The sequence below is a fragment of the Triticum urartu genome, chromosome 6A, assembly GCF_056163025.1.
Source record: "Triticum urartu cultivar PI428250 chromosome 6A, HENAU_Tu73, whole genome shotgun sequence".
Classification (NCBI taxonomy): domain Eukaryota; kingdom Viridiplantae; phylum Streptophyta; class Magnoliopsida; order Poales; family Poaceae; genus Triticum; species Triticum urartu.
Window position 1 is genome coordinate 540781448 of NC_141878.1, and position 71698 is coordinate 540853145.

The 71698-nt window shown below is 47.3% G+C and overlaps 5 protein-coding genes across 5 annotated transcripts; 4 read left to right on the top strand and 1 right to left on the bottom strand.

Annotated features, from left to right (window-relative positions):
- The first annotated feature begins 26508 nt into the window (after positions 1-26508).
- Positions 26509-27633, top strand: LOC147966166 (protein FAR1-RELATED SEQUENCE 11-like). Its single transcript, XM_087527126.1, has 3 exons — positions 26509-26685; positions 26769-26834; positions 26920-27633. The coding sequence occupies exons 1-3, from the start codon at positions 26509-26511 to the stop codon at positions 27631-27633; spliced, it is 957 nt and encodes a 318-aa protein (XP_087383252.1).
- Positions 27634-27732: 99 nt separating this feature from the next.
- On the top strand, positions 27733-28470 carry LOC147966167 (protein FAR1-RELATED SEQUENCE 5-like). Its single transcript, XM_087530740.1, has one exon. The coding sequence runs from the start codon at positions 27733-27735 to the stop codon at positions 28468-28470; it is 738 nt and encodes a 245-aa protein (XP_087386866.1).
- Positions 28471-28533: 63 nt separating this feature from the next.
- LOC147966168 (uncharacterized) lies at positions 28534-29142 on the top strand. Its single transcript, XM_087530741.1, has one exon. It carries the CDS (start codon positions 28582-28584, stop codon positions 29140-29142), a length of 561 nt encoding a protein of 186 aa, XP_087386867.1. The 5' UTR covers positions 28534-28581.
- A 1413-nt stretch (positions 29143-30555) lies between these two features.
- On the bottom strand, positions 30556-32677 carry LOC147966169 (uncharacterized). The gene is made up of 7 exons (XM_087527127.1): positions 32618-32677; positions 31923-32532; positions 31633-31838; positions 31346-31546; positions 31144-31275; positions 30953-31065; positions 30556-30882 (listed from the first exon to the last, which is right to left on the bottom strand). The coding sequence occupies exons 1-7, from the start codon at positions 32675-32677 to the stop codon at positions 30696-30698; spliced, it is 1509 nt and encodes a 502-aa protein (XP_087383253.1). The 3' UTR covers positions 30556-30695.
- A 14949-nt stretch (positions 32678-47626) lies between these two features.
- Positions 47627-49496, top strand: LOC125512602 (anthocyanidin 5,3-O-glucosyltransferase). The gene has a single exon (XM_048677699.2). It carries the CDS (start codon positions 47797-47799, stop codon positions 49246-49248), a length of 1452 nt encoding a protein of 483 aa, XP_048533656.1. The 5' UTR covers positions 47627-47796; the 3' UTR covers positions 49249-49496.
- Positions 49497-71698: the final 22202 nt, after the last annotated feature.

Consider the following 71698-nt stretch of genomic DNA (forward strand, 5'->3'; position numbering starts at 1 on the left):
CGGGGGATAAGTATAAGCGTACCACGAGCTCATAAGCCCCAACGTTTCTCTTCGGTGAGTGTTTTGCAAGTACTATAGCTCGCATAGTAGCTAGCCTACTAACACCAAGAATCATCAAACAAGCCCTGCTGATATGATAAACAGTTCAAACTTACATCTAAGCATGCCATATATTACATCAAAAGCTGGTGAGGATACATCTGGTTCCATAACTCGGAGAGGGTTCGCATGATTCATCGCATGATTCACTATCAAACAAAAGTAGCAAGATCCGCCCACACAAGACAGTGCACTAGCCCTAAGATGGTTTGATAACACGCATCGTTCTGGTAATTAAACACAGGGCAATGCAAACTACCCTGAAGGATTAGCGCGACCAACTATTTCTTGTCATCGATCTCTCAGGCAATGACCACAGCATGGACAGTGGCATGGGAATCGATTTCTGGGCGATGTCCACAGGACTGACCGTGACATCGGAATCGATCTCTGGGGCGATGTCCACAGGATGGACAGCGGCATCGGAATCGATCTCCGGGGCGATGCCAACAGGACGGGCCACGACATCGGAATCATCAAGGACGTCCACCGGCACCTGCACAACCCTAACATATTAGCAAGAACATTGCAAATAATCAAAAACCACAACTATGGTAATAAGCCATTATTTTTTACCTTGTGCAGCTCACCGGGGGCCACCTCCTCGTCCTCGATGGGGGCCATCACCTTGCCAGGGGAATACTGCTTCTCAATGACGACTATCTCCTCAAACTCGGTCTTGAGCCTCACATAGGTGGCAATCATAATTCCTGGGGTAGGCACGGTGGGGCCCTTGCTGTTCTTCCAACTTTCTTTGAGGAGTTCGTCCGCCAACGTCCTCAACTCTTTGGCCAGTGCTTGTTTCTTAGAGTTGTTCGTCTCCATGGGTTGGCCCGCCAACATGGTCAACTCGTTGGCCGGTGCTCGCTTCCTGGAGATCGCTATCTCCAGTGGGTTGTCCGCCGGCAACTCTTTGCCTAGTGCTCCAGGATCCATCAATGAACTGACAAACAAAAAGCAATCGAAAGGAAACCACAATCGCAATGAAAACGGGAAAAGAATAGGATGTGAGAATCGGTCGGTGCTTCGCAAAAAGAAGATTCTTGGAATGAAAATATAGCAGCATAACTGATTCGCCCACCTTTCCTTCATCGGTACAGAAGAAAAATGGCAGAAGTGAGTAGCCTGGAGTGAGGTTTTCTTCAAGAAAGGGAAGAAAGGGCTTGAATGAGCGTTCCAGTGAAATGATGGGTGCTTTGTCCAGTCCAACTTGGAGGCCACCTTACCACTGTTGGTAAAGGTGTGGGTTTTGTGATATGACGGGTCATGACGGCCACACCGGGGTGACAGGTGAGTCTCGACTGTAGCACCTCGCTGTGATTTGGTGGATGGCACGCGGGCCCGGATGCTTTGAAATGTCCCGCATGTGCACCATGACCAAGGCGAAGTGGAAAATGAGAGAACTACGTAATTAATGCATGAGTTTAATTAGGGTAGTTTTGTAAAGTACGAGATACATTCCTCCAATCGCAAAATGCCTTGGTTCATGAGATTTGAGATTTGAGCCCTATAAACCGAAAGGGAGGGGAGTACTGCACACGGTGTAGTCTAGTCACTTGTTGAAATCTCTAGAAAGGCAAATACTCCTTTCCGGTTTACAGGGCTATACTACTCCCTCCGTCTAGGTGTGTAAGTCATCTTACGAAGACCAAATAGTCCCAAAACACTTAGGCGCGGTGCATTAACTTCTACCTTGTTTCTTGTTTCTTGACATATCAACCAACAAGAGATGAGAGGTGTGCATGCTTTTAATGACTTGCAATGGCTAGTTCATTGCATGCAATGCTATTAATTAGCAAATAAACATTGGTGACCCCAGGAGGAAACGGTGCTAAGCGCGTGGACCTATGCAGAATGAGTATCAACCAATGGATAATGGAGTTTAATTGTTAGACAATAGCAATTTTGTCTCATGCAAGAGCCTGGCTAGTACTCCAAGGAACCGCACCACGCGAGCGTTCGCAATTGCCATGTTCGGGTTGCACTTGGCTCTTCGCCTCTTCGAGAAGATGAACAATGATGTTACTCCTACTTCTACAGTATCGAATCCATTGCTGCATGTCCGTCCACCTCGTGCGGGAGGGATAGCGTGTAGCGAAAGCTTCTACTTACTGCTCCCGCCTTTGCGTCTATGACAGGTGGGCCCAACAGGTGGTTGGCCCTCCTGTCATGCAGCCAAAGGCAGGTGCAGTTAAGGCACCGGAGCTCAGTCCGCGAGGGAGAGGGTGTTGTAGTAATCAAATTTCTCGGTCTTGTACAAGTTGACGCGACACATCAAAGCACTGCACTCGATATAAGTCTTTTTACACATTTCAAATGGGCTACTTCGTATGTAGGAGTAGACATATTCTGCTTCGTATGTAGTCACTTGTTGCAATCTCTAAAAAGACTTATATTTGGAAACGAGGGAGTACAACGCATGCATGCATGCCATGACTTTCCTTTTGATACTTGCATGTGTTGATTTGATGCACCTTGCCAAATTTTGACTATAAATATAACTAACCAAATTTTCATGCATGTCACAAAAAATTATGGGGCTGTTTGGATTGTGACTATGTTTGTCTTATGTTGCCACATTATTTTTCCCACACTTGCCACACTTGCCTAACCTGAGTTGCTCAAATTGTTAGACACACTTTGTCTTGCCTAAGGGAATCTTGCCACAATTTTTGTGTCTATGACATGTGGGGTTCACTGCTAATAAAAAAATCTTGTCTTAGGTGTGGCTAATAAAAAAGACTTATATTTAGGAACGGAGGGAGTAGAAAATATAAATAATAATGCATGTTGGGGCAACCCACGTTTCCGCTAATTTTAGCCATGGGCTTGTTCACAATTTTTACGAGGGGGTGGTTGTTCATTTAATGGAGGGACTTGTAGTACCAGACTTGAACGATACAAAGTGCTACCTGGCACACCGTAACACCACTTGGAACAAGCGGGTAGCTATCTCAAAAAACAATCAACAATTAAAAAAACCGCAACCTAGCATGTAGTAGTACACAATTTTAAACGATTGTTTTGATGGAGTGAAAAAGTAAAACTACCCCACTACGTATATATAGGCCGGAGCCTCCGTGCTTGCTTGCTAGGGTTGCTCTATTCACACACTCTCATCCTCTCCAGATCTAAACAAGATAGGGGTAGTAACACTGTCTTTCTCCCTTCAAAAATCACTGGCTTTCTATCCTCACCGCTAGTTACAGATTCAGACGTATCCCCCTCCGCCGGTGAAGGGGAGGAGGGGCAGCGTTTAGGCCGTCGTCGACAGCGAGGGAGGAGACCCATTGCCGGCCGCACCGTTATCTCTGGCCGAGTGCCGGCACGGGAGGTCCTCCGATCCCTTCGTCGTTGCCTGTGGGCGGATCCGGCCTCCCGCCGCCCACCTATCCACATCCCGACGACCTTCGGGTATATCTTCGTTCGAAACCGCCTTAGCTCTACTTCCCCAGCTCGCCACGTCGCTGCATGTGCATCATTTTCTACCTCTCAGCCCCTCTCAATCGGATGGTCCAACGTCACATTTTTTTCTTCTATTGTTAGAGGTAAAGCTACTTCATGGAGTCGAATCTTGTACTCCCTCCGTCCGAAAATACTTGTCATTGAAATGGATGTATCTAGATGTATTTTAGTTCTAGACTCATCCATTTTGATGACAAGTAATTCCGGCCGGAGGGAGTACTTGGTTCAAACAAGAAATAAAGTGTGGGTGGGGGAATTTAGTATGTACATCGGACTTGGTACAAACAGGAAGGAAAGGGGGTGAAAGTAGTACAGACTGGTCATCCAACCGGTCTCTTGGTCGAAAAGGGAAATATAGGGGTAACGCTGTACACAGTGGTATGACCAGGACTAGATTTGCTATCCACACATAGGAGTAGGTGGCTAGAGTGAACAAAAATGGGACCAACCCAGATATGTTTCTTGGATGTTTGTTTCTCGGGGCAACAAACTATGAATCACCACTTTATGCCCCTGTTTACGTACATGGTGCTGGACTGCTTGTGCACCCACTGTCCCATGCCCTTATACCAAATATTTAGGTTCCGTTTGGAATAAAGGGGCAAAAAACATAGGTCTTGATGAAAATAGAGGAATAGGAAAGGAATGTAGGTATAAAACTATGGAACAGCGAACCGGAGGAAACTCTCAAGAGAATGTGTTCGGATGGACTACGAAATGTACATATTTGTTTTTTTAGAGTAGCATGCTTGGCAGTATGAGATGCTATTTGTTTATTCAGCTGCACAGTGACTGCTCTTGTCCTCACCTCATGTACCACACATCGGTTGATTTTTTTATTCCGGCAACACAACACAGCAACCTGTCTAACGCATGGCGGCGAGCGCCTGCCTCGGGCTTCCGCCCAAAAAATGAGCAGCGCGTGGATGTTTCTAATCCTATGGAATCAGTACTACCAGACCAGCTTTCCTATGAAACACTATTCACCTTTCCCGTGTTCCGAACGGTTGGAAGGGAAAGAATACCGTAGGAATTGTGTTCCTACGAAAATCCTACACCAAACCTGTGAACCGAACGCAGCCTTAGCTGTTCTTAATCTAATGTCCCTGGTAAAAATGAAGCCATGCCACTGTTATAAGCCATGACAAGTTTAGCCAAATGTTTTTGCCTGTAATTGTTTGAGACTCTGACTGTTTCCTCTGTGCCTTTTTGTGCAAACAGGGATATCCAATTCACCTGGTTTCTGTTGTGACCTTTTGGTGCACTGCACAAAACTCTTCTTAAAAGAAGTGACTTTTGTGTTGTTTAACTAGAATGTTAGAATGGAACAGTTGGTTTATTTTGGTGGAACTGCACAAAGGGAGATCTGTGTTCCAATCCTCATCATCCATATTTGCGCCATAACCTTCCTTTAGGTAAGAATGATATTTAATGCATGTGTTCATCTCTATTTTCCGACTGCCATGAGAAAATAATGTTGTTTTTTACTAGTAAACTTGTACTCCCACACGGACAAAACAAATTCTAAATTAGAAGGCCAATCATGTACTTGGTTTCACCAACTGGTGAGGAGAAAGAGAAACAGAGCATGAAGAGGAAGAAGAAGAATAATAAACAGTGCCAAGGTGAACTTGCTGAAGCCAGAGGCCTCAGTCGAGGCTATTCAAGGGCTCCGACAACGACTACCTTACATGTGAGACGATCCTCCAGGGAGCCCTTCCACTTCTGCTGTCTCACTTAATTAATTAGGAGTACTTAAGTACCACTAATTTATTACTGCCTAATTTTCCTGTTGGAGTTAAACAAATCTTTAGTAGGACCCTATGCTGAATCATGTACGTGTGTATGTTTGTCTATGGAGGTGAATCATGTGGTGGAGCAGGGAGGGAATATTATTAGTGTCGTGACATAATAGTGTTATTTTTTTGCATGTCAATTTATTGCCATTGGTTCAATGAGGCAATGTTTTGCGAATTGTCCATCATGAATTTGATGCTACTGTTTGAGTAATATGCTAATGTCTTCCTATCCTTTCTCACTAAGCTAATGAAGGTTTCACCTTGTTCCTACTTGTGCAAACAGGGATCATGTTGTGCCAATCATACATTTTGGTGGAACTACACAAGACAATATAATGAACTGTATCCCAGCCAGTGCTTTAACTCTGCTCGAAGTTCTTGATAATCTTTTGATATAATCTCATCACTGGTAAACAAGAGTGATTTCAACCATACATTTGAAGTGCACAAAAATATATACTATTGTGTGATTCCAGTGAGTGCTTTACCATCTCTTATGGGACTACATGAATAAGCTTTTTTTCTCAGGTTGGTACGGGCCTAAGGCCTTCATCCATATTAGTTTGCTATCATCTCTATTTGTATCGTGCTACTGTCATGAGAAACTCCTTTATCTTTGCACGTTAAAGTTTTGCAACCTATGATAAATGGCAATGCTTTGAGTGTTGTGTTGAGCTAATTAGCACTGATTAAATAAACTAATACCTCTCTTTAAGCAAGACTACTATGTTGCTAACTTTACCCATTAAGATAATGAGGGTGCTTCTATTTGTTAGTGTATGTTTCATCAACTAGTCCCACTATTACAGTAATCTCACTCTCTCAATATATGTGCCAACAGGGATGCTCGATTTTGGTGGAACTGCACAAAAACTTTGGGTGCTTCATTGCCTCGACAGCTTCCGTCCTTTCCTGTCAGTCGCTAATCTGCGCTTGCTTTCTTCCTTTGCTGTCAGTCGCTGGGCTTATCTCGGCTTCCAGTCAAAGGAAATAGTAATTGATATGCTACCTCACACAGGTTGGTACTGGTCTTTATCCTGATTATTGTGCCTGTCATATGTATTGGTAATTTGGTATTGTGCTACTGTTTGCCGATTTCATAAAGGAGTAATTTGGAGCCTGAACTCGCAGGCAAATCATTACATCGGGTGATTTCAGTAGAACTGCAAAAATGATCAGATGGACAGGTACTTATGCTGCTGCTATGTACTCCAAAGTTCACTCAGACAAGCATCGATGTTGACAAGAAGTGCCTATATTCATTCAAGTATCAACCGGCGTCAACCAATTGTGAAATTCCAAGTATTAGGAGAGTGAATGCCAAAAATATTGCTTGGTGCATAGCCTATAAAAATGCAGTCCAGTCTTTGGTCCCAACTTGTGCCTTTTTGTTATCGGCACATATGGTAGCGAACTATATGGCATGGAGTCTAAAGATTCCAGACAAGTTGGTTGACGCGTATATTCATCTGGCACTTAATCAGTTTGCACGTCAAGTATGCTCCATTTCAGTTGAACTGCACAAAAAATTTGGGTGGTTCATTTTCTCAACCGCCTCCTTTCTCATCTGCAATGTAGAATTTTGGCGAGATACAGGACCAAGATGAGCCGGTAAACTAGTTGGATGAAAGTAGTGGCCAAGTTTCTCAAACCTCCCTCGGCACGAGGCCACTATTTGAGGATAAACCTACAAGCAAAGTTCAGATTGTCTATGCTGCCTCTTATGTACTCGAAAGCTTACTCGTACAAGAACTAATTTTAGCAAGAAGTACCTCCGATTGAACACCATTTACCAGTCTGTACCCTAGGTAATTAAAGTTCGTCCATGGATCATATTGGCTGTGATCTCAATCATTTGGATGCATAAACATACTGAACATGTGTATATCCGAATCTTTTTGTGAATTATGTATGAAAATTGTCGTGTGATCTATCAATCATTTGGATGCATAGATATGCTGAGCTTGTGTATATATGAATCTTTTGAGTTGTTGATAGTGAATGTTGGCTATGAATATGAACGTGTCCTGTGAACCTGAGTGTGATATGAATGTTTACCTTTTCTGTTGTATTTGTGTGTGAACTTGTTAGTATGCCTACTGTGGGGTATAAAACGCAGGACTCTTATAAAAGTAATGTTGTGTCCAATTTATGTTTTCCCTTATAACCACATTATATATACTAGCAAAAGGGCCCGTGCGTTGCAATGGGAAAAAATATGGCACACACTTACGTTCTATTCTTCTTTACCGGGTCTGTCATTAAATGTGCTCCAGTGTAATAACATCATAAATTACCAAACTGCCATAGGAGTTTTTGTCTTAGGCACCACTGTGAGAATGATTAACAATATGAGCATCGCCAGCCTGAAGAAAGTTGTTGCTGTTATGACCGGCATGGCCAAGAGGATATATGATGCGCACTGGCATCCAACAACAACATTTCTCATGGTTTCGGTTTCTTTTCTGAGCCAGTGCTATATTTGATTATTTGGCACAAAAAAGTTGTAATTCTTTCACTCCAACTACAGCCAACATGGCTCGTCATTCTTCCAAAAGAAGTCCCTTATGATATTTTTTTAGAAAAAAGGAGTGCATTATCTCCTTGCTGTCGTCTAACTGAAGGAAACTGAATGTGAAAATTTATGTGTATATAGACTGACCCACTCGGAGTGCATACAAAAATATTTTTATCCAAGTCGTCAGTGCCAACACTGTACCTCCAATGTCCATCTGCATCTACACGGCTAGGTCTAATCTTAAGCAAGAATGAAACTACCAAGCAGACTGAGATAACCGCATGTAGCCGACCCCGAGTAGCAGGTGGTCAGGGATCATCAGCAGAGAAACACGAAGTCGGCTAACGACCGCCGAGCATGGCCAGGCCCATCTCGCTCTCGTGGCTGCCGTGGTGGCTCCCGGACCTCTCCGTGGCTCCTCCACTCCGAGTCCACAGCCCGACCTCAGCATTCCGCCTCCATCCTCCTCCGCCCTCTGTCCCACGTGCTGCGTGTGGAAAAGGTTGCATCGCAGGCGTCCGCGCGCTGCGCCTCCACTTCCTCACCCCGGCGAGCGCCGGACTACTGTTTTGTTGTACAATTTCCCTTCGTTCTCATTCTGTGTTTGTTGATTCAAGAGGCTCGTTGTTGATATGCAATTTTCCTAGGTATATAAACTGGTAGACTTTCATGTAAGCAATCGAGGTGGGATTACTCCGAGTACATGTGTGAAAATCAGGTAAGGTGCAGACTAAGGCATAGCCTAGTGGTGTGAAGGGGCTGATGCCTTCCCACCCACCCAGGTTCAAGGCATGGTACTTGCAATTTGGGTTTGTTGCACCAATTATACTGTAGGGGGTTCCCTTACAGTCTTTTTGTCAAAAAATCAGGTAAGGTACAGATACAGAAGCGTGCATGCAGGCCCAATAAGAGAATGTGGACATGGACCAATTGGATGGACAAAGTTTTTAGTACCGCCTCGCAGCAATTGGACGGACTATCGATCAAAACTAACGGAAAAAACTGAAAGCGTAAATTCACGGAAAGAAGCGTATTGTGACGGTGAACCCAAAGAGTCAATCCGTGCTTTATTATTAGGGAAAGATTTAATATAGTACTATTATTACTATATTAGATGCCTCCAAAGATGGGGCCCTTTGTACGGTTTAGACTTAACCGTTTAGCAATAATACCGCCCATACTAACAGAGTTATCAGAGAATAAACCGTGGAACAAAATAATAATATCAGGAACACTAAGATTTCCACAGTTTCCACGACCAATTAAGCAACGACTAGCGAATATTGCAAAGTAGCGTAAAACGGGAAAATGTATGCTAGTGATTCGTGCATCAGAAACCTTCCTAGTTTCCCCTGCAGTGATGGTATCAATAAACCCATCCACATCACCACGATGTGGTTCCTCAATCATGCCCTCGAAAGGGATCAAACAAACCCGACAAAAACCATAAAGTGACATCTCCTTATGCTCATCATATAAATAAAACTCCACCGTAGGTGGTGAGCTCCTAGCATGGAAATGAAAGTTTTGCACAAAGATGCTAGTGAGTAAGAGATACTATGCGCGTTGGTCGTGGAGGAAGGCGGTGAGGCCTGCATTCTCAGCCAATTCATAAAAATCATCATAAATCCCGGCTGCTCTCAAGAAATCATTGGAGGGACATTCACACGGCCGAACCTCCGCGGTGCGAGGCAGATTATATTTGGGCCTCTTTGCTTTTTCATTTTTCTTTTCCTTCGAGCTTCGGCTCGATGAGCCCCTCAAAAATCTCTTCATTATTTTCTGAAAAATTCTGAAATTTTTAGTAACTTCAAATAAAAGTGAACCAAGCTCAACAAAATTGATAGCAACAACTCCTACAAGTGCCTAGAGCCTATATCATGCATTAGAACTACTTGGGACCATATAAATTTGACATGCAAGCTCAAGAACAGGGTCACCTAGGCAGCACAAATTTGCAATGAATAAAGCACTAGAACAAAAACTAATTGGACCAATGGAAGAGTCACATACCAAGGAACAATCTCCCCAAGCAGTTTTGTGAGAGGTGCTTTGAGCAAGGAGATCGAAAATCACAGCAAAATGAGCTAGAACTCGTGCTTGAGCTGGATATTTGTGTTTGTGAGAGGAAGAAGAAGTGTGTGGGTGCAGGGATAAGTGGAGGAGGGCCATCGTGGGCCCACGAGGCAGGGGGGCGCGCCCTCCACCCTCGTGGCCAGGTGGATGCCCCCTGTTATGTTCTCGGTGCCAAATATTCTCAAATATTCTAAAAAATCATATTTAAATTTCAGGGCATTTGGAGAACTTTTATTTTCAGGGTATTTTTATATTGCACGGATAATTCAGATAACAAACAAAAAATATTATTTTTATTTTATTTAATATAAATAACAGAAAGTAGAAAGAGGGTACAGAAGGTTGTGCCTTCTAGTTTCATCCATCTCATGCTCATCAAAAGGAATCCACTAACAAGGTTGATCAGGTCTTGTTAACAAACTCATTCCGAATAACATGGAACCGGGGAAATTTCAAATAACACTATCTTACCTCAACGGGGATATGCACATCCCCAATAATAAGAATATCATATTTCTTTTTGACAGTAGGTAGAGGAAATTCAAAACCTCCAATAATAATCGATGGAATTTTTCCAATAGAGTTGATACTATGAACTTGAGGTTGTTTCCTCGGAAAGTGTATCGTGCTCATTACCATTAACATGAAAAGTGACATTGCCTTTAGTGCAATCAATAACAGCCCCTGCAGTATTCAAAAAGGGTCTTCCAAGAATAATAGACATACTATCGTCCTCGGGAATATCAAGAATAACAAAGTCCGTTAAAATAGTAACGTTTGCAACTACAACAGGCACATCCTCACAAATACCGACAGGTATAGCAGTTGATTTATCAGCCATTTGCAAATATATTTCAGTAGGTGTCAACTTATTCAAATCAAGTCTACGATATAAAGAGAGAGGCATAACACTAACACCGGCTCCAAGATCACATAAAGCAGTTTTAACATAATTTCTTTTAATGGAGCATGGTATAGTTGGTACGCCGGGATCTCCTAGTTTCTTAGGTATTCCAACTTTAAAAGTATAATTAGCAAGCATGGTGGAAATTTCAGCTTTCGGTATCTTTCTTTTATCAGTAAGAATATCTTTCATGTACTTAGCATAAGGATTCATTTTAAGCATATCAGTTAATCGCATACGCAAAAAGATAGGTCTAATCATTTCAGCAAAGCGCTCAAAATCCTCATCATCCTTTTTCTTGGATGGTTTGGGAGGAAAAGGCAAGGGTTTCTGAACCCAAGGCTCTCTTTCCTTTCCGTGTTTCCTAGCAACCAAGTCTTTCTTATCATGATGTTGATTCTTTGATTGTGGGTTATCAAGATCAACAACAGGTTCAATTTCTATATCATTATCATTGCTAGGTTGGGCATCATCATGAACATTATCATTAACATTATCACTAGTTTCAGGTTCATTACCAGATTGTGTTTCAGCATCAGAAATAGAAATATCATTTGGATTCTCAGGTGTTTCAGCAATAGGTTCACTAGAAGCATGCAAAGTCCTATCATTTTTCTTTTTCTTACTTTTAGAAGGACTAGGTGCATCTATATTATTTCTCTGAGAATCTTGCTCAATTCTCTTAGGGTGGCCTTCAGGATACAGAGGTTCCTAAGTCATTCTACCAGTTCTAGTAGCCACTCTAACAGCATAATCATTATTCTTACTATTCAATTCATTGAGCAAATCATTTTGAGCCTTAAGTACTTGTTCTAATTGAGTGGTAACCATAGAAGCATGTTTACTAATAAGTTTAAGTTCACCTTTGACATTAGCCATATAATCAGCCAAGTGTTCAAGCATATTTGAATTGTATTTCAATTGTCTACCAAAATAAGCATTAAAGTCTTCTTGCTTAACCATAAATTTATCAAACTCATCTAAGCATGGGCTAGCAAACTTAGTAAATGGGATTTCAACTTTATCATATCTATAGAGAGAATTTACCTTTACTATCTGTGTCGGGTTATCAAGACCATGAGTTTCTTCAATAGGTGAAGGATTAAGATCATATGTTTCTTTAAAAGGCGGTAAATTAAGACCATGTATTTCTTCAATAGGAGGTAAATTCTTAACATCTTCAGCTTTAATACCTTTTTCTTTCATAGATTTCTTTGCGTCGTGCATATCTTCAGGACTGAGAAATAGAACACCTCTTTTCTTCAGAGTTGGTTTAGGAATAGGCTTAGGAAGTGTCCAATTATTTTCATTTGTCAACATATTATTCAATAGAATTTCAGCTTCATCTGGTGTTCTTTCCATGAAAACAGAACCCGCACAACTATCCAGGTAATCTCTGGAAGCATCGGTTAGCCCATTATAAAAGATATCAAGTATTTCATTTTTCTTAAGAGGATGATCAGGAAAAGCATTAAGTAACTTGAGAAGCCTCCCCCAAGCTTGTGGGAGACTCTCTTCTTCAATTTGCACAAAATTATATATATCCCTTAAGGCAGCTTGTTTCTTATGAGCAGGGAAATATTTAGCAGAGAAGTAATAAATCATATCCTGGGGACTACGCACACAACCAGGATTAAGAGAATTAAACCATATCTTAGCATCACCCTTTAGTGAGAACGGAAATATGTTAAGGATATAAAAGTAACGAGTTCTCTCATCATTAGTGAACAGGGTAGCTATATCATTTAATTTAGTAAGATGTGCTACAATAGTTTCAGATTCATAGCCATGGAAAGGATCAGATTCAACCAAAGTAATTATATCAGGATTAATAGAGAATTCATAATCTTTATCAGTAACACAGATAGGTGAAGTAGCAAAAGCAGGTCAGGTTTCATTCTAGCATTAAGAGATTGCTGCTTCCATTTAGCTAATAACCTCTTGAGCTCGTATCTATCTTTGCAAGCTAAAATAGCTAAAGCAGCTTCTTTTTCAAAAACATAACCCTCAGGAATAACAGGTGATTCATATTTATTAGGGGGAGAGTCTTCATCATCACTTTCATCAATATTATCAGTTTCAATATTTTCATTCTCTCTAACCCTAGCAAGTTGTTCATCAAGAAATTCACCAAGTGGCACAGTAGTATCAAGCATAGAAGTAGTTTCATCATAAGTATCATGCATAACAGAAGTGGCATCATCAATAACATGCGACATATTAGAACGATAGCAGAAGCAGGTTTAGGTGTCGCAAGCTTACTCAAAACAGAAGGTGAATCAAGTGCAGAGCTAGATGGCAGTTCCTTACCTCCCCTCGTAGTTGAGGGATAAATCTTGGTTTTTGGATCTCTCAAGTTCTTCATAATGATAAGCAGATATAAATCCCAAGTGACTCAAAGAATAGAGCTATGCTCCCCGTCAACGGCGCCAGAAAATAGTCTTGATAACCCACAAGTATAGGGGATCGCAACCGTTTTCGAGGGTAGAGTATTCAACCCAAATTTATTGATTCGACACAAGAGGAAGCAAAGAATATTCTCAAGTATTAGCAGCTGAGTTGTCAATTCAACCACACCTAGAAACTTAATATCTGCAGCAAAGTGTTTAGTAGCAAAGTAATATGATAGTAGTGGTAGCGGTAGCAAAAGGTAATGATAACAAAAGTAATGTTTTTAGTATTTTGTAGTGATGATAGCAATAGCAACGGAAAAGTAAATAAGCGAAGGACAATATATGGAAAGCTCGTAGGCAATGGATAGGTGATAGAGAATTATGCCGGATGCGGTTCATCATGTAACAGTCATAACCTAGGGTGAAACAGAACTAGCTCCAATTCATCAATGTAATGTAGGCATGTATTCCGAATATAGTCATACGTGCTTATGGAAAAGAACTTGCATGACATCTTTTGTCCTACCCTCCCGTGGCAGCGGGGTCCTAGCGGAAACTAAGGGATATTAAGGCCTCCTTTTAATAGAGTACCGGACCAAAGCATTAACACATAGTGAATACATGAACTCCTCAAACTATGGTCATCACCGGTAAGTATCCCGGTTATTGTCACTTCGGGGTTAACGGATCATAACACATAATAGGTGACTATAGACTTGCAAGATAGGATCAAGAACTCTCATATATTGATGAAAACATACTAGGTTCAGATCTGAAATCATGGCACTCGGGCCCTAGTGACAAGCATTGAGCATGGCAAAGTCATAGAAACATCAATCTCAGAACATAGTGGATACTAGGGATCAAACCCTAACAAAACTAACTCGATTACATGATAAATCTCATCCAACCCATCACCGTCCAGCAAGCCTACGATGGAATTACTCACGCATGGCGGTGAGCATCATGAAATTGGTGATGGAGGATGGTTGATTATGACGATGGCGACGGACTCCAGATCAGCCCTCCCGAGAGGTTTTAGGGCTTGGCGGCGGCTCCGTATCATAAAACGCGATGAATCCTTCTTCTTTATTTTTTCTCCCGGAAAGCAAATATATAGAGTTGGAGTTGAGGTCGGAGGAGCTCCAGGGGGCCCACGAGGTAGGAGGCGCGCCCTAGGGGGGCAGGTGCGCCCCCACCCTCGTGGCTAGGGTGTGGGCCCCCTGGTCTTCATCTTTTGCAAGGATTTTTTTATTATTTCCAAAAAGATGTTCCGTGAAGTTTCAGGTCATTCCGAGAACATTTGTTTCTGCACATAAATAACACCATGGTAATTCTGCTGAAAACAACGTCAGTCCGGGTTAGTTCCATTCAAATCATGCAAGTTAGAGTCCAAAACAAGGGCAAAAGTGTTTGGAAAAGTAGATGCGGCGGAGACGTATCAGGTCTCCCATGAATACTCCTAGCTTCCTTGTCAGGTCGTCATTCTTCTCCACTAGTACGATGATTTCCTCCTCATAATCTTAGCGAGTAGCCTTGAGTTCTTCTTCAAGCTCCGTGATGCTCGTCATTGCCTTCTTCAGATCGATCATACCTGCGCACATCTGATTCTCCTAGCGGCGAATATGCTGGTTTAACTCCTAGATGAAAGCTGCAATGGATCTATCCTTCCTGGTGCTGATAATCTCCCATTGCTCATCTCGGTGCCCACAAATCCGGTAGATAGTATCCTTAAGCTCCTTATGGTAAACTTCTCCAATGCGTCCCATGGTGATGTGGGCTGCCATACTCTTTCCTAGACTCCAGGTTGGTGCATCAAAGGAAAACTCTATGGGCTTAGTGACTGGCGTGAATGTCCTTCCTGGAACTTGAACTTGAATCATCCAGTGCTCCTCTTCTGGTAAAGTGGCGTTGTAGGTCCCGGTGAAGCTTGGTATTCCAATGTTCAGGTACTTAGTGACTTCCTTCAAGTGTCGTCCAAAAGGTGCTTCTTCATCCGGCTATGCAAACTTGTTGCTTGCGTCGGCCATCCTAAAGAAAATGGAGAGGAGTCAGAAATAAGGAGAGAGTAGTGATCTAGGGCTTTAGCTTAGTGGTCGTGTCCTACAGTCAGCGTGTGCTCTGATACCATCTTGTAGCGACCAGACCTCAAACAGTCTGATCTCTGTGCATCAGTATCATCCCTGGATCGGTAATGCTGACACGCACAGTACTTGTGGATTTATAACAGAGTAGCAATCACACACTTATTACATCGAATGTCTCAAAAGAGAACTTATTACAATAAATATGGCTTAAGGCCATCTAATACGATAACAGCGGAAGGCTTGGAAGATAAAGTGAGTCCATCAACTCCAACGGCATCACTGAGTGAAAGACCACGACCTAAGGCACCTTACTCGTCATCTGAAAAGTCTGCAACATAATAAGTTGTAGCTCGAAAACGGGTCAGCACATGGAATATGCTGGCAATGTAACACAAGAGAGTAATAACAATGTAAAGCTATCACTACATGTATATATGGCTGGTGGAGGCTGTATGGTTAATAGGTTTTGCGAAAAGCCAATTTTCCCTATTGCAAAGGAATATATTTTATTTAACTACAAAGTTGGTTGAAAACATTCAGAATGGTAAACCCCATCTCAATCCCAGTTAAAAGTAATTAATAACCCAATCAAATTATATTTAAGAGTGATGAGATCCACAAGATAATCCAAGAACTAGATACTCAAGATGTCCATAACCGGGGACACGGCTAACCATGATTAATTTGTACACTCTGCAGAGATTTGTGCACTTTGCCCCACAAGACTCGATCTCCTCCGTTGGATTTCTTGCACTACAAGATGTTTGAGAAACGGATGACCGAGACACAGTCTTTCCGAAGAGGTCCCCTTAACCGATAGATAGGCCGGTACACCTACAATCCCCTACATCTGCTAGCCCATCATGGAAAGGCTTCCCACAACTTACTCAACTATGCCAGAGCCCATAATGGCATGTGGCTGCACATGGAAGTTTCCAGCATGAATAATCTTATGATCCGTTTGAGCCTGGGTGGCAGTCCATAGGAGAATCACACGGTACCCCAGGATTTCCAAAAATACAGGCAATCACTGGGTTCCCCAGGTGCCTCAATCCACCCAGATGTGTATTAAAGTTGCCACCTTAAGTTAACCATTAAATTAACAACTCACATCTATCATGGATACACTCAAACCCAAACCACGTCTACTAGCATAGCATAGACATATAAGCAACGTAGAAGTAACTCCCAAGGTTTGATAATAAAACAGGTGAATAGGTACTACCTCATCTACTTCCCAACCCACAATTTATTCAGATCCTAACCATGCAATTGTTTGAGGGTTGATCTAATGCAATAAAACTGGGTAGTAAAGAGGTATGATCAAAGTGTTACTTGCCTTGCTGATGATCCGTGAAACCTAGAGACTCGTAGTAGCACGCTTCGCACTCTGGGTACTCTATTGCAATCAAACAAGCATACGATAAGCAATCAAGCAAGGGGCATGGGTAAAAATCGAATAAGAAGATCTAAACAGAAAGTTCAACTTAAGAACTCCGGTTTGCAAAAAGAATCAAATCAAACGAAGCAACGAAACTCAAACTGCGAAAGAAATAAGCTTCGTTTACTAATCTGGACTAAAGTCAAATTTTACAGTAGCAAAAACTTGTTTAAGTTGGTTAAACAGAAAGAGGGCTTCGAGACAAACTTTAGGCGCTTGAATCGCCTGATTCCGATAAACGAGCGAAAAGAAAAACTAAAATGAAAATCGGATCAGAAATCACGATAAATCCGAGAAAAAGAAAAACTGACGAACAGGCTAACGAACGAACGTTCGCTGTCTACGGCTAAACAGTGAAAACCGTTCATTAAAACGAACGTACGAACGAACGTCCGCTAAATTACTAAACAAAAAAACCGAACCGAAACTAAAAAACGGATCTAGGGTTTTCGAAAAAAACCGATCGGTTTTTATCGCGAAAACTGAGGCGGCAGCGGTTACCTCCGGCGGGTCCGGCGAGACGGCGGCGGCGGCGGTGTGACTCCGGCGTGGCGGCGCGGCTAGCGGGGCGGCGGCGGGTGGCGGCGCTGGCGGCGGCTAGCGGCGGCGCTCGGCAGCGGCGACGGCGGCTGGCGGCGGGGTCGGCGACTAGGGTTGCGGGGCGGCGGGCTGTTGGGCTCGGGGCTCGGCCGGCGCGGCTTATAAAACCCCCCAGGCGGAGTCCCGCTCAGGTACGGCCCGGAGTCGGTTGACTTTTTTTTAAATAATTGTGACGTGCAGAAAAAGAAAGAAAAGAAATACTAAACGGACTCTAAAAATCCTGAAATAAATTTTCCCCGTCCTCTAAAAATATGAAGGACAAGGTGAACATTTATTTGGGCCTAAAATGCAATTTTAAAAAACGCGTATTTTTTCCTAATTCAAATAACATAGCAATAAAACTCCGAATAAAAATCTTATTTGATTTTAATATTAAATCTCCAATATTTCTTTATTTTGAGGAAGTCATTTTATCCTCTCTCTTTTATCTTTATAAAAGAAATATTTGAAGATAAAAAAATTAAAATCAAACGATCCTCTTTTCAAAATTTGAGAAAAACTCAAATATGAAAATAATGAAATCCCCAACTCTCTCCGTAGGTCCTTGAGTTGCGTAGAATTTCTAGGATCAAGCCAAAATGCAATAAAATATGATATGCAATGGTGATCTAATGTATAACATTCCAAATTGAAAATTTGGGATGTTACATCGGAGTTGGAATAGTTGCTTTGATGAGATGATCAAGGCAGACTTATGGAGAAGCCTGTGTTTACAAGAAAGTGAGTGAGAGCTCTGTAGCATTTCTCATATTATATGTGGATGACATACTATTGATGGGAAATGACATAGATTTTTTGGAAAGCATAAAGGCCTACTTGAATAAGTGTTTTTCAATGAAGGACCTTGGAGAAGCTGCTTACAAATTAGGCATCAAGATCTATAGAGATAGATCGAGACGCCTCATTGGCCTTTCACAAAGCACATACCTTGACAAGATATTGAAGAAGTTCAATATGGATCAGTCCAAGAAGGGGTTCTTGCCTATATTGCAAGGTGTGAGGTTGAGCACGGCAGTAGATAGAGAAAAGATGAGTGTCATCCCCTATGCCTCGGCCATAGGTTCTATTATGTATGCCATGCTGTGTACCAGACCTGATGTGAACCTCGCCGTAAGTTCGGTAGGAAGGTACCAAAGTAATCCCGGCATGAAACACTGGACAGCGGTCAAGAACATCCTGAAGTACCTGAAAAGGACTAAGGATATGTTTCTCGTTTATGGAGGTGACGAAGAGCTTGTTGTAAAGGGTTACGTCGATGCTAGTTTCCACACAGATCTGGATGACTCCAAGTCACAAACTGGATACGTGTATGTTTTCAATGATGGGGCAGTCAGCTAGTGCAGTTGCAAGCAAAGCGTCGTGGCGGGATCTACATGTGAAGCAGAGTACATAGCAGCCTCGGAGGCAGCACAAGAAGCAGTCTGGATGAAGGAGTTCATCACCGACCTGGAGTTGTTCCCAATGCGTCGGGCCCAATGACTCTCTTCTGTGACAACACTGGAGCTATTGCCCTAGCCAAGGAGCCCAGGTTTCACAAGAAGACAAGGCATATCAAGCGTCGCTTCAACTCCATTCACGAATATATTCAAGATGGAGACATAGATATTTGGAAAGTGCATACAGATCTGAATGTCGCAGATCCGTTGACTAAACCTCTTCCACGAGCAAAACATGATCAACACCAAAACTCTATGGGTGTTCAATTCATCACAATGTAACTAGATTATTGACTCTAGTGCAAGTGGGAGACTGTTGGAAATATGCCCTAGAGACAATAATAAAGTGGTTGTTATTATATTTCTTTATTCATGATAATTGTCTATTGTTCATGCTATAATTGTGTTATCCGGAAATCGTAATACATATGTGAATACGTAGAGCACAACATGTCCCTAGTGAGCCTCTAGTTGACTAGCTCGTTGATCAATAGATGGTTACGATTTCCCGGCCATGGACATTGGATGTCGTTGATAACGGGATCACATCATTAGGAGAATGATGTGATGGACAAGACCCAATCCTAAGCATAACACAAGATCGTGTAGTTCGTCTGCTAAAGTTTTTTAATGGCAAGTATCTTTTCCTTAGACCATGAGATTGTGCAACTCCCGGGTACTGTAGGAATGCTTTGGGTGTGCCAAACGTCACAACGTAACTGGGTGGCTATAAAGGTGCACTGCGGGTATCTCCGAAAGTGTCTGGTGGGTTGGCACGAATCGAGACTAGGATTTGTCACTCCGTATGACGGAGAGGTATCTCTGGGGCCACTCGGTAATGCATCATCATAATGAGCTCAGAGTGACTAAGGAGTTAGTCACGTGATCATGCATTACGTAACAAGTAAAGAGACTTGCCGATAACGAGATTGAATTAGGTATTGGGATACCGACGACCGAATATCGGGCAAGTAGCATACCGATGGACAAAGGGAATTGCATATGGGATTGATTGAATCCCCGACATCGTGGTTCATCCAATGAGATCATCGTGGAACATGCAGGAACCAATATGGGTATCTAGATCCCGCTATTGGTTATTGGCCAGAGAGGTGTCTCGGTCATGTCTACATGGTTCCCGAACCCGTAGGGTCTACACACTTAAGGTTCGGCGACGATAGAGTTGTTATGGGAAATAGTATGTGGTTGCCGAATGTTGTTCGGAGTCCCGGATGAGATCCCGGAACGTCACGAGGAGTTCCGGAATGGTCCGGAGGTGAAGGTTTATATATGGGAAGTCATCATACGGTCACCGAAAGTATTCGGGGGTTTGCCGGTATTGTACCGGAACCACCGAAGGGGTTCTAGGGGTCCATCGGGAGATCCACCTGCCCCGGAGGGCCCTATGGGATGTATGTGGAAGGGAACCAGCCCCTAAGTGGGCTGGGCGCCATCCCCCCTAGGGCCGATGCGCCTAGGGTTTGGGGGAAACCCTAAGGGGGGCGCCCCCCTTGGCTTGGGGGGCAAGCCCCCTCCCCTTGGCCGTCGCACCCCGTCTAGATCTCATCTAGAGGGGCCGGCCCCCTTCCCCCTTCGCCCTATAAATAGAGGGAAGGAGGGAGGGCAGCAACACCTCATCCAATGCGCAACCCTCCCCCTCTCCAACACCCCCTCCTCCTCCGTTGAGCCCGGCGAAGCCCTGCCGGAGAACTGCAAGCTCCACCACCACGCCGTCATGCTGCCGGAGTTCTTCCACAACTTCTCCTTTCCCCTTGCTGGATCAAGAAAGATGACACGTCCCTGTGCTACACGTGTGTTGAACGCGGAGGCGCCGTTGTTCGGCACTTAGATCGAAATCAACCGCGATCTAAATCGCTGCGAGTACGACTCCTTCATCTGCGTTCTAGTAATGCTTCCGTCTCGCGATCTTTAAGGGTATGAATATGCACTCCTCTCTCTCGTTGCTAGTCTCTCCATAGATTGATCTTGGTGATGCGTAGAAATTTTTTAATTTCTGCAATGATCCCCAACATGGACTTGGGGGACCTCCGGGTGTAATAGAAGGTTTGCACGTTATATGCAGAAATTTGGATTTGTTTTTAAAAAAACAACCCCATATATTAATCAGCTTAAAAAGTTCTTACAATCGTTCATTACAGAATACACCACGCAGGGCGGAACACTGTAATAAAGAAGATCGTCTGACATATTGTCAAAACTAAACCTGGCAATCTCATGCGCCGCCATGTTTGCCTGGCGATTGATCTTGACGATCTTGAAATTATTTGCAAGCTTCATAATGCTTCTTGCTTCCCTATTGAGATCAACAAAAGGGGACCTGTCAAGAAAATCATTTGCAAGAAGGGAGACCACAAAAGAGCTATCAGATTCTACAATAATGGGTTTATTGAGACTGATACCGACATAGAGCCCGGCAAGGCACGCACGAATCTCCGCTTCATCTACATACGTGCATGGCCCAATAAAAACTCAAGAAGAAAGGATGACTTGGCCCGTATGATCCCTGGCAATAACCCCACGCTAGCAGCGCCCATGCTCTCCACAAAGCTGGCGTCAACGTTAATCTTAAAGACCTCGGACGAAGGAGGCTGCCAAGTCCCTCGATTCCTTGCTGAAATATCGATGGCCTCTTGTACATCCACTACCCTCTTACCTTTCTTGCTCAAATCCGACTGTTTGTTAGAATGACAGGAAGTGTAAGATGCCCAATAGCTTTCCAGAAACAAAGCAGCAGAACAGACAGACTCCCTCCCTTTATGAAAAATAAGATCATTCCTTAAGTGCCAAGCTCTCCAGAAAATGAATAAAACTTGCTCACGGACATGAGAATTCAGCTGATCCAGAAGAACAAGGAGCCAATTTGGACATGGGAGTTTTAAGATCTTTTCTTCTGGAATATTCCCCACATCCCTCATAGCAAAACGAAGAGCACGGACCTTCAGACACATCACAAGAGCATGATAAATATTTGCGTCCTCAACGCCACAGATAGAGCAGATAGCACAGTCAGGTTGGTGGTGAGAAACTCTGTTTACCTGAACCGCCAAACTATTTGAAGCCGCTCGCCAGGCAAAAATCCTGATCTTTTGTGGGACATTCGTGTTCCAAATAATATTCCAAAGCCGTCTTTTCCCATCGACAGCACCACTGGATTGGCCCACATCTTCCTTGCGATCCTTAAGATTCATCGCGAATTTGTACGCGCTTCGAACAGAAAACAACCCATTCTTTTCAAAGTGCCACGCAACAAAATCACCATCCCCCGAAGACTGAATACGCATCTTTAAGATCTCCTCAGCCTCATGAGGATAGAAAACATGTTTTATCAAATTCTGATCCCAGTTTCTCGAGCCGCTCAAGAATAAGTCAGACACCCATTTAATCCTTGTTCTGCTCTTCCTTTCCAAAATTTTGAGGCCGGATTTCCTAGGCAGCCAATTATCTCTCCGAATATTAATATTTGTTCCATCGACCACTCTCCAAATAACACCTTGTTTAAGCAAATCCAAACCATGCATAATACCTTGCCATGTAACCGATGTCGACTATAGAAACACAGTGTCTAGTAGATGTCCATGGGGGTAATACTTGGCCTTCAACACCCTTGCAACTAACGACTCTGGGAACACCAAAATCCGCCAAGCCTGCTTTGCAATGAGAGCTTGATTAAACAGTCTAAGATCACGAAAACCCATACCGCCCTCTCCTTTTGGTCTGGTTAGTTTATCCCAAGCGAGCCAGTGTGTTTTCCTTCTATTTTCTTCATCCCCCACCAGAAATTCCTAATAAGTTGCGCTGGCTCTTCACAAATAGATGCCGGAAATTTAAATATACCCATTGCATACACCAGGAGAGCATGATTACTGATTTAATCTGAATTTCCTTCGCCCCGCTTGACGCATATTTTTCAATCCAGTCTGAGAGTCTTCTTAGCGCTTTATCTTTGGTATACTGGAATTTTCCAGCCTTCATTCTTCCTTCAGGCACTGGTAGTTCAAGATATTTATCCTCAAAACCCTCTTCAGTAATTTTAAGGACTACCATGATTGACACTTGATCTTCTAACTTGCAATTCTTCCCAAACAGAATCGAACACTTTTTGGACTTAATAACTGCCCAGTACCCTCCTCATAGACCGTCAAAATATTTTTAATGGTTAATGCTTGATCAAAGGATCCCTTAAAAATAGAAGGCTATCATCAGCAAACCACAAATGAGATATACATGGGCCATTTTTGCTTAAATGGAAATCCTTAAGAACTCCTTTATCACAGGCGTCCTGAAGTACTAATGAGAGGGCCTCCACCACAAACAGGAACAAGTACGATGGCAATGGATCCCCTTGCCTGAGCCCTCTGGATGGAACAAAGGAATCCAGAAGTTGTCCGTTAAAACGCACCGAGAATTTTACGGAGGTAACACATGTCATAATCCAATTTACCCACACAGGCGCAAAACCATAAAGCCCTCAGCATACTTTCCAAAAACTTCCAATCCACTCGATCATAAGCTTTTGCAAGATCTAACTTATAAGCACAATAAGCACCCCTATTATCCTTTAACATGCTTAGGGAGTGCATACATTCGAAGGCTATAAGTGCATTATCAGAAATTAACCTGCCTGGGATAAACACACTTTGAGTAGGAGAGATCATACCATCCAGCAGTGGCCTTAGCCTATTAACAAGGCATTTGAAAATAATCTTGTAAATGATATTACACAGACTGATAGGCCGAAAATATTTTATGGACTAAGGATTCTTTACCTTCGGAATAAGAACAATAGTCGTATCGTTAATCCCGTCTGGCATAATTCCAGTGATAAAAACTGTTGGATCGGCCGAACAATATCCTCCTTTATTAAACCCCAATTCCTCTGAAAAAATCTTGCTGGGAAACCAACTGGCCCCGGAGCTTTCAAAGGCCCAATTGCCCCTTCAAGATTACCTCGGATGGAGAAGTGCTGAACATGAAAAATTTTCGTCTCGTCAAGAAGAGCAAATTTGTTGTTAGCGTCATATCAACCAAGGTAGTATGCAATCTCCAAAATTGGTGCAAGAGAGTTATCTCATACACTCTACAGCCTGGAGCATCCGGACCTACACATCCGAGTTAGGGTAGATTTGATGTTTTGGACGAGATTTGAGTCCTTTTCCTCTACGGAAGTCTAACCACCTCATATATAGATGATAGGCAATTGAAAGGAGCCGGTTATTTGTGTCTTCTGTGATCACCAAAAGAAGTGTGCAGGGAGCGCGGTCGTGCAGCTAGCGCCGAGTGGGCGATACAGAGAGGCAGGAGCCTTCTGGGCAGTCGACGACTATGAGTCTGCGACCGACGACGGCGGCAAGCAGAGGCGGACAGGGCGAGGCCATTGGGCATTGGGGACGAGACTCACTGAAAGAGCTTTTTCATAGCGAAGTCACTCGAAGATCTGGCTCGATGTGTCTAGCATCGGGCGTTGCTGTTGTTGGGTCAAAGACATTGGGCATTTTTCCTTTTCTTTGGCGCATCTCTATTGTGCATGGTACATATGCCGGTCCGAAATTTTAGGGTGAGCCGCGGTCCATCCTGTCTGCCCTGTAGCTACGCAATGGTCTAGGCCATTTTGCAACAAAAAAAATTAAGTACAGTATGAAACAAAAAAATTGGTTGAGCAAGTTCGATTAGTACGCCTAATGTGTAGGATTAGCAATGAAGGAAACCTGCGAGCAAGCTAGCTATCCGAGTCGTATGCAAGCTACGGCATGCTAGCCATGCATGTCACTTACTAATCACCCGGCAACATACATTACAATTGAATTACTAATCTAACCGGACTACTCAACTGAAAACCTATACGCGAGTCCGCTACTAACTCGTCCGTCGAGCTGAAGTCGGATTCCGAGTCCAGCCGGGCTTTGCATCATACCCGCTCGAAAGTCTATATATACAAGAACCAGCTAGCATGCCTTGCTCCGCCAGCGTCCTTCGCTCCCTTTTGCAGGGGCCCCTTTGCATCTCCGGCCAACTTGCATCGGCCGCCCGCCTCCATCGCCTCCTTGTCTCCTTCGTCTCCCCCTTTCTACCCCAGCCGTGTCATGGTGAGGTGGGAAGCTCCCCCGGCGGGCTGGCTGAAGCTAAACTTCGACGGGTCTGTGTACAACGACGGGTCCGGCCGGGCTAGCATCGGCGGCGCCATCCGCGACTGCAACGGCCGCGTTCTTGTCGCCTTTGCCGAGCCGACGGAGCACTCGACGGTGGGCATAGTGGAGGCCAGGGCGCTCATCCGCGGGCTGCGCCTCGCGCTGAGTCGCTTCCGCGGCAGGCTAGTGGCGGAAGGAGACGACCTGATGCTGGTGGAGCTCCTCACCGGCGAGGAGACGCAGACGCGCGTACCTCAGGCCATGCAAGACGAGATTCTCATGCTGCTTGGGTGCTTCGCGGCGTACAAGGTCCAGCACATCTTCCGCGAGGGCAATCAGGTCGCCCACGTCCTGTGCAAGGAGGCGTATCAGCGGCCGGGGGTGTGGGCGGGCGGGATCGTGCCGCACGCCGTCTGGAAGAAGGCCCAAGACGATGTGCACGGCGTGGCGCACGAGCGGCTCTTCAAGAAGAAGTAGCGAGAGCATCGTCATATGTTGATTTCTTGAAGAATGGAAGCAGGCGAAGCGTACAAAAAGAAGCGGCGACATGGTGACCGGTTGGTGTTGGCTTGATGGGCATGATAAGCTGCTTGGTAGAGAAATGGAGATGGTCTATGTGGCCGGTGGAGTCGACCGGTTCACAAGATCCATGCGCGAGGACAAATTTATTAGCTTGTTTGTAGAAGTGCAATTGTTTCTACTCCCTCCCTCCTAGCCATTGTATGATCTAATATTTTTGAGATTGTACAATGCATGTGATTATGGATGAGTCTTCGATGATGCACCGCCATATTTGTATTAATGATGTTTATGTTCTTAGGGGCTTGCTTCGGTAGACACCCCCCCCAGGGCAGAATGGGCATACGAAAGAAACGTATGCCCATCTCGTATTGTACGGCTCTGCCGGGCATACGTATACGCGGTTGAAAAAAAACTACCCATCTGGTCGCCCGCCCGCAAAAACTACCCACGATCTAGGCCCGCCCCCGCCCATCTGGTCGCCCGCCCGCCGATCACGGTAGTTCCAAAGTGGCCGATCGCCGCCGTCCGAACCCCGTCCGAGGCCACCCTCGCCATCCCAACGTCGCCCGTCGCCGCATCTCACCGTCGTCCGCCGACGCGGACGTGAAGGGCCCGACGTCTGACACCGCCCTCGCCGCCCGAACCCCGTCCGACACCGCCCTCGCCGTCGCAACGTCGCCCGTCGCTGCATCTCACCATCGTCGTCCTACGCCGGGGACGTGAAGGGCCCGACGTCTGACGCCGCCTCCGCAGCACTGTCGTCGAACGCCGGCAACGTCTACACCGCGGGCCAAGGCTTGTCATCTAAACCTAGCGGGCATGGGGCGGGCATGATGGATAGAAGTGAGGGCTAGTTCATGCATGTACTGATTTAGGGTTTAGGGTTCATCAAAACCTCCCGCCGCAGCGCCTCCTCTACGGACTAGGGCATGATTTACAGAACTAGTGTTGCTTTGGGCATGATGCATTGTACTAAACCTAACACACGATGTTTTGCAGTTCTGTGAGTTTGGCGTGTTGACATGGACGAAGAATCAGCATTCGGGGGGGACGAGAATGGTACTGATAAGGTGACTAAGACCGATAACGATAATTTGAACGAAGATGATGACAGCAGCGACAACGATTCCGTCTCGTCATATGATATCTTACCTCCGGAGGATTTTGATAATAATGAACATGGCGCAAATAGCGACAACGTAAGTGGCGTATATTTTGTTTTTATTTTTGAATTTGCAAAGTATGGCATGGCTAACTATATATTTTGTGTACAAATTTACAGGAAGATGTGGATGTTGACAATGTGCAACATAGTTGGCAGGAATCATTTGCAGATAACTTGAGCCAGGTTAGTTGTTAGATGTTGTACATCGATCAATAGTATGATTTAAATGATAGTAATTGACATATATATTTTCAAATGAATGTTGTAGGAGGAGTCAGATGGTCCTGTACTTGATGACGATGAGGGAGAGATTGATATTGAGGAGGCTCAAAGGGAGCAGAAGATGCTTGAGACACATTGGAAGGTCATGGCTATGACCTTTCGGTCGCAAGGGGATGCATACATATTCTACAACAATCACGCCAGAGAGCACGGGTTTAGTATCAGGAAACAGAAGGTGAAACGAGGTGCTTCGGGAATGATACGGTACCGGCGGTTTCTTTGCTCCAGGGCAGGGAGAAGGCAGAGCAAGTTCATAACCATGGAGGGCCGCAAGCGCAAGCTTAGACCGGAGACTCGTTGCGACTGCGGTGCACATATGGTGGTGAAGCTGGACAGAGAACGTGGCGTTTGGTTCGTCGCATCATTCGTGGATGATCACAACCACGCGATGGCTCGGCCCGACGAGGTTTGTTTTTTGTGGTCACACAGACGGATTGGAGATGGCCAGAGGGCGGAGATATTGGCGATGGAAGCAGCCGGGATAAGAAAGCATATTATAATGGACAACTTCATCAGCAGATACGGTTCGTACGATAAGTGCAGGCTTATCAGGAGGGACATTTACAATCTTTGTTGCAGAGAAAAAACGAAGCTCATTGCAAAGGGAGATGCAGAGACGGCAGTTGGCATTATGAGGAGCAGGAAGGAGAAGGACCCTGAGTTTTTTTTGAGTATGTGCGTGACAAGGAAGGGCGATTGAAGAGTATGTTCTGGTGCGATGCACAGTCGTTGAGGGACTATCAGGACTACGGAGATGTGGTCGTGTTTGATAGCACGTAAAAAGATGAACAGATACGGTATGCCGTTCGTCCCCTTTGTCGGAGTTAACAACCACCGTTGCACCACAGTGTTTGGTTGTGCCATCATTGCTGACGAGACGGAAGGGACATACGTGTGGCTGCTGCAGACATTTATGAAGGCAAACTGTCAGGTGAAGCCAAAGTCAATAATCACAGACGGTGACGCTGCAATGATCCGGGCTATTCGGACTGTCCTTTCAGATGTTTTCCATCGTCTTTGCTCCTGGCATATCGAGAAAAATATGCAAAGGCACATGCATTACAAGTCACTGGATGAGTTCAGATCACTCCTATACTATGCCACCTCTCAAGCGAACTTTGAGCAGAGATGGAAAGCTTTCTATGATAAGTGGAAGACGGATAGAACCGAAGAGTGGCTTGACAGGATGTACAGGAAGAGGAGACTTTGGGCAGCTTCATATCTTTCCGATGGTTTTTTCCTTGGTATGCGAAGTAACCAGAGGAGTGAAAGCCTCAAATCCTGCCTTCACCTTCACCTGGACTACGGTATGACAATTGTTGATTTGGTGGTGCATTATGAGAACTGTATAGTTCGCCTGCGTGAGAATGAGGCGTACGATGACTGCGAGGCATTCCAGAAGGAACCACCGTCGGTTACTGAATATAAGGCCCTTGAGGAGCATGCCGCCAAAGTATTCACACCTGCTAATTTCTACATCCTGCAAGATGATTTGCATAAGATGGGTCAGCTGGAGATATTTGAGACGCTCGTGTGAATTGGGCGTCAAACATTCATGGTGACATGGAAGTATAACCACAAGTTCAGGTACAATGTTGTTTATGAACCAGGTAACTCAGAACAAACTATTACATGCAGTTGTCTTAGGATGGTTCGGAAAGGGCTGCCATGCAAACACATTCTGTTTGTTCTCCATCATCTGAACTTAACTGAAATACCAAAGTGTTGTGTCATGCATCGGTTGTCCAAACATGCGAGAGATGGGTTGCCTGTGCAGCGGAAGAGTGATATGTTTGGATGGGGTTGGTCAGGGCCATTGGAGAGAGAACGGTATAGTGCAATAACCATTAAAACCGCAGAAGCTGCTCATGTTGCAGCAAATGATCCCTTCTTGTACGACGAGTTGATGAAGTGTCTGGACAACATAATAGCGCAGAAAAAGATTTCAGAGGAGGAACTTATAACAAGTAGAAGGGATGCTATGCTGAAGAAGGAGGCAAGTCAGGCGCAACAAGTTGAGCCTGGTATTGGTGATCCTCAGAAAGTTTCGACGAAGGGTGCACCTAAGAAGGGGCGATCGAAGGGGGGCCCCGACGTTACAAAGAATGGTAGGCCAAAAGATTTTAAAGAGAAGAAAAGTGGTCCTTTGTGCAGTCTGTGTGGTCTCCCAGGTCATAACAAGGCTACATGCAGTAAGAACGAGAAGTGAGTTGCAACCTTTTTATTTTTGTTATGTTGCTACTTTGATTTTACCAACTATATTTGCTCACCCATTTCTTTATGTTTTGTTCAGGAACTGGGCGTAGAGACGTAGATTGGTTTGTAGGAAGAATAAAAGTGATCGCACGAGTCATGTCTGAATAACCTATGCTATTTTTATTCGCACATGTGTGCCAGAAAACTTAATTTGTACTGTTACGTGATGATTTGTACTGTTATGTCTGAATAACCTATGCTATTTTTATTCGCACATGTGTGCCAAAAAACTTGATTTGTACTGTTACGTGATGATTTGTACTGTTTCTATATGAAGTTTCGAAATTCTGTTTATTTGTACTGTTTGGAAATTATGTTTATTTGTACTGTTTGGAAATTATGTTTATTTGTACTGTTTCTATATGATTCCTAGGTGCATGCATGCAAAGATTGCGTACATTTTTTTAAATGAGTATATTTGTTCTGCACTTTCGTAAAAGTAAAATAATATTTTTTTTAAAATATTCAGAAAAAAAATATGCCCAACCACCGCAGCCGGGCCCATAGTGGGGAACAAATCATACATCCAAATCAAGCCCGAAAGGGGCGACTCGGGCGGCTGATAGAGCCCACTAATGGGCCCGGCAACAGGGTCCAACGGGGCTGCGGGCAGTGTGATAAGAGAGGAGTTCGAAAGAGGGAGCGGAGGCAGCTATTTAAGTCGCTCCTCGCGCCCCTCCGCTTCCGAGGTGGGACTAAACTGGCATGAGTTCGGCAGCGCGCGGGGGAGGGGAGTGAGCGTGGGCCGTGGGAGGGGGCGAGTGGCGCCCTGCCTCTATGGGCCAAACTGGGCCGGCCGGTGACAGCGCCGAAAACGGCCTCATGAGCCCTGCGGCGGCCGTGTGCACTGAGGGAGGGGAGTGGGCGTGGGCCGGGGGAGGGGCCGAGTGGCGGCGTGCCTTCATTGAGCTGAACTGGGCCGGCCCGAGACAGTGCAAAATAGGCCTCCTGAGCCTTGCGGCGATCACGTGCAGTGTGGGGCGCGATGGGGACGCCATTTTTAGTCCCACCTCGGAAGCCGGGGGGCGCGAGGAGCGTCTTAAATAGCTGCCTCCGCCCCCTCCAACGAGCTCCTCTCTTATACATGCCCGCAGCCCTGTTGGACCCCGTTGCCGGGCCCATTAGTGGGCTCTATCAGCCGCCCGAGTCGCCCCCTTCGGGCTTGATTTGGGTGTATGATTTGTTCCCCACTATGGGCCCAGCTGCGGTGGTTGGGCATTTTTTTTCTGAATATTTTTAAAAAATATTATTTTACTTTTACGAAAGTGCAGAACAAATATACTCATTTAAAAAAATATCATCACCCACAATGATGCAAATAAAAGTGACATTGAAAAATAGATATTGTAGCAAATACCGACCACGGCACATTTATTTAGTTGCGGAACATGCTAAACCATGCCACATTACAATATAGAGATGATGTCTTAATATGAAAATTGTATCAAGTACCGACAACGGCACGTTTATTTAGTGGAGATAATAGCCAACACCCCATCCTCCGACTCATTTCTTCTCCATGATCTTGAGGATCTTCTCTTTCACTACTTCCTTCGTGTTGCATTCTGAAAAAAGTATTTCAGCTAGAATGCGTCCCCTTGAAGCATTAACCTCATCTTGATCGAACTCAAATGTCCAATCATCTCCGTCCCAGCTTTGAACGCATTTCACCACGAAAAGACCACAAGAAACTCTGCAAGAAACCACAAGTCAATTATTGATGGATCATATAAGTACATACTAATTCAACATTTGCAACATACCCGTCTGTTTGTGATGGCATATCGTACTCCCTTATTGGCCAGGAAGATACGTCAGGATGTTTCGTTCCAATAAGAGCATTCACCTCGTTTGTATCATTAGCTATTTCTGCCCTCTGAAATAAAAATGAAAAATCCATATGAAGTACGTTTCGAATAACTATATATTGTTTTATGTATCGTTGTAAGCTTACCAGCTTAGCAATCTTTGCAAGAACTCTTTTGTTGCATTTACCAGTAGAGTTTAAAACTTGAAACTCTTTTTTCTTGTTGTGCATAAGAACTGTTATCCAATGACTTTCGTCCACATGAAAAGGAAAGTATGCCTACAACAAAGTTTATTCATGTTGGTGTACACACAGATGTACTACGAATGATCATACTAAACTGAAGTACCTTATATTTGATAACATACTCTTCAGTAACTCTAGACACCATTTTAGTTTGGTTTGTGAAATGATCCATAAAATGCCTCTTAGAGTTGTTAACCTTTTCATCACCACGAAGAATAAGCCAGTGGGACACCCAAGATGATAATATGTGACGGTCAGCACGAGGATTATGGGTCTGCATATGGTTGCAATAACTATTGATGACCTACAAAATAACATAACAGCAATACGCCTATTAGATAATTTATGTAAATGACATGTACAACTTAATAACTTAGTGCTAATACTTACACCGCCATGCAACCACTTCTTTGAAATGATGGCTTCAAGCATATCAGGTGTACATGTTTCCCCACCAATTCCCGTCATGTGCACAACAGTTTTTCTGCAAAGCTTCTCCGACTCTGGCAGTGTCTGGATATAAACCTTCGCGGCCTCTATGTGATCCTCATTAATGTAATCAGTACTAATCATAGCAGCTCTTATACCAAATAGACCTAAAATAGTAAGAAACAATGAGTTAATAAAGTGTGCATGTAAGGACAGAAGTATGTTGCAAGAATAAATTACCTAGCACTTACTTTTCTTTGCACGTTTACGTCCACCGTTCTGAAGAAAAGGTGAAAGACAATATTTTGACCGTTTCCTCTTGCGTTTCCCATCATTCTCCTTCCCATCATTCTCCTTTTCATCATTCTCCTTCCCATCATTCTCCTTCCCATCATTCTCCTTAGTGCCATTTTCTTTCGCATTTTTAATACGGGTGTTCAGACTATCCATACTAAATTCCTCAGATTTATCGGCGCTAGACCCGTCTGACACTTCATTCATATTCTTGGGGGTTGAAGTAATAGCTGGAAAGTCATTCGTGTCTACCGTCGCAAGAGATGGGTTGGGAGAATTACCATTATCCTCAATAACGAAGGGGTCGCCTTCATCTCCTGCACCAGGTGTGTTGTGATGCACACCTTTCTCACGCGCCAATTTATTCCCGTTCCCAGTGGTGAAGGATGCGTCCACCCTGTTGTCCATATCTTCTTTTGCAGGAGTTGATTGTACATCTGGCCAATATTTTGATGGACCATACTTCCCCACCCAGTCTTCACTATGCTCCACATACTCAATGTCATCATCAGACCCCTTGTTTGGCTTGAAGACAAGACCTTTCTTCTCCAGCTTCTCCACTACTATCTGCAATGACACATTAATTGCATTAACTACATGAATAAATTATGAATAATCCAATGTAAACTGAAGTACACATCACTCATATTACCTCAGCACATTTTTGAGGGAGAAGTCTAATTTCTTTTTGCATATCTTCGATGCATTTCATCACCTGATCTAATGTACTATCCCTGCTCGATGAAGCCTCATCTCTATTATCTTTCTTTTTGTGGGCACGATCTTCCTGCTCTAATTCTTGCTGTAATTCTTCCTCCGCCTTTCTTCCTTATTGAGCAATTAATGTCTGCCTGTACTTCTCACTTATCACGTCATCAATCTGTAACAGGTAAAATCAATTAAAATTTCTCAACATATAAATAGTAACTTAAGTGCATGTAGTACGAAATAGTAACACATAAATAGTAACTTACTGTCCCATTACCACGGCCGTATGCCGTGTCGTACGCGTCACGCTTCTTAGCCTCATCTTCTGACCAATTAAGCATCAATGGATACTCATTAGCTAATGGATCAAATGCCTCATCATCCAGTGGCTGCACTTCTCCCAAAACATGTACTGCATGAACATGAAGTATATTAGAAAAAAATCCACAAACTATAGTTCGAAAGAAACAAATATAACATAAGATTTACCTGTAGGAGCGCAAGGTTTCCGATCGGCCAAGTAAATTTTGTAAGATCTGATAAGGTCTTTGTGATGCCTTCCACGCAAACGCGTAACGTAAACGCATTCCAATTATATGCTTTGATGGCCTCCACATCGTGCACTAACTTGTAATAAGCATTAGGAACTTCTATCGTGGACTGCGGTGCAAGAACCGTGCATAGAAGAACCAGAACAATTCTACGGAGGAAATCATCATCGTATGTGCCACTGGCAACAATGTTCTCAATCAGGTCGTCTATCATCATTTCCCCCGTATTGGAATCTAAAAAGCGACTAGGCACCTTCACCTTCGCCTTTAACCCCCCTTTTCCTAGCGCTTTCATGGCATCTTTGCCCTTGTTCTGTAGCCCGAAAATGTCAAACACATCTTCGGTGCGCAATGATATCGCACCATTTTTTGATGGCATGATGAACCTTTTTCTGTCCAACGAATACGATTTAATAATGAACTTGAGCAAACATTTGCGCATGAGCACACTAGGTATCATCAGCATTTTTCCAAGACTAGTGCTTGCAAAACGCTTTTTCTGCCTAGAGTTTAGTTTGTTGACCAACAGACACCACTTCTCAACCGAACAAAAAATCTCTCCGTACTCCACCATCGCTACGAATAGGAGCAAAAAAAATGTTAGCTACTTTATATGGGCACATGATAAACATGATGAATGCATAGTACCTCGTGCCATGGGATCAGGGCCGGCCCTGGGGGACGACGGCGCGGTGGCGTTGGTGGCAGATGGCGTCGGTCGCAACTTGTAAATAATTTTAAAGTTTTTTTAGAAACACTATGATTTCTGAAAAAATCTTTGGTATGTAATACTTTGAGGTGTTTGGACTAGAACAGGTACGTGTGGTTTAAGATGCCATACTATTTTTTATACCATGGTTTTTCTGCTGTATATACCTAGAAATACTGAATTAGAATCAGCTGTCATGCATGCATAATTATGACCAAAACTATAGCAAAACTACACTATAGCCAAACACTTAGGTGGTTTTCACAGAACTAAGAAACACTATGGTATATACAGTGCATGTATCAGCCACTCATGCATGCATGTATTTACGCAATACTTAGTGCACTAACTTAATGAGTGGCACATGCAGCACGCTCTCAATCAACTAACAAACTCTAACTACACACTCTACTGATCTAGGACAAAAAATTCTACAATCAAGGTTATACATGATAAAGCACATGAAACATAAAAGTAAGTCGGAATCTGTGTTCACCAACTTGGGGCGTCGGCGTTACGTGGCAACGGGGGCGACGGCGTCGGCCGCAGATGGCGTCGGGGCAGTCGTTCTGTGGTGCGTCGGCGTGAGCTGGCGTCGGTGGCAGATGGCCTCAGGGCCGTCGCGGGCGTTGGGGCGGCGTCGGCGTGACTTGGCGTCGGTGGTGGCGGCGGCCGCAGATGGCGTCAGGGGAGGCGATCGTGGAGGCGGCGTGAGGCGGCGTCGGGGGCGGCGTCGGCCGCAGATGACGTCGGGGGAGGCGATCGTGGAGGCGGTGTGAGGTGGCGTCGGGGGCGGCGTTTGCCCTAGATGGCGTCGGGAGAGGCGCTCGTGGAGGCGGCGTGGAGGCGTGGAGGCGGCGTGGACTGGAGATCGTGGAGGCGTGGAGGGGCTTTGACCCCCGATAGATATGCATGTACGCGGGCTTATCCATTTTTTTTCTAAGAACCCATTCATTAGTTTTTTTCCCAATCATTAGTTGCATCTGTTTTTTAAAACAACCATTATCGAAAATACATTGATTGATAGATAATTTTTTTGACTCCGCCAAATGGCACGAAACTTTTTCCGCACGTTGGCATCACCCTCGACAGCACCCACGCCAGTTTGCATATTTTTCCGACGCTCGATGCATTTCCTAGGATTTTCCCTGTGTTAATGCCGTAAAACACTGGCCGGACGTGACGCAACGTTCGTTTTGTGTCCATTTGCGTTCCAACCTTGCGTGGGGCCCTACGTAGGCCGTGCCCGCATATCCGCCCACTTTGCTGCAATTGCATGCATGCGATTACGTACCCCCAGTGCAACGAGCTTCTTTTCTGTCTATCGGAGGGGGGTTCCCGACTACTTTTTTTTGACTCCGCCAAATGGCACGAAACTTTTTCCGCACGTTGGCATCACCCTCGACGGCACCCACGCCAGTTTGCATATTTTTCCGACGCTCGATGCATTTCCTAGGATTATCCCTGTGTTAATGCCGTAAAACACTGGCCGGACGTGACACAACGTTCGTTTTGTGTCCGTTTGCGTTCGAACCTTGCGTGGGGCCCTACGTAGGCCATGCCCGCATATCCGCCCACTTTGGTGCAATTGCATGCATGCGATCATGTACCCCCAGTGCAACGAGCTTCTTTTCTGTCTACCGGAGGGGGGTTCCCGACTACTTTTTTTTTACTCCGCCAAATGGCACGAAACTTTTTCCGCACGTTGGCATCACCCTCGACAGCACCCACACCAGTTTGCATATTTTTCCGACGCTCGATGCATTTCCTAGGATTTTCCCCATGTTAATGTCGTAAAACACTGGCCGGACGTGATGCAACGTTCGTTTTGTGTCCGTTTGCGTTCCAACCTTGCGTGGGGCCCTACATAGGCCGTGCCCGCATATCCGCTCACTTTGGTGCAATTGCATGCATGCGATCACGTACCCCCAGTGCAACGAGCTTCTTTTCTGTCTACCGGAGGGGGGTTCCCGACTACTTTTTTTTTGACTCCGCCAAATGGCACGAAACTTTTCCGCACGTTGGCATCACCCTCGATAGCACCCACGCCAGTTTGCATATTTTTCCGACGCTCGATGCATTTCCTAGGATTTTCCCTGTGTTAATGCCGTAAAACACTGGCCGGACGTGACGCAACGTTTGTTTTGTGTCCGTTTGCGTTCCAACCTTGCGTGGGGCCCTACGTAGTCCGTGCCCGCATGTCCGCCCACTTTGGTGCAATTGCATGCATGTGATCACGTACCCCCAGTGCAACGAGTTTCTTTTCGGTCTACCGGAGGGGGGTTCCCGACTACTTTTTTTCTTTTACTCCGCCGAATGGCACGAGAATTTTTCCACACGTTGGCATCACCGTCGACAGCACCCACGCCGATTTGCATATTTTTCCGACGCTCAATGCATTTCCTAGGATTTTCCCGATGAAAATGCCCTAAAACACTGCCCGGACGTGACGCGACGTTCGTTTGGTGTCCGTTTTCATTCGACCTTGCGTGGGCCCCTATGTAGGCGTGCCCACATGTACGCACACTTTGATGCAATTGCATGCATGCGATCACGTGGACCTTGTGCAACGAGCCCGGTTTCGGTCTACCAGAGGGGCGGTTCCCAACTACGATTTTTATTTTACTCCGCCGAATAGCACGAGACTTTTTCCACACGTTGGCATCATCGTCGATAGCACCCACGCTGATTTGCATATTTTTTCGATGCTCGATGCATTTCCTAGGATTTTCCCGGTGAAACTGCCCTAAAACACTGCCCGGACGTGACGCGACGTTCGTTTTGTGTCCGTTTTTGTTACATCGGGAGCACGCACGACAATTTTCGCTACTTTTTGGCAGCCAATGCTTTTTTTATGGTTTTTCCGGCGAAATAACCCTAAAACACTGCGCGTTACTCCGTATTTTCTCAAACAAGCGCCTGGTGCCCTCCATTCTGGGTTCACCGATTTCTTTTATATTGCTATTTCATTTTTTCCCCTTTTGTAATTTTTGATGCACCATTTTTTTTAAAAAAATCAACTTGTTTCTACTGTTGTTTTTTAAGATTACGTCAACTTTTGTAAAATTCAAAAAATGTTTCAAAAATTCAGTTAACTTTCATAATATTCTATGATTTAATTTACAGCGAAACACCTTTTGAATGTTTTATGAAAAAATTCTTAGCTTTTTTTCTAACTTTTTTTACAAAACTGTTTACGTTATCAACTTTTTCCAGATTATTGCTTGTGTATTCTTTTGCAAATTTGATTATTACTTTTTTCATTAAAATTTTATGATTCTTTTACCGGGCGAAAGCGTTCTTAAACCTGGAATTTCTTTATTTTTTCACCCAAATATTTCAACAACTCATAATAGTCAAACAAACAAACTTCATTCAAACTTAATTATATCATACATAGTTTCTTAACATAATAAAAAAACACAAAATAAACCCTAAACTACGTCGTCGTCATCCGATACGACATCGATGACCGCGCCCATGCCGCCACCACCTTCGCCGCCACCGTTGCTGCTGTCGCTGCTCATGTCGTCCAGAAACGCGAGGTCGTCGTCCTCCTCCTCAGCCGCCGCAGCAGACTTGCGGAGAGTCTCCATCAAGCCCGGAGTGTCCTCCGGGTCCTCCGGGTCTCTCAGCTCCGGCGGCGGCACGAGGCCGGGCTCCGTTGACGCGACGATGGCGAGGAGCAAACCCGGAGAGTCGTCGGGGTCCCCTTCCTGACGTAGCGCCTGCACCTCCGGCGGAATCTCCACGGCCGGAGCAGGCGGGGGAGGGGCCACCGGCGCGGGAGTGGGAGGTGGGGCAGGGGCAGGGGCGCCCGTCGCCGGTGGGGGAGGGAGGACCAGCCGCCCGGCGCGACAGTCGCGGAGGACGTCGTGCCAGTACCGGCCACTCCAGAATCGCCAGCGACCGAGCCGGTTCCACCTCCCACCGGCCTGGTTGACGACATCATCGTGGGGTGCGGCGGGGCCAGGCACGGCGTAGCCGGCGGCGCTGATGTGCCACGAGCCCGGAAGGCGGCTGGACGGCGGCACGAGGATGTTGTACCGCACCAACTCCATCGCCTCTGAGATCCCGATGTTCGATGGCCACCATCCGCGAGAGCTGCCGGCGCCGGACATGGCGAGCGCGGTGGGGGCAAGGGTAGGGGGAGCGGGTTCGGGGGTCGGTGGCGAGAGGGAAATGTCGAGGGGGTGGGGGAGCGGGTTCGGGGTTGTGCGGCGAGGTATGTGGCCGGCGCGCGGTTTTTATAGCACAAGGGGATGTGGTGGGGGGGGGCGGCCCCGTCATAATGGGGCGACGGGACGCGGGGGCGGCAGGCCTACGCAGCCGCGCCGGTGGTAAATGGCGGCCAGGCGACGCGACGGTGGGGGCGACAGCCGCTTTGACCACACGTGCGGATCCGCGCCGGTGCTTACGGCGGCCAGGAGACACTATGGGCCGGCAGGCGCACAGGGCGCGGTTTGACCGCGCGTGCGCATCCGCGCCGGAGATATGGCGGTCAGGCGACACGACGGGGTCGGCAGGCGAGCAATTAGGGCCGCTGTTAATTGCGGTCAGGCGACGGGACGCGACTGCGGGGGCGGCAGGCGCGCAGTTACGCCGTAATTGACGGGGGGGCGTGGGGTGGGGTGGGCGCGCGCGCGAGGGGACGACGGGTGGACTCTGCGTGCGCGCGTGACGACTGGTCGGGGAAAAAATCTGTATTCGTATACTTACACGTTTCGGGCGGGACAGCGGGCGGACGGCCTCTTTTCAAATTATGCCCATCATGCCCTTCGTTATGAAGGGGTACGAGACAATCTTGACCGTCCTTGTGTTGGAGGGGGTCTACCGAAGCGGAAGTGATGTTCTTATCGCAAAGAAAATGATGTTTATGTTCCCTACTAAATCAGCAACAACGTAAGTCCCATCCAGCCAGAGTGCCAGACGAGAAACATACACCATCCCTTCCCCGTCGTGAGATTTGCCCGTGCGTCATGCACTCCTCCGTCCCCGTCAGCCTGGAGGCTACAAGTTAACCATTTTTTTTCTTTCCATCCCAAGAATTCTCTGCATTACAATTTAAAGAAGTTTATTTTAGAACAATTTACAAAGGAGTTTAGTCTTGAAGTTCCAGCCAGCTCACACTTGCCCTCAGGAGGACCGATATGCACACAGAGGCACACCGATAACTACGGCAGCAAGCATGCTGCCAAGTCAGTACTCGAAGCATAGCAACACAAGGTGGAGCACGTCCCTACCCCCGCGTCGCCAGCCCCTAGCGACACGGGGGCGATCTACCGCCGGCAGCCCTAGGCCTCCGCTCCTCTCTCCCCCCTTCTGCCGCCGCCCGAGGCCACACCGGCGTAGCCTGTCTAGTGACGGTGGCGACGGAGCCCTTCCCATTGCGCGGTGGTGGCGATGTCCTGTCGGCGGCGGCGGTGCACTGGCGGCAAGGAGCTGCGGGCGCCCGACGGCGAGTGTGACGGCAACGACAACGCATGCGCACTCTCTTAGTGGCTGAGGAGCACCCGTGGCGGCGGCCAGATCGCGGGCCTCGTCCGCGAGCCGGCAGATCCGGAGAGCGTCTACAGGCGGGCATGGTGGGCCTAACGGCGCCGGCTTAGGCACCATGGTGGTGCCGTGGCCGGTCCGGCGGCGGCGGCCTGGATCCATCGTCGAGTCCCTGTCAGAGATGGCGGCGATCCGTGCACGAGATGCTTGATGGAGATCCTTCAAACAGATCTGGGTGAAAACTTGCTTTCGGCCTACTGCCAAAGCCGGCGGTGGCCGCGCTATTTTGCGACATTCCCTTCTTGAAGGCATCGCCGAGGAGAGTTTTAAGGTCACTGTCTGCTACTTTCGGGGGAAACCCTAGATCAGTTGATCGGAAGACGGCGGCATTCTTATGTCGTTCCCCCCTTGGTGGCGTCGTTCTTGGAGGTGTGCATGGGCTCGAGGGACCAGTGGACCGCATTTTTGGTGGAGCGGTGTTTCATCCTACACATTGATGGCGATGGATCTCGATGGCGTGGCGCAGTGCAGATTCGGCATCCACTGTGCGAGGATCGACTCGCGCAGGAGGACGACGCTGTCTGGCGTCGTGGTGGCGTCGATGGCAGAAAGACCTGGCATGGTTGATGCAACAGTACAGCTCTGAAGATGGATTGGTGGCAGGTGGCTGCGGCGGCCTCATACCCGGCAGGCGTCCTGGTTGAGGAGTGCGCCGGACTGGTGGGTGCCCTATACACGGCAGGTGTCCTGGTTGGGACCTCAGGTCATAGATGTTAGGTTTGGTTGCAAGGTCTGTTTGGTATTAGGCCCAGACTATCAGCATCTCTACATCAACTAGATAGGAGTAGCGACAGATGTTGCCTAGACGGTGGCTTTAGTCTTACTGTTGTATGACTTTGTAAGGTCTTATGTGAATAATTAATAAAGTGGCTGCATGCATCGTCCAGATACAGAGGCCGGGGGTCCTCATCCATTTTTTTTTTAAAAAAAACAAGCCAGCTAGGCAGCTACCCACCTACCCAACGACTTAATGAGGAAGGGTGAACCGGAAAGTGGGAGGTCATGTGAAAAAAGAAGCAAAAAATTTGACCCATCGTAATTAATAGGTAATTGGATTTGCAATGCGTACATGTTGCGTGGGTTTATTTAAAAGGTTAACTGGATATATAACCCTACAATTTTGATCAGTTGGAGAAATGTCATTACAATTTTCACGTTGGGAATGCCACGAGATTTCTTGACCCCTCAAAACATATGGCATTCTACACGGTGAAAGAACCAAAAGGCTCATATGACGTCATTTTATTCTTATTGAAATTTCCATCTCATCATCTTCTTCACCCAATCTTTCTTACCGCACTATTGTGGTACTGAGACCATGGTTAGCCGGTGGAGCTCCCTTTCCTGACCTTGGGTAGTGGACCAAAGGAGGGTGCAACTTAGGGTTGGGAGGGGCAGTGAGGCGGTGTGGCAGCGACACTAGCTGTGATGGATGGAGGTGGCGGATCGATCGATGGAGGAGGGCGGACCAGAAAATAGGCAGCGATGTGGAAGATGAAAATTTTGACTCGTTTTAATTATAAGGTAATTGCACTAGCAATGTGTATTTTTCGCGTGGGTTTAGTTTGAGGGTTGATTTTATATATGCCCGCATAATTTTAATCAATTAGAAAAATGAAATTACAATTTTGCCCTTTGGGAATGTCACTACAATTCCCGTGCCCTCCAACATATGCCTACAAGGAGAAGGGACCAAAATTCTCATATAACTTTATTATATTCTCATCGAAATTGCCATTCTGTCATCTTGTTTCCCCCAATCTTGCTTACCACACTATTGCAGTGTCAATGAAACTCCATCGATTGGTTTCAGCATCCCGTTGCCCCTATCTCCCCATCCATCTCTTTAACGTGTTGAGGGATAGTGAACCTGATAGAGTTGATACACGCTTGTCTGGCAGATTAAGCAAACAATGCGTCTACCAGTGACCGAGTATCAGGAACCACAACGACAACCTTTAAGAAGTCAATCAAGGTGGGCATCGTCGACAGACCACAAGGAGACTCCGCCTTTGAAGTTGTCTCTCCAGCATTGGCCTCTCGACCTTGTCATCCTGGAAGCGGCCACAAGACATCCACGCTGGCTAGGAGGGGGTATGGTAGCCGGCGAGAGCTCATATCTCGATGGCCTCAAGTAGGGCAACTCCACTCACGAGCTGCGGACGATGCCGGAGAATGCCATCCTACTCTCTCCCACATTGTGATATTAGAATGGACAAAAGGCAAATGATAGAGTAGTGTGGAATGGGTTGTAGATACGGTTAGAAGCGGAGGAAATAAACATGTCACTAGAGTTAACGATGTAGTGGTTAGTAATGAAGACTAGGATGAAGGAGGAGAAAATGGAGAAGACCAGAGAGGGGGTGTTTTGGTATCGAAATTTGTGTAATGGCATTTGATGAAGTGTGGACAAAATGTTGTGGTGTTTTTCAAAAGTGTCGACATGTAATGGGAAGTGCATGGATAGACCTAGGTACATATGAACCCACTTCAAAAAACACATTTCTAAATGCTAAACGAATCTGAGAAAGGTTGCACGGTACGTCTCCATATTCTATGTGCGTGCATACACTTTTATGGAAAAAAAACTTTTCTTGTGGCCTGTGTAAAAAAAAGGAGCAAAAAATCATGCCGTGGAACACCATTTAGAAGCACTGAATTTTTTTCTTTATTCGAAGACAAAACAAAAAGACATTTTTTCACAAATCTTTGTGCCGTGCATACACATTTACGAACATGTATGCGTGAATTTTCTTTTGAATTCTTTAACACTTTAAAACATGCTTAAAATGCATTTTTTAAAAAGTGGGTGCATATACTCATGCGTGCAGGACGTGCCCTCTCGACATGTAATGTCATTTTTTTCGTTCAATTATACCGGTATATACCCCTCTGTTCCTAAATATGTCTTTTAAAGATTCCAATACGAACTATTACGGAGTAAAATGAGTGAATCTACACTCTAAAAAAAATCTATATACATAAGTTGTAGTCCGCATTAAAATCTCTTATATTTAAAAATAGAAAGAGTATAACCAATCAAGCCTTAGTTTTTTTTAAAAAACTTCAAATCTATTCATGTTCAGTCATGACAGTATAAAAAACATCAGAGGTAACACAAATTACAACCAGTTTGGTGGACCACCCATCGACCATTAGTTTAATACATTAATTTGTAAAATAATCAGTTTGCATACTTGTGCCACGTGATCATTCTGGACTTGATCCTGCTGCGCCAATGATAATGGTGAATAAAGCATCTCTAGAAGTTTAAAAGTAGTTTTTCAGTACAGAAGAAAAAGAACAGAATAATATATTTTTTATCTTCTTCGGCTAATTATCTTTTTTATCATTACATATATTTCTTCCACAGTTGTGCATATGTACTCCCAATAATATTTATAATCATAACATATTGATTCAATATTATGATCATGCATCACACTTGCAAGCATAACTTTTTTCTCAAATTTCAAATACTAATTCAGTTCAAGTTCAAACATAAATTGTAGTGTATTTTCATCACAAAACATAGATGGTGTCATCAAAAAAATATGAGCAAACCATTGTGCGTGTTGGTAATGGAAACCCACAGCTCCTCTAAGTTGCTCATGGGAAGCTCAGTGTTTGATCTCTTGGGCACTTGAATAAATCTTCTGATATGGTGTTCTAGCCTACGACAATGAAGAAATAGTTGACCAAGTATTAAACCCCATGCTTATTTTTGGTATTCTCCATTTGAACCAACAAGTATCGCCATCTTGGCATCATCTCTCATGCCTCCTTCATCAAGGAATAACTGAGCAACCGACATAGCTAAAGAAATCAATAGTACACATCGATCGCTGATAGGTAAATAATCCTGCTACTAAATCTCATCTATTCCAGCAATATGATATAATTTATATATTATTACTAGTCAGTTCATCATCGAGGACGAAACAAACATCTTTTGCGGTGAAAAACTGGTAGATGCGTGCTCTATACTTCATTTTTTTTTATAGAAAAGGAGGTTAAGTCTCCCGGTCTCTGCATCAATCAATGCAACCATCTTTATTAATTATTCAACAAAGATCTGACAAAAAAATACATCAAGCCACTCAAAGATAGTATGCACACCTACAAGCTCGATAGTATGAAGTGCTCTCACTCTCCATATATAAAACCGGTGTCGTCGGATTCATCCACATAACGTATTGGAACCTACAACCGGTGCAACAAACCTAATGCATACACCACATGAACACGTTTTAAAAGCCGTCATCATCATCGGTACCGCTGACCCACCTTCAAGAAGAAGATCTGCGTCATCCTTGCTAGTCCGGCCACCCGTAGACGCCACATGGTGCTCAATGACACCACCTCCCTGCGCACAAACTGTTGAGCACGTTGCGTCGTTGCTGGTACACACCTCAGCACCATGCCACCAAGTACCACAAGCCGATACAACTTGAAGACTCCGGAAGATCTGCCGTGCGTAGCACCCGCCAAATAGGCATGACACAGCGTATCACCAGTCGGCCATGCATGACTTGACATCTCCACCGAAGCTCTGTGCAAGACGAAGCCACTCCACCTCCTGCCCTAGTCTTTCAGCGCTGCTCCACAAACGATGCTCTCAAGAGAGAAACAACACTGAAGTGCCGCCATCATCCGATCTGGAAGACCAGATCCTAGGGTTTCCCCTGGAGCAGCACGAGTGGGTCGACAATAGTTACACGATGATGCCTTCATCAAGGGAACGACACAGAGCGCCGTCATCGGCTCGATTTTCACTGGCAACTATGCCTCCTCGACTCGCAGCCGGGACTAGATGGCGAATCTTGAGATCCGACCACCAGCCGCAGGCCGACCACCTCTGGCGGAAGAGATGACCACCACTGTGGGCTGCACCGGCCAGAACAGATCTGACAGGAGGTGCCGCCGACACGTCCACCAGGCCCTCCACGCCGCCGCCGCCGATCCAAAGTCAGATGGTGCGCCGCGCCGCCGCCCGAACATACCCGACCGCCGCAGCCATCGCCGTCGTGCCGCAAAGATCGGATCAGGCGCGCCTCCACATGATTAGGGGCCCCACACAACCCCAGAAACGCGGGAGAGAGGCTTAGCCCGACGGCGGCGAAGGGAGGGGAGGAGGGAGTGTGCGCCCCCGGCGGCTGGGTTTAAGTAGGGTGTGAAATTTGAACAACATCAAATGTTCTGCCAACATGAGAAAAATAATAAACGATTTCAAGAATCGGTAGTTCAAGACAACGCTGGATAAACAGGAGCGCTGCCTGGACCTTCAGGAAACGGCTCCTCTACATTGCTCTGCTTCGGCCTGTTTTGCAGCAGCTTGGGCTTTGCGTTGCTCCCATTTCTTCTGAGCACGACGTGTTACAGGTTCTCTACTTGGCAATCGCAATGCGCACTACCTGTGTGTATAATCCACGCAAGATCGCCGACAGAACTCGACGCCATAGTATTCACGCTAGTACTCGGTACAGGCAGCGGCACAGTATGCATGATAGTGCTACTGGTGCTTACGGTGAAAGATTTGGATCCGGTGGCCTTCCCCCTTTTCTCCCCAATAATCCACCAAGCATTCATTAGTGACATGTACATCACACGCCTTAGAGCATCTCCAGCCGTGCCCCCAACATGCCTCAAAGGCTCTTTTTTTAGCGCCAGCGCCGAAAAATCGGCCCAGTCGCGCCCCAGGACCTTGTTTATCGCCAGTTTGGGCCAAAATAGCGGCCGGTGAACCCGAGCCGAACCCAGACCCCCGGGGGGTGCCGGCCGAAGGAAAAACGCGTGTGTGTCCGCTCTGTCGGCGACAGACATGCCTTTTCCCACTGCCCCCCCCCCTTTTTCATTGCTCCCCCCTTCTGCCCTCTCCTCCTGCCATTCTACTCCCGCTCCCCACCATCCGGCCGCCATCGCGTCATGCCGCCGAAGTACTCGGCCTCCCACGCGGCTGCCGCTGCCAATTCCACTCAGCCAAAGCAGAGGAAGCCGAGGGCGCCGATGGCAAAACCGCCGGGCATGTAGAATGTCGAGTGGAGGGCAGAGGTTCGGCGCCGGGAGGCTGTCGCCACCGACCGGCAGAACAGGCTCAACGCAAAGAAGGCCCGGGACGTGGCCGCGTCGGCGGCGGCAGAGCAGGCAGAGGCGTCTCGCGCAAGGATGATGAATCCGCCCGGTGGCCACGGCCCGCAAGCTGCGTGGAGCCCGCAGAGCGTCGCGTCGCCTGCCAGCTTCTTGCCGCCACCATCGCACTTGGGGTACGCATCCTCGCCTGGCTACTCCAACGGCGATGTGCATGGTGGATTCACCCCAACATCACCTTTCCACATGGCCAACGTGCCTCCCCCTCCGGTCTGAACCCCGACCAGTGCACTCCCTCACCCGCGTTCGCCGACGTCTAGTATCCCCAGTATAACTACTCACCGGCGGCGTACACAGCCTCCCCGATGCCGCCTCTACACCATGGCGCCCTGCCCTTCCCGCAGACCTCGTTGTCAGATTTCAGCCACCCCGACGTGACAGAAGCTGACATGGACGAGATCATCACGAGCGGATCGGCCGCCGCCGCCTCCGACCCCGGGTTCCATGCGCAAGACGACACAATGGACACCACCGGCGACATGGACGACGAGCTCGACGACGGCGAGGAGGAGGAGATGGAGCCGACGCCGGCGTCGGTGAGGAAAGGAAAAAAGAAGCGGGGGGCCAGGACGGGTGAGCCGCGCGTCAAGTGGACGTCCAAAGAAGACGAGTGCCTTGTCGAAGCATGGAAGACGGTCAGCATCGACCCAGTCACCGGCGCAAACTAGAACGCCGACACGTACTTGATGCACATCAAGTCGGCGTTCGATGAGCGCAAGCTGGTCGACCCCTAATTCACCACCATCCACATGCAACGCAGCCCAAAGGCCATGGTGAACCATTGGGCGATCATCTAGACGGCCTGCAACAAATGACATGGGATCGTCGAGGAGATTGCGGCTCGCCCGGAAAGCAGCACCAACATCGAGGGTCAGGTATGCACAGCCGCCGGCTCTTGCTTCTATTCGCCGTATATGTCACCGACACTTGTTCTTCGGCTGCGCAGATGGTTCGGATGTTCACCATGTACCGGCAGGACAGCAGCGACGCCGAGTTCAAGTACCTGCACGTGTTCATCCGGATCGAGAAGTGCGAGAAGTGGACGGACGTCTGGCGCACCCTCGCCAAGGCCAATGAGACATACAAGCCGGACGCGCCCGCCCCGGGGGCGGCAAATGGGCGCCCTGACGGCAACAAAAAAGCCAAGACGGCGAAGGACGTTGCACCGGCTGCCGAGCAGCTGCAAGCGTCGATCAATAGTGCATCGCCGACGCCAAGGACCACGCCGCCAAGAGGGAGGAGAAATCGAAGGCGTGGTGGTCGGCGTTTATGACAAACAACGTTGTTAAACTCGACCTGCTCCGGACCAACGTCGCCGTGAAGAAAAGCAACACCGACCTGGCGTTCTTGATGTGGGGCAGACATGTCGACGATGGACGAGCAGGTCAAGGCGTGGTACCTGGTAGAGCGCGCCTCGTCTTGAACCAGATGCCTTCGACCACCGCGCCTACGCCCACGCCGATGCCCAGCCCGAGTGGTGAAGCCACGCCGACGCCCAGCCCAGGAACCATGGCGACGCCGAACAGCGCGGGCACAGAAGCCACGGCGATGTCGAATAGCCCGCGCACAGAAGCCACGCCGTCGCCAACGCCGGCCAGTCCCACACCCAGGAGCCCGTCATTTGATGCATTTCTTTGTCTACGCGTCCTTCCTTTTGAGCGCCGAACTATCGTTTATGTTTGATCGCCGAACTGTGGCATGATGATCGCCGAACTTAGGGCGTTTTTTTGGCAGCGAGAAAAGATAAGTTTGAACTTATATGCGTCTTGGGGCCGAAACCTGAGGGCACGGCTGCGAACTGCATTGCCTCCACGGCGAAAAAACCACGGGCACATTGTCCAAACCACATTGCCGGGTGCGCTGGGGCCGAACGGCCGGAGATGCTCTTAATGTTGCAGTGGTCTCTGCACACAAGGGTGCTCGAGTAGCCTTAAGTGGGTGTAGCATTACTCTTCCACAGCCTCCCTCGCAAGACATTTATAAGTGACCACGCTCTATTCATGCTGGTGAGAGAGCGTACGGCGATCGAGCGGCACTGTGAAGGGCGGCTGTTCATCTATGATTTGGATCGCTCACCAACCACAATCAACCAAAGATCCAAGCGTTGCTCGTTACATGTAACCAGTTCATATCCTCCCTGCGTTCAGAGAGAGAGAGCCCATGGAGAAGGAGAAGACGGTCGTTCTGTACCCTGGCCTTTTCGTGAGCCACTTTGTCCCGATGATGCAGCTCGCGAGGGCCCTCCTCGACCACGGCTACGCCGTCTCTGTCGCGCTCATTGACCCCGCCGTCAAGGAGGACATCGCCTTCGGCGCCGTCGTCCGCCGCGTCGCCGCCTCCATGCCGTCCGTCCGCTTCCACACGCTCCGGGCCGTGAAGGACACGCCCAAGCTGACCCACGACGCGAGGTTCATGGTCAGGTACCTCGACCTCCTCAGCCGCTACAACGAGCGCCTCCACGACTTCCTCTTCTCCATGCTCGCCCGGAACGTCCACACTGTGGTCGTTGACTCGGTGTCCAACGAGGCACTCCGCGTCGTGAAGAGGCTCGGGATCCCCGGGTACACCATGTTCACCTCCAGCGCCGCCACCTTCGCCGCCTTCGCCCAGCTCCCTACGATCCTCGCAGAGGGCGGCCCGAGCTTCAAGGAGCTGGGAGACACCCCTCTCGAGCTCTTCGGCCTTCCACCTATCCCGGCTTCGCACCTGTTGGGCGAGGTGCTCGAGGACCTGGACAGCGACACATACAAGGCGACGATGGCCTTGCTGTGCCGGATCCCGGAGGCCGACGGCACGCTGGTGAATACGTTCGAGTCGCTGGAGGCTCGTGCGGTGGCTGCTCTCAGGGACCCTCTGTGTGTCCCCGGCAGGGTACTGCCTCCAGTGTACTGCGTCGGTGCATTTGTCGGCAGCATCGCCGACGCCGGGGTAAAAGAGCGGCACGAGTGCCTCGCCTGGCTAGACGGCCAACCGGACCGCAGCGTCGTGTTCCTCTGCTTCGGGAGCATAGGCACCGGAAACCACTCTGAGGAGCAGCTCAGGGAGATCGCCGTCGGGCTCGACAAGTCCGGCCACCGCTTCTTGTGGGTTGTGCGAGCCCCCGCCAGCGACCACCCCGGTGCCGACCCGGACCTCAACGCTCTCCTGCCGGACGGATTCATGGAGCAAACCAACGGCCGTGGCCTCGTCGTTAAGCTGTGGGCTCCACAGGTGGAAGTCCTCCGCCACAAGGCCACGGGGGCGTTTGTGACGCACTGCGGGTGGAATTCGGTGCTGGAGGGCGTCACGGCGGGCGTGCCGATGCTGTGCTGGCCGCTGTACTCGGAGCAGAAGATGAACAAGTTGCACATGGTGGGGGACATGGGGATCGCCAAGGAGATGGTTGGGTGGCAGCAGGGCCTGGTCAAGGCCGGCGAGGTGGAGACCAAAGTAAGGCTTGTGATGGAGTCTGAGGAGGGTAGTGAGCTCAGGTCGCGGGCGGCGGCGTGCAAAGATGCCGCGGCTGTGGCTTGCAACGACGGCGGGTCGTCGCGCTTGGCGTTTGCCCGGTTCCTGGCGGACGTGGCCAACCGGAAGGATCGGGCCTGCAGCGAGGAAGTGGGTGATGCATGAGCTTGGCATATCCGTACATGTATTTCAGTATTTGTCTCTGTCTTCTCTTTTCTTTTCCATTTATGAGAGCTAAAATGCCGTTATGTTTCTTAGCATACGTTTCTCGGTTAGCTTGAATTAAGGTGATATGTTTGTGTTGTGACATGAGGCGCACTTTGGTGCATGGCAGGAAGATAGATGTATCCTACAAACTTTTCCATGTGGAACTATAGAGAGCAGATGCGCTTTATTGCGAGAAATGCTTATACGACTGTCCCGCTGTCTCCGACGTGGACCCGCTGAAATTAAATTCTCCTTGAAGATGTGGAGTACCAATGGCTAGACGGTAAGGGCATCTTCAGCCGCGCCCCAGGAAGGCCTTCTCAGACGTTTTTCTTTGCGCCGGCGCCGAAAAATCGGCCCGGTCGCGCCTTCAGAAACCTGATTTTCGCCGGCTTGGGGCCGAAAACAGTACCGGCTGATTCAGGCCGAACCCGGCGCGCTGGGGGGCGCCGGGGCGAACTGTTTTGGCGCGAAACAGCCGCGGGCCCGCTGCATCAACAACTCTACCCTCTTCTCACCCCTTCGTCGTCCTCATCGCCTCGTTTCCCGCGGCGAATCAATGCCAAAGCTGCCGCGCTGCCGCGCCGGTCAGCCTGCGCCATTGATGCCTCACGGGCGGCGCAATGAAGACCGGATGACGCGCGTCCCTCGCCCTACCTCGCCCGCCACGCGTACTCACGGCGGCTCGCGCACGGGCGGCGCCTCGGCCTATATAAGACGCGCCCCAGCACACTCGGCGACTCGTACTCTCTCGCCGTCGTCGTTCCTCCCTCTCCTCTCTCGCCGTCGTCGTTCCTCCCTCTCCTCTCTCTCGCCGTCTCCAGCACCCATGGCCGAGCGCTTCCCAGGCGACGGCGCGGCGGCGAACGGCTTCGGCCGCCGCCATCTTCACGAGAGCGAGGCTCGCCTCCTTTTCGAGGCCGAGTACCCGGTCCCGCCGGACATGCGGGTACCCGGGGCATGGAGGATCAGCGCCAGCGGCGTGCCGGTGCCCCCGATACCCACCGGCGCGGCGCGGCGTGCGGAGATCGCACGCATCCGCTCGTCCCTGTCGCGTGCGGCGAGGGAGGGGCCACGGTACGTCCCCGACAGCCCGCTCTGGGAGCCCTATTTCCGCCGCCGTCACGCCGAGCAGCTCGAGGCCACCAACGGCGTCGAGCCCTCCGGTAGGCTCAACGCCGTCGGCTGGCGTTGGTGGTGCGGCGTGCCCGGGCGCACGTTGGAGGCCATCCTCGAGTACATCGAGGGCGGCAACACGCCGCGCCTCGAGTACCCCGCTCCCCCGTCCTTCACACGCCGCCAGGGAAGCTCCTGGACCCCGAGGCGCATGGAGACCGGGGGGTCCTCCTCCTTGTCCGGCGGCTCCCCCTGCCTCCACCTCCGCCCCGTCAAGCCGAAGCCCCAGGGCGCGCCTGTCAGCGTGCGCACCCGCAGCTCCGGCGTCCGCATCGGCAACAACGCCTCCCCCACCGGCCGCTTCGTCCTCGTCGAGCCCAAGCCGGAGCCCAAGCCGAAGCCCGGCCTCCCCGTGGAGTACGAGGAGATAGCCTGGCGTGGCTTCTCCAACGAGGACGCCCTGCGGTGGGCGCGGGACGACTACCTCCGTGACGAGATGGTCCGGCAGCGCCGGGCCCTGGAGGAGATCGCCGTCCGCAAGCGTGGGCGCGAGGACGAGCACGGCGTCGTGGTCCTCGACAGCGACGACGACGACAACGCCCCCGAACCGTCCAACCCGCCGCGCCAACCGGGGGAGGGATGCAGCAGGGACGGCGGAGGCGTCGGCAGGGGCGACGACGACGACGGCGGTGACTACACGCGGTTCTACCGCCTCCTCGGCATGTAGAACCGCGTGGGCGGGCGGCGAGGCGGGCGGCGAGGGAGACGGCGGGGGTAGCCCGCGGTAGTTTTTCCCTTTTTTAAAGTATGTTTAAATTTGAACGAACTCGCCGATGTTTGCGTTAAATTTGAGTCGTGTTTGCGCCGTATTTGACTTTTTTAAAACCCCGTGGGGTGCCGTGACTGGGGGCATCACGCCCCCAGTGCGCGGTTTAGCGCCGGTGCGCCCCCAGGGGGCGATTTTTTGCCCCTCCTGTGGGGCCAACGGCTGGAGATGCCCTAAGACCCGGTGCACCTTGACTATAGCTTCACAATGATAACCTTGATCGAGTGTGTAGGATAGATGGGAGACCAATCCAAAAAGATCACTCTTTTGTCTAAGAATGCCTAACCACCGCACCGATCAACCGGGGGGGGGGGGGGTAGTTTATCGGAGGTGTGTGAAGGTAGGCTCACAATACAAACGCAGACGCTCATACATACACATATACACTCATTATATGAGCACCTGTGAGAGACAGAGCCAACACATCATCTTGAGATTGACAAAGTCCCATAGACACCTGTCAAGTCTAGGACTTGAACTCTGATGAACTGGAGATACCACTGTCCTCCTAGCCATTTAACCACAGATTGGTTCGAGATGGATTGAGGATTCTAAACGGTATATATCACACATGGTAGAAAAACTATCTTGTTTATTGCACACTAGGAAATGAAAATTGAACTCTAAGTCCGAGCTCATGCAAACCTGGATGAATAGTATAAAATTAAAAAAATCAAAAAAAACATTGATTTTTTTGGCAAGAAACATGTTAACGTGCAAAATTTCAATAATAACATTTATGGTGCTTTGAGAAACAATGGTGCAAGTTATAGCATTCTGAATGCCGATAGAGTGTTGACATTGTCCTTGGTAAGAACTCGATGAGGGGGGAGGGACACTACGAGGTGGGTAGTTTATCTGGGGCGGATGCCTCCTAAAGAGTAACAGAGGTGTGCGAAGGTAGGCTCACAGTACAGACACAGACGCTCATACATACACATATACACTCATCCATATGAGCATCTCCGAGAGACGGAGCCAGCGCATCGTCTTGAGATTGACGAAGTCACATAGACACCTGTCAAGTCTAGGATTTGAACTCTGATGGGCCGGGGATACCACTGTCCTCCTAGCCATTTAACCACAAATTAGCAAGCCTAGGACTTGAACTCTGATGGGCCAGGGATACCATTGTCCTCCTAGCCATTTAACCACAAATTGGTTCACGATGAAATGAGGATTCTGAACGATATATATAACACATGGTAGAAAAACTACTCTTGTTTATTGCACACTAGGAAATGAAAATTCAGCTCTGAGTGCGAGCTCATGGAAACCTGGATGAATAGTATGAAAAAAATAGCAAAAAATAAGAAAACATTGAATTTTTTGGCAAGAAACATGTTCATGTGTTTACCTACGTGCAATTTTTCAAAAATAACATTTATGGCGCTTTGAGAAAAAATGGTGCAAGTTATAGCATTATGAATGCCGATAGAATGTTGGCATCGTCCTTATTGAGAACTCGATGCAAGTTATTTTTTCGCACGCAAAATTTTCCTAAACATAGGGAGGCATATGTCGACACCCGATTTTGGCACAGAAAACGCAATTAAGATGGCCTCAAATGAAAAAGTATTCAACATGAAAATTATTTGTCACATCAAGGTGAACCATTTTTCTTTTTTAATCATCTCAATTCGAGGTTGTATGAGAAAGTAATAGCGAAAATGGTGGGCTGCAGAAAGAGTGCTCTAGAGCCTCTAAGCAGCCAGTGTTGTAGCGAAACTCACTGCAAAAGAGGGTAAATCAGCCGCTTTAATATTACCATCTGGGGAGGTTCGTTTAGTATCCCAGAACTACTTAGCAATAGTCGAACAAGTGGATAATGTTGGGGTGAACCAAAAAAGTTTGGGTAGAGCCGGATCTAAGTGTTGGCTAGGTAAACGCCCCTTAGAAAGAGGGGTAGTTATTAACCATGTGGACTGTTGGAAGTATGCCCTAGAGGCAATAATAAAGTGGTTGTTATTATATTTCCTTGTTCATGATAATTGTCTATTGTTCATGCTATAATTGTGTTATCCGAAAATCATAATACATGTGTCAATACATAGACCACAACATGTCCCTAGTGAGTCTCTAGTTGACTAGCTCATTGATCAATAGATGGTTACGGTTTCCTGACCATTGACATTGGATGTCGTTGATAATGGGATCACATCATTAGGAGAATGATGTGATGTACAAGACCCAATCCTGAGCATAGCACAAGATCGTGTAGTTCGTGTGCTAAAGCTTTTCTAATATCAAATATCTTTTCCTTAGACCATGAGATTGTGCAACTCCCGGATACTATAGGAATGCTTTGGGTGTGCCAAACGTCACAACGTAACTGGGTGGCTATAAAGGTGCACTGCAGGTATCTCCGAAAGTGTCTCTTGGGTTGGCACGAATCGAGACTGGGATTTGTCACTCCGTATGACGGAGAGGTATCTCTGGGCCCACTCGGTAATGCATCATCATAATGAGCTCAGAGTGACTAAGGAGTTAGTCACGTGATCATGCATTACGTAACGAGTAAAGAGACTTGCCGATAACGAGATTGAACAAGGTATTGAAATACCAACGATCGAATCTCGGGCAAGTAGCATACCAATGGACAAAGGGAATTGCATACGGGATTGATTGAATCCCCGACATCGTGGTTCATCCGATGAGATCATCGTGGAACATGTAGGAACCAATATGGGTATCTAGATCCCGCTATTGGTTATTGGCCGTAGAGGTGTCTCGGTCATGTCTACATGGTTCCTAAACCCATAGGGTCTACACACTTAAGGTTCGGTGACGCTAGAGTTGTTATGGGAAATAGTATGTGGTTACCGAATGTTGTTGGGAGTCCCGGATGAGATCCCGGACGTCACGGAGTTCCAGAATGGTCCGGAGGTGAAGATTTATATATGGGAAGTCATCATACAGTCACCGGAAGTATTCGGGGGTTTACCAATATTGTACCGGGACCACCGAAGGGGTTCCGGAGGTTCACCAGGAGGGTCCACCTGCCACGGAGGGACCTATGGGCTGTATGTGGAAGGGAACCAGCCCCTAAGTGGGCTGGGCGCCATCCCCCCTAGGGCCCATGCGCCTAGGGTTTGGGGGAAACCCTAAGGGGGGCTCCCCCTTGGCTTGGGGGGCAAGCCCCCTCCCCTTGGCCGCCGGCCCCCTCTAGATCCCATCTAGAGGGGCCGGCCCCCTTCCCCCTTCGCCCTATAAATAGAAGGAAGGAGGGAGGGCAGCAACACCTCATCCAAGACGCAGCCCTCCCCCTCTCCAACACCCCCTCCTCCTCCGTTGAGCTGGCGAAACCCTGCCGGAGAACTGCAAGCTCCACCACCACACCGTCGTGCTGCCGGAGTTCTTCCCCAACTTCTCCTTTCCCCTTGCTAGATCAAGAAGGAGGAGACGGCCCCGTGTTGCACATGTGTTGAACGCAGAGGCGCCGTTGTTCGGCGCTTAGATCGGAATCAACCGCGATCTGAATCTCTGCGACTATGACTCCTTCGTCCGCGTTCTTGTAACGCTTTCGTCTCGCGATCTTCATGGGTATGAAGATGCACTCCTCTCTCTCGTTGCTAGTCTCTCCATAGATTGATCTTGGTGATGCGTAGAATTTTTTTAATTTCTGCAATGATCCCCAACAGTGGTATCTGAGCTAGGTCTATGCGTAGTTTCTATGCACGAGTAGAACACAAGATGTTGTGGGCGTTGATTTTGTCAATTTACTTGCCGTTACTAGTCTTATCTTGATTCGACAACATCGTGGGATGAAGCGGGCCGGACCGACCTTACACGTACGCTTATGTGAGACAGGTTCCACCGACTGACATGCACTAGTTGCATAAGGTGGCTAGCGAGTGTCTGTCTCTCCCACTTTAGTCGGATCGGATTCGATGAAAAGGGTCCTTATGAAGGGTGAATAAAAATTGGCATATCACGTTGTGGTTTTGGCGTAGGTAAGAAACGTTCTTGCTAAAAACCTATAGCAGCCACGTAAAAACTTGCAACAAGAATTAGAGGACGTCTAACTTGTTCTTGCAGCATATGCCGTGTGATGCAATATGGCTAAAAGGATGTGATGAATGATATATGGGATGTATGAGATTGATCATGTTCTTGTAATAGGAATCATGGCTTGCATGTCGATGAGTATGACAACCAGCAGGAGCCATAGGAGTTGTCTTAATTTATTGTATGGCCTGCGTGTCAATGAAAATGCCATGTAATTACTTTACTTTATTGCTAACCGTTAGCCATAGTAGTAGAAGTAACAGTTGGCGAGACAACTTCATGAGATCATGATGATGGAGATCATGGTGTCATGCCGGTGACGATGATGATCATGGCGCCCTGAAGATGGAGATCAAAAGGAGCAAAATGATATTGGCCATATCATGTCACTATTTGATTGCATGTGATGTTTATCATGTTTTTACATCTTATTTGCTTAGAACGACGATAGCATAAATAAGATGATCCCTCGCTAAAATTTCAAGAAAGTGTTCCCCCTAACTGTGCACCGTTGCGAAGGTTCGTTGTTTCGAAGCACCACGTGATGATCGGGTGTGATATATTCTAACGTTCGAATACAACGGGTGTAAGCCCGATTTACACATGCAAAACACTTAGGTTGACTTGACGAGCCTAACATGTACATACATGGCCTCGAAACACGACAGACCGAAAGGTCGAACATGAGTCGCATAGTAGATACGATCAACATGGAGGTGTTCATCGTTGATGACTAGTCCATCTCACGTAATGATCGGACACGGCCTAGTCGATTCGGATCATGTATCACTTAGATGACTAGAGGGATATCTATCTGAGTGGGAGTGGGAGTTCATTAAATAATTTGATTAGATGAACTTAATTATCATGAACTTAGTCTAAATATATTTACAATATATATGTCTTGTAGATCAAATGGCCCATACTAATGTTGCCCTCAACTTTAACGCGTTCCTAGAGAAAACCAAGCTGAAAGACGATGGTAGCAACTATACGGACTGGATCCGTAACTTGAGGATCATCATCATAGCTGCCAAGAAACCATATGTCCTTGAAGCACCGCTAGGTGAAGCACCTATTTTCCCAGCAACTCAAGACGTTATGAACGCCTGGCAGTCGCGTAGTGATGATTACTCCCTGGTTTAGTGCGGCATGCTTTACAACTTAGAACCGGGGCTCCAAAAGCGTTTTGAGCAGCACGGAGCATATGAGATGTTCTAAGAGCTGAAAATGGTTTTCCAAGCTCATGCCCGAGTCGAGAGATATGAAGTCTCCGACAAGTTCTATAGTTGTAAGATGGAGGAGAATAGTTCTGTCAGCGAGCACATACTCAAAATGTCTGGGTTGCAGAACCGCTTGTCTTAGCTGGGAGTTAATCTCCCGGATGACGCGGTCATTGACACAATCCTTCAGTCGCCTCCACCTAGCTACAAGAGCTTTGTGATGAATTTCAATATGCAGGGGATGGAGAAAACCATTCCTGAGGTATATTCAATGCTGAATCAGCGGAGGTGGAGATCAAAAAGGAATATCAAGTGTTGATGGTCAATAAACTTGCAACAACAATTAGAGGACGTCTAACTTGTTTTTACAGCAAGTGTTTTGTGATGTGATATGGCCAAAGGATGTGATGAATGATATATGTGATGTATGAGATGATCATGTTCTTTTTAATAGGAATCACGACTTGCATGTCGATGAGTATGACAACCGGCAGGAGCCATAGGAGTTGTCTTTATTTATTTATGACCTGCATGTCAACATAAACGTCATGTAATTACTTTACTTTATTGCTAAAGCGTTAGCCATAGTAGTAGAAGTAATAGATGACGAGAAAACTTCAAGAAGACACGATGATGGAGATCATGGTGTCATGTCGGTGACAACGATGATCATGGAGCCCCGAAGATGGAGATCAAAAGGAGCAAATGATATTGGCCATATCATGTCACTATTTGATTGCATGTGATGTTTATCATGTTTTACATCTTATTTGCTTAGAACGACGGTAGCTTAAATAAGATGATCCCTCATAATAATTTCAAGAAAGTGTTCTCCCTAACTGTGTACCATTGCGAAGGTTCGTTGTTTCGAAGCACCACGTGATGATCGGGTGTGATAGATTCTAACGTTGAATACAACGTGTGTAAGCCAGATTTACACACGCAATACACTTAGGTTGACTTGACGAGCCTAGCATGTACAGACATGGCCTCGGAACACGGAAGACCGAAAGGTCGAGCATGAGTCGTATAGAAGATACGATCAACATGAAGATGTTCACCGATGTTGGCTAGTCCGTCTCATGTGATGATCGGACACGGCCTAGTTAACTCGGATCATGTTTCACTTAGATGACTGGAGGGATGTCTATCTGAGTGGGAGTTCATTGAGTAATTTGATTAGATGAACTTAATTATCATGAACTTAGTCTAAAATCTTTACAATATGTCTTGTAGATCAAATGGCCCACGTTGTCCTCAACTTCAACGCGTTCCTAGAGAAAACAAAGCTGAAAGATGATGGCAGCAACTATACGGACTGGGTCCGGAACCTGAGGATCATCCTCATAGCTGCCAAGAAAGATTATGTCCTAGAAGCACCGCTAGGTGACGCACCTGTCCCAGAGAACCAAGACGTTATGAACGCTTGGCAGTCACGTGTCGATGATTACTCCCTCGTTCAGTGCGGCATGCTTTACAGCTTAGAACCGGGGCTCCGAAAGCATTTTGAGAGACACGGAGCATATGAGAAGTTCGAAGAGCTGAAAATGGTTTTCCAAGCTCATGCCCGGGTCAAGAGATATGAAGTCTCCGACAAGTTCTTCAGTTGTAAGATGGAGGAAAATAGTTCTGTCAGTGAGCACATACTCAAAATGTCTGGGTTGCATAACCGCTTGACTCAGCTGGGAGTTAATCTCCCGGATGACGCGGTCACTGACAGAATCCTTCAGTCGCTTCCACCGAGCTACAAGAGCTTTGTGATGAACTTGAATATGCAGGGGATGGAAAAGACCATTCCTGAGGTATGTTTAATGCTGAAATCAGCGGAGGTAGAAATCAAAAAGGAACATCAAGTGTTCATGGTGAATAAAACCACTAAGTTCAAGAAAGGCAAGGGTAAAAAGAACTTCAAGAAGGACGGCAAGGGAGTTGTCACGCCCGGTAAGCAAGCTGCCAGGAAGAAGCCAAAGAATGGACCCAAGCCTGAGACTGAGTGTTTTTATTGCAAGGGAAGTGGTCACTGGAAGCAGAACTGCCTAAATACTTAACGGACAAGAAGGCCGGCAACACTAAAGGTATATGTGATATACATGTAATTGATGTGTACCTTATCAGTACTCATAGTAGCTCCTGGGTATTTGATACCGGTGCGGTTGCTCACATTTATAACTCAAAGCAGGAGCTGCGGAATAAGCGAAGACCGGCGAAGGACGAGGTGACGATGCGCGTTGGGAATGGTTCCAAGGTTGATGTGATCGCCGTCGGCACGCTGCCTCTACATTTACCTACGGGATTAGTTTTAAACCTCAATAATTGTTATTTAGTGCCGGCTTTGAGCATGAACATTGTATCAGGATCTCGTTTAATTTGAGATGGCTACTCATTTAAATCCAAGAATAATGGTTGTTCTATTTATATGAGAGATATGTTTTATGGTCATGCTCCGATGGTGAATGGTTTATTCTTAATGAATCTCGAGCGTAATGCTACACATATTCATAGTGTGAATACCAAAAGATGTAAGGTTGATAATGATAGTCCCACATACTTGTGGCACTGCCGCCTTGGTCACATAGGTGTTAAACGCATGAAGAAGCTCCATGCAGATGGACTTTTAGAGTCTCTTGATTACGAATCATTTGACACGTGTGAACCATGCCTCATGGGTAAAATGACCAAGACTCTGTTCTCAGGAACAATGGAGCGAGCAACCAACTTATTGGAAATCATACATACAGATGTGTGCGGTCCAATGAGTGTTGAGGCTCGCGGTGGCTATCGTTATGTTCTCATCCTCACTGATGACTTGAGTAGATATGGGTATGTCTACTTAATGAAACACAAGTTTGAGACCTTTGAAAAGTTCAAGGAATTTCAGAGTGAGGTTGAAAATCAACGTGACAGGAAAATAAAATTCTTGTTATCAAATCATGGGGGAGAATATTTGAGTCACGAGTTTGGTGTGTGGAATTATTTCACAACTCACGCCGCCTGGAACACCTCAGCGTAATGGTGTGTCCGAACTTCGTAATCGTACTCTGTTGGACATGGTGCGATCTATGATGTCTCTTACCGACCTACCGCTATCATTTTGGGGTTATGCTTTAGAGACTGCCGCATTCACTTTAAATAGGGCTCCGTCGAAATCCGTTGAGATGACACCGTATGAATTATATATGGTTTGGGAAGAAACCTAAGCTGTCGTTTATGAAAGTTTGGGGATGCGATGCTTATGTCAAGAAACTTCAACCTAAAAAGCTCGAATCCAAATCGGAAAAATGCGTCTTCATAGGATACCCTAAGGAAACTATTGGGTATACCTTCTACCTCAGATCCAAAGGCAAGGTCTTTGTTGCCAAGAATGGATCCTTTCTGGAGAAAGAGTTTCTCTCAAAAGAAGTAAGTGGGAGTAAAGTAGAACTTGATGAGGTATTGCCTCTTGAATCGGAGACTAGCGCAGCTCAGGAAGATGTTTCGGTGGTGCCTGCAACGACTAGAGAGGAAGTTAATGATGATGATCATGAAACTTCGGATAAAGTTGCTACTGAACTTCGTAGGTCCACAAGGACACGTTCCGCACCAGAGTGGTACGACAACCCTGTCCTGGAAATCATGTTGTTAGACAATGGCGAACCTTCGAACTATGAAGAAGCGATGGCGGGCCCAGATTCCAACAAATGGCTTGAAGCCATGAAATCCAAGATAGGATCCATGTATGAAAACGAAGTATGGACTTTGACAGACTTGCCCGATGATCGGCAAGCCATAGAGAATAAATGGATCTTTAAGAAGAAGACAGATGCGGATGGTAATGTGACCATCTATAAGGCTCGTCTTGTCGCTAAGGGTTATCGACAAGTTCAAGGGGTTGACTACGATGAGACCTTCTCACCCGTAGCGAAGCTGAAGTCCGTCCGAATCATGTTAGCGATTGGCGCATTCTATGATTATGAGATATGACAAATGGACGTCAAAATGACATTCCTTAATGGTTTCCTTAAGGAAGAATTGTATATGATACAGCCGGAAGGTTTTGTCGATCCTAAGAATGTCGACAACGTATGCAAGCTCTAGCGCTCAATCTATGGGCTGATGCAAGCATCTCAGAGTTGGAACATTCGCTTTGATGAGATGATCAAGGCGTTTGGGTTTACGCAGATTTATGGAGAAGTCTGCGTTTACAAGAAAGTGAGTGAGAGCTCTGTAGCATTTCTCATATTATATGTGGATGACATACTATTGATGGGAAATGACATAGATTTTTTGGAAAGCATAAAGGCCTACTTGAATAAGTTTTTTTCAATGAAGGACCTTGGAGAAGCTGCTTACATATTAGGCATCAAGATCTATAGAGATAGATCGAGACGCCTCATTGGTCTTTCACAAAGCACATACCTTGACAAGATATTGAAGAAGTTCAATATGGATTAGTCCAAGAAGGGGTTCTTGCCTGTATTGCAAGGTGTGAGATTGAGCACGGCTCAATGCCCGACACGGCGGAATATAGAGAAAAGATGAGTGTCATCCCCTATGCCTCGGCCATAGGTTCTATTATGTATGCCATGCTGTGTACCAGACCTGATGTGAACCTCGCCGTAAGTTTGGTAGGAAGGTACCAAAGTAATTTCGGCATGGAACACTGGACAGCGGTCAAGAACATCCTGAAGTATCTGAAAAGGACTAAGGATATGTTTCTCATTTATGGAGGTGACGAAGAGCTCATCATAAAGGGTTACGTCGATGCTAGCTTCGACACAGATCTGGATGACTCCAAGTCACAAACTGGATACGTGTATGTTTTGAATGGTGGGACAGTCAGCTAGTGCAGTTGCAAGCAAAGCGTCACGGAGGGATCTACATGTGAAGTGGAGTACATAGCAGCATCGGAGACAGCACAGGAAGCAGTCTGGAAGAAGGAGTTCATCACCGACCTAGGAGTTATTCCCAATGCGTCGGGCCCAATGACTCTCTTCTGTGACAACACTGGAGCTATTGCCCTAGCCAAGGAGCCCGGGTTTCACAAGAAGACAAGGCATATCAAGCACCGCTTCAACTCCATTCGTGAATATATTCAAGATGGAGACATAGATATTTGTAAAGTGCATACAGATCTGAATGTCACAGATCCGTTGACTAAACTTCTTCCACGAGCAAAACATGATCAACACCAGAACTCTATGGGTGTTCAATTCATCACAATGTAACTAGATTATTGACTCTAGTGCAAGTGGGAGACTGTTGGAAATATGCCCTAGAGGCAATAATAAAGTGGTTGTTATTATATTTCCTTGTTCATGATAATTTTCTATTGTTCATGCTATAATTGTGTTATCCATAAATCGTAATACATGTGTGAATACATAGACCACAACATGTCCCTAGTGAGCCTCTATTTGACTAGCTCGTTGATCAATAGATGGTTACGGTTTCCTGACCATGGACATTGGATGTCGTTGATAATGGGATCACATTATTAGGAGAATGATGTGATGGACAAGACCCAATCCTAAGCATAGCACAAGATCGTGTAGTTCGTGTGCTAAAGCTTTTCTAATGTCAAGTATATATTCCTTTGACCATGAGATTGTGCAACTCCCGGATACTATAGGAATGCTTTGGGTGTGCCAAACGTCACAACGTAACTGGGTGGCTATAAAGGTGCACTGCGGGTATCTCCGAAAGTGTCTGTTGGGTTGGCACGAATCGAGACTGGGATTTGTCACTCCGTATGACGGAGAGGTATCTCTGGGCCCACTCGGTAATGCATCATCATAATGAGCTCAGAGTGTCTAAGGACTTAGTCACGGGATCATGCATTACGTAATGAGTAAAGAGACCTGCCGATAACGAGATTGAACAAGGTATTGGGATACCGATGATCGAATCTCGGGCAAGTAGCATACCGATGGACAAAGGGAATTGCATACGGGATTGATTGAATCCCCGACATCGTGGTTCATCCGATGAGATCATCGTGGAACATGTAGGAACCAATATGGGTATCTAGATCCCGCTATTGGTTATTGACTGGAGAGGTGTCTCGATCATGTCTACATGGTTCCCGAACCCATAGGGTCTACACACTTAAGGTTTGGTGACGCTAGAGTTGTTATGGGAAATAGTATGTGGTTGCCAAATGTTGTTCGGAGTCCCAGATGAGATCCCGGACGTCACCACGAGTTCCGGAATGGTCCGGAGGTGAAGATTTATATATGGGAAGTCATCATACGGTCACCGAAAGTATTCGGGGGTTTGCCGGTATTGTACCGGGACCACCGAAGGGGTTCCAGGGGTCCCCCGGGAGGGTCCACCTGCCCCGGAGGGCCCTATGAGCTGTATGTGGAAGGGAACCAGCCCCTAAGTGGGATGGGCGCCACCCCCCTTGGGCTCTTGCGCCTAGGGTTTGGGGGAAACCCTAAGGGGGGCGCCCCCTTGGCTTGGGGGGCAAGCCCCCTCCCCTTGGCCGCTGCCTCCCTCTAGATCTCATCTAGAGGGGCCGTCCTTGTCCCCCCTTCGCCCTATAAATAGAGGGAAGGAGGGAGGGCAGCAACACCTCATCCAAGGCGCAGCCCTCCCCCTCTCCAACACCCCCTCCTCCTCTGTTGAGCTTGACGAAGCCCTGTCGGAGAACTGCAAGCTCCACCACCACGCCGTCGTGCTGCTGTAGTTCTTCCCCAACTTCTCCTTTCCCCTTGATGGATCAACAAGGAGAAGACGTCCCCATGCTGCACGTGTGTTGAACGCGGAGGCGCCGTTGTTCGGCGCTTAGATCGGAATCAACCACGATCTGAATCGCTGTGAGTATGACTCCTTCATCCGCGTTCCTGTAACGCTTCCGTCTCGCGATCTTCAAGGGTATGAAGATCACTCCTTTCTCTTGTTGCTAGTCTCTCCATAAATTGATCTTGTTGATGCGTAGAAATTTTTTAATTTCTGCAACGATCCCCAACATGGACTTGGGGGACCTCCGGGTGTAATACACGGTTTGCACGTTATATGCAAAAATTTGGATTTTTTTTAAAAAAACAACCCCATATATTAATCATCTTAAAAAGTTCTTACAATCGTTCATTACAGAATACACCACGCAGGGCGGAACACTGTAATAAAGAAGATCGTCTGACATATTGTCAAAACTAAACTTGGCAATCTCATGCGCCGCCATGTTTGCCTGGCGATTGATCTTGACAATCTTGAAATTATTTGCAAGCTTCATAATGCTTCTTGCTTCCCTCTTGAGATCAACAAAAGGAGACCTGTTAAGAAAATCATTTGCAAGAAGGGAGACCACAAAAGAGCTATCAGATTCTATGATAATGGGTTTATTGAGACTGATACCGACATAGAGCCCGGCAAGGCACGCACGAATCTCCGCTTCATCTACATACGTGCATGACCCAATAAAATCCCAAGAAGAAAGGATGACTTGGCCCGTATGATCCCTGGCAATAACCCCCACGCTGGCAGCGCCCATGCTCTCCACAAAGCTGGCATCAACGTTAATCTTAAAGACCTCGGACGAAGGAGGCTGCCAAGTCCCTCGATTCCTTGCTGAAATATCGATGGCCTCTTGTACATCCACTATCCTCTTACCTTTGTTGCTCAAATCCGACTGTTTGTTAGAATGACAAGAACTGTAAGATGCCCAATAGCTTTCCAGAAACAAAGCAGCAGAACAGACAGACTCCCTCCCTTTATGAAAAATAAGATCATTCCTTAAGTGCCAAGCTCTCCAGAAAATGAATAAAACTGGCTCACGGACATGAGAATTCAGCTGATCCAGAAGAACAAGGAGCCAATCTGGACCTGAGAATTTAAAGATCTTTTCTTCTGGAATATTCCACACATCCCTCATAGCAAAACGAAGAGCACGAACCTTCGGACACATCACAAGAGCATAATAAATATTTGCGTCCTCAACGCCACAGATAGAGCAGATAGCACAGTCAGGTTGGTGGTGAGAAACTCTGTTTACCTGAACCGCCAAACTATTTGAAGCCGCTCGCCAGGAAAAAATCCTGATCTTTTGTGGGACATTCACCTTCCAAATAATACCCAAAGCCGTCTCTCCCCATCCACAGCACCACTGGATTGGCCCACATCTTCCTTGCGATCCTTAAGATTCATCGCCAATTTGTACGCGCTTCGAACAGAAAACAACCCATTCTTTTCAAAGTGCCACGCAACAAAATCACCATCCCCCGAAGACTGAATACACATCGTTAAGATCTCCTCAGCCTCATGAGGAGAGAAAACGTGTTTTATCAAATTCTGATCCCAGTTTCTCGAGCCGCTCAAGAATAAGTCAGACACCCATTTAATCCTTGTTCTGCTCTTCCTTTCCAAAATTTTGAGGCCGGATTTCCTTGGCAGCCAATTATCTCTCCAAATATTAATATTTGTTCCATCGACCACTCTCCAAATAAAGAAAATCCAAACCATGCATAATACCTTGCCATGTAACCGATGTCGACTGCAGAAACACAGTGTCCAGTAGATGTCCATGGGGGTAATACTTGGCCTTCAACACCCTTGCAACTAACGACTCTAGGAACACCAAAATCCGCCAAGCCTGCTTTGCAACGAGAACTTGATTAAACAGTCTAAGATCGTGAAAACCCATACCGCCCTCTCCTTTTGGTCTGGTTAGTTTATCCCAAGCGAGCCAGTGTGTTTTCCTTCTATTTTCTTCATCCCCCACCAGAAATTCCTAATAAGTTGCGCTGGCTCTTCAAAAATAGATGCCGGAAATTTAAATATACCCATTGCATACACCAGGAGAGCATGATTACTGATTTAATCTGAATTTCCTTCGCCCCGCTTGACGCATATTTTTCAATCCAGTCTGAGAGCCTTCTTAGCGCTTTATCTTTGGTATACTGGAATTTTCCAGCCTTCATTCTTCCTTCAGGCACTGGTAGTCCAAGATATTTATCCTCAAAACTCTCTTCAGTAATTTTAAGGACTACCATGATTGACACTTGATCTTCTAACTTGCAATTCTTCCCAAACAGAATCGAACACTTATCTGGACTTAATAACTGCCCAGTACCCTCCTCATAGACCGTCAAAATATGTTTAATGGTTAATGCTTGATCCAAGGATCCCTTAAAATAGAAGGCTATCATCAGCAAACCACAAATGAGATATACATGGGCCATTTTTGCTTAAATGGAAATCCTTAAGAACTCCTTTATCATAGGCGTCCTGAAGTAATAATGAGAAGGCCTCCGTCACAAACAGGAACAAATACGGTGACAATGGATCCCCTTGCCTGAGCCCTCTGGATGGAACAAAGGAATCCAGAAGTTGTCCGTTAAAACGCACCGAGAATTTTACGGAGGTAACACATGTCATAATCCAATTTACCCACACAGGCGCAAAACCATAAAGCCCTCAGCATACTTTCCAAAAACTTCCAATCCACTCGATCATAAGCTTTTGCAAGATCTAACTTATAAGCACAATAAGCACCCCTATTATCCTTTAACGTGCTTAGGGAGTGCATACATTCGAAGGCTATAAGTGCATTATCAGAAATTAACCTGCCTGGGATAAACACACTTTGAGTAGGAGAGATCATACCATCCAGCAGTGGCCTTAGCCTATTAACAAGGCATTTGAAAATAATCTTGTAAATGATATTACACAGACTGATAGGCCGAAAATCTTTTATGGACTAAGGATTCTTTACCTTCGGAATAAGAACAATAGTCGTATCGTTAATCCCGTCTGGCATAATTCCAGTGATAAAAACTGTTGGATCGCCCGAACAATATCCTCCTTTATTAAACCCCAATTCCTCTGAAAATATCTTGTTGGGAAACCAACTGGCCCCGGAGCTTTTAAAGGCCCAATTGCCCCTTCAAGATTACCTCGGATGGAGAAGTGCTGAACATGAAAGTTTTCTGTCTTGTCAAGAAGAGCAAATTTGTTGTTGGCGTCGTATCAACCAAGGTAGTATGCAATGTCCAAAATCGGTGCAAGAGAGTTATCTCATACACTCTGCAGCCTGGAGCATCCGGACCTACACATCCAAGTTAGGGTAGATTTGATGTTTTGGATGAGATTTGAGTCCTTTTCCTCTACGGAAGTCCAACCACCTCATATATAGATGATAGGCAATAGAAAGGAGCCGGTTATTTGTGTCTTCTGTGATCACCAAAAGAAGTGTGCAGGGAGCACGGTCGTGCAGCTAGCGCCGAGTGGGCGATACAGAGAGGCAGGAGCCTTCTGGGCAGTCGACGACTACGAGTCTGCGACCGACGACGGCGGCAAGCAGAGGCGGACAGGGCGAGGCCATTGGGCATTGGGGACGAGACTCACTGAAAGAGCTTTTTTATAGCGAAGTCACTCGAAGATCTGGCTCGATGTGTCTAGCGTCGGGCGTTGTTGTTGTTGGGTCAAAGACAATGGGCATTTTTCCTTTTCTTCGGCGCATCTCTATTGTGCATGGTACATATGCCGGTCCGAAATTTTAGGATGAGCCGCGGTCCATCCTGTCTGCCCTGTAGCTACGCAATGGTCTAGGCCATTTTGCAACAAAAAAAATTAAGTACAGTATGAAACAAAAAAATTGGTTGAGCAAGTTCGATTAGTACGCCTAATGTGTAGGATTAGCAATGAAGGAAACCTGCGAGCAAGCTAGCTATCCGAGTCGTATGCAAGCTACGGCATGCTAGCCATGCATGTCACTTACTAATCACCCGGCAACATACATTACAATTGAATTACTAATCTAACCGGACTACTCAACTGAAAACCTATACGCGAGTCCGCTACTAACTCGTCCGTCGAGCTGAAGTCGGATTCCGAGTCCAGCCGGGCTTTGCATCATACCCGCTCGAAAGTCTATATATACAAGAACCAGCTAGCATGCCTTGCTCCGCCAGCGTCCTTTACGATCGAGTAGCTAGCTAGCCATGGCATGCCTTGCTCCGCCAGCGTCCTTCGCTCCCTTTTGCAGGGGCCCCTTTGCATCTCCGGCCAACTTGCATCGGCCGCCCGCCTCCATCGCCTCCTTGTCTCCTTCGTCTCCCCCTTTCTACCCCAGCCGTGTCATGGTGAGGTGGGAAGCTCCCCCGGCGGGCTGGCTGAAGCTAAACTTCGACGGGTCTGTGTACAACGACGGGCCCGGCCGGGCTAGCATCGGCGGCGCCATCCGCGACTGCAACGGCCGCGTTCTTGTCGCCTTTGCCGAGCCGACGGAGCACTCGACGGTGGGCATAGTGGAGGCCAGGGCGCTCATCCGCGGGCTGCGCCTCGCGCTGAGTCGCTTCCGCGGCAGGCTAGTGGCGGAAGGAGACGACCTGATGCTGGTGGAGCTCCTCACCGGCGAGGAGACGCAGACGCGCGTACCTCAGGCCATGCAAGACGAGATTCTCATGCTGCTTGGGTGCTTCGCGGCGTACAAGGTCCAGCACATCTTCCGCGAGGGCAATCAGGTCGCCCACGTCCTGTGCAAGGAGGCGTATCAGCGGCCGGGGGTGTGGGCGGGCGGGATCGTGCCGCACGCCGTCTGGAAGAAGGCCCAAGACGATGTGCACGGCGTGGCGCACGAGCGGCTCTTCAAGAAGAAGTAGCGAGAGCATCGTCATATGTTGATTTCTTGAAGAATGGAAGCAGGCGAAGCGTACAAAAAGAAGCGGCGACATGGTGACCGGTTGGTGTTGGCTTGATGGGCATGATAAGCTGCTTGGTAGAGAAATGGAGATGGTCTATGTGGCCGGTGGAGTCGACCGGTTCACAAGATCCATGCGCGAGGACAAATTTATTAGCTTGTTTGTAGAAGTGCAATTGTTTCTACTCCCTCCCTCCTAGCCATTGTATGATCTAATATTTTTGAGATTGTACAATGCATGTGATTATGGATGAGTCTTCGATGATGCACCGCCATATTTGTATTAATGATGTTTATGTTCTTATCGCAAAGAAAATGATGTTTATGTTCCCTACTAAATCAGCAACAACGTAAGTCCCATCCAGCCAGAGTGCCAGACGAGAAACATACACCATCCCTTCCCCGTCGTGAGATTTGCCCGTGCGTCATGCACTCCTCCGTCCCCGTCAGCCTAGATATGCTGGAGGCTACAAGTTGACCAGTTTTTTTTTCTTTCCATCCAAAGAATTCTCTGCATTACAATTTACAAAGAAGATTATTTTAGAACAATTTACAAAGGAGTTTAGTCTTGAAGTTCCAGCCAGCTCACACTTGCCCTCAGGAGGACCGATATGCACACAGAGGCACACCGATAACTACGGCAGCAACCATGCCGCCAAGTCACTACTAGAAGCATAGCAACACAAGATGGAGCACGTCCCTACCCCCGCGTCGCCAGCCCTTGGCAACACGGGGGCGATCTACCGCCGCCAGCCCTAGGCCTCCGCTCCTCTCTCCCGCCTCCTGCCACCGCCCGAGGCCACACCGGCGTAGCCTGGCCATTGACGGTTGCGGCTGGGCCCTCCCCCTCGCGCGATGGTGGCGATTTCCTGTTGGCGGCGGCGGCTCATGGATCGGCGGTGCACCGGCGGCAAGGAGCAGCGGGCGCCCGGCGGCGAGTGTGACGGCAACGACAGCGCAGGCGCGCTCTCCCCGTGGCTGAGGAGCACCCGTGGCGGCGGCCCAGATCGTGGGCCTCGTCCGCGAGCCGGCAGATCTGGAGGACGTCTACAGGCGGGCACGGTGGGCCTGACGGCACCGGATTAGGCACCATGGTGGTGCCGTGGCCGGTCAGGCGGCGGCGGCCTGGATCCATCTTCCAGTCCCCGTCAGAGATCGCGGCGATCTGTGCACGAGATGCTTGATGGAGGTCCTTTAAACAGATCCGAGTGAAAACTTGCTTTCGGCTTACTGCCAAAGCCGGTGGTGGCCGCGCTATTTTGCGACATTCCCTTCTTGAAGGCATCGCCGAGGAGAATTTCAAGGTCAGTGTCTGCTACTTCCGGGGGAAACCCTAGATCGGTTGATCGGAAGACGGCGGCATTCTTATGTCGTTCCCCCCTTGGGGGCGTCGTTCTTGGAGGTGTGCACGGGCTCGAGTGACCAGTGGACCGCATCTTTGGTGGAGCGGTGCTTCATCCTACACATTGATGGCGCCGGATCTCGACGGCGTGGCGCAATGTAGATTCGGCGTCCGATGTGCGAGGATGGACTCGCGCAGGAGGACGACGCTGTCTGGCGTCGTGGTGGCGTCGATGGCAGAGAGACCTGGCACGGTAGATGCAACAGTACATCTCTGAAGATGGATTGGTGGCAGGTGGCTGCGGCGGGCTCATACCCGGCAGGCGTCCTGGTTGAGGAGTGCGCCGGACTGATGGGTGCCCCATACCCGGCAGGTGTCCTGGTTGGGACCTCAGGTCATACATGTTAGGTTTGGTTGTGTGGTTTGTTTGGTATTAGGCCGACATTATCAGCATCCCTACATCAACTGGATAGGAGTAGCGACAGATGTTGCCTAGACGGTGGCTTTAGTATTACTGTTGTATGACTTTGTAAGGTCTTATGTGAATAATTAATAAATTGGCTGCATGCATCGTCCAGATGCAGAGGCCGGGGGTCCTCATTCATTTCTAAAAAAACAAGCCAGGTAGGCAGCTACCCACCTACCCGACGACTTAATGGGGGGAGGGTGAACCGGAAAGTGGGAGGTCATGTGAAAAAAGAAGCAAAAAAATTGACCCATCGTAATTAATAGGTAATTGGATTTGCAATGTGTACATGTTGCGTGGGTTTATTTAAAAGGTTAATTGGATATATAACCCTACAATTTTGATCGGTTGGAGAAATGTCATTACAATTTTCACGTTGGGAATGCCACGAGATTTCTTGACCCCTCAAAAACATATGGCATTCTACACGGTGAAAGAACCAAAAGGCTTATATGACGTCATTTTATTATCATTGAAATTGCCATCTCATCTGCTTCTTCACCCAATCTTTCTTACCGCACTATTGTGGTACTGAGACGATGGTTAGCCGGTGGAGCTCCCTTTCCTCACCTTGGGCAGTGGACCAAGGGAGGGTGCAACTTGGGTTGGGAGGGGCAGTGAGGCGGTGTGGCAGCGGCACTAGCTGTGATGGATGGAGGTGGCGGATCGATCGATGGAGGAGGGCGGACCAGAAAATAGGCGGCGATGTGGAAGAAGAATGAAAATTTTGACTCGTCTTAATTATAAGGTAATTGCACTAGCAATGTGTATTTGTCGCGTGGGTTTAGTTTGAGGGTTGATTTTATATATGCCCACATAATTTTAATCAATTAGCAAAATGAAATTACAATTTTGCCCTTTGGGAATATCATTACAACTCCCGTGCCCTCCAACATATGCCTACAAGGTGAAGGGACCAAAATTCTCATATGACTATTATATTCTCATCGAAATTGCCATCCTGTCATCTTGTTTCCCCCGATCTTTCTTACCACACTATTGTAGTGTTGATGGAACTCCATCTCCTCGTCCCAGGCAGATCAATCCCCATCGATTGGTTTCAGCATCCCGTTGCCCCTATCTCCCCATCCATCTCTTTAACGTGATGAGGGATAGTGAACCTGATGGAGTTGATACATGCTTGTATGACAGACTAAGCAAACAATGCGTGTACCAGTCACCGAGTGTCAGGAACCACAACGACAACCTTTATGAAGTCACTCAAGGTGGGCATCGTCGACAGACCACAAGGAGACTCCGCCTTTGAAGTTGTCTCTCCAGCATTGGCCTCTCGACCTTGTCATCCTGGAAGCGGCCACAAGACATCCACGCTGGCTAGGAGGGGGTATGGTAGCCGGCGAGAGCTCATATCTCGATGGCCTCAAGTAGGGCAACTCCACTCACGAGCTACGAACGATGCCGGAGAGTGCCATCCTACTCTCTCCCACATTGTGATATTAGAATGGACAAAAGGCAAGGGATAGAGTAGTGTGGAATGGGTTGTAGATACGGTTAGAAGAGGAAGAAATAAACATGTTGTTGGAAATATGCCCTAGAGGCAATAATAAAATGGTTATTATTATATTTCTTTGTTCATGATAATTATCTATTGTTCATACTATAATTGTGTTATCCGGAAATCGTAATACATGTGTGAATACATAGACCACAACACGTCCCTAGTGAGCCTCTAGTTGACTAGCTCGTTGATCAAAAGATAGTCATGGTTTCCTGACTGTGGACATTGGATGTCATTGATAACGGGATCGCATCATTAGGAGAATGATGTGATGGACAAGACCCAATC

Bases quoted from the DNA above. Each gene is read 5' to 3' on its own strand.
- LOC147966166 (XM_087527126.1), top strand. From the start codon at position 26,509: ATGGACGAAGAATCAGCATTCGGGGGGGACGAGAATGGTACTGATAAG. The intron at 26,686-26,768 runs GTAAGTGGCGTA...ACAAATTTACAG, and splicing joins ATGGCGCAAATAGCGACAAC to GAAGATGTGGATGTTGACAA. The intron at 26,835-26,919 runs GTTAGTTGTTAG...TGAATGTTGTAG, and splicing joins TTGCAGATAACTTGAGCCAG to GAGGAGTCAGATGGTCCTGT.
- LOC147966167 (XM_087530740.1), top strand. From the start codon at position 27,733: ATGCCGTTCGTCCCCTTTGTCGGAGTTAACAACCACCGTTGCACCACA.
- LOC147966168 (XM_087530741.1), top strand. From the start codon at position 28,582: ATGGTTCGGAAAGGGCTGCCATGCAAACACATTCTGTTTGTTCTCCAT.
- LOC147966169 (XM_087527127.1), bottom strand. From the start codon at position 32,677: ATGAAATGCATCGAAGATATGCAAAAAGAAATTAGACTTCTCCCTCAA. The intron at 31,547-31,632 runs GTAAGTATTAGC...GTTATTTTGTAG, and splicing joins AGAAGTGGTTGCATGGCGGT to GTCATCAATAGTTATTGCAA. The intron at 30,883-30,952 runs GTATGTTGCAAA...GGTTTCTTGCAG, and splicing joins ATGCCATCACAAACAGACGG to AGTTTCTTGTGGTCTTTTCG.
- LOC125512602 (XM_048677699.2), top strand. From the start codon at position 47,797: ATGGAGAAGGAGAAGACGGTCGTTCTGTACCCTGGCCTTTTCGTGAGC.